At 32.0% G+C, this 60,948-nt stretch overlaps 1 protein-coding gene across 1 annotated transcript; it reads left to right on the forward strand.

Moving 5' to 3' along the window:
• Nucleotides 1-30,613: 30,613 nt before the first annotated feature.
• Nucleotides 30,614-60,677, forward strand: LOC107442175 (bone morphogenetic protein 2-A). Its single transcript, XM_016055667.5, has 8 exons — nt 30,614-30,931; nt 38,259-38,485; nt 46,289-46,485; nt 47,874-48,086; nt 53,819-54,019; nt 54,103-54,312; nt 55,591-55,736; nt 59,172-60,677. The coding sequence occupies exons 2-8, from the start codon at nt 38,262-38,264 to the stop codon at nt 59,295-59,297; spliced, it is 1,317 nt and encodes a 438-aa protein (XP_015911153.1). The 5' UTR covers nt 30,614-30,931; nt 38,259-38,261; the 3' UTR covers nt 59,298-60,677.
• Nucleotides 60,678-60,948: the final 271 nt, after the last annotated feature.

Genomic DNA, 60,948 nt, shown 5'->3' on the forward strand with positions numbered 1-60,948 from the left:
ATGTAGCTCTGAGAGACAGATTGCTAGAATTTAAGGAAGACATTGGCGGATTTATTTGTAAAATTTAATGCCATTAATTTACAACTTCAAGGCGATGAGCTCAATTTGATCCCTTCAAAATCAGTTATTTTTGACTTTCTAAAGAAACTAATTTTGTGGAAGCAGAATTTTGGTTGGAATGAGTTTAGCCAAGCCGGCGAAATTCGCTCTGATGGTGCACAAGAATATTGTGAATACTTTGACTCCATTGAACATGGACTATTCTGACCGTTTTAAAGCTGTTTTGTTCCATGGAAGTCCCTCAATGGGTCATTGGGTTATGAACCCTTTTGGGAATATTGAAACTGCAGAGGTTCAGATTTATGAGGAATTAGTCGAACTTTCAACTAAGGAAGCTTTGAAATGGTGATAGTCTCACAGAATTTTGGCTTCAAGGTAACATAAGTCGCCCCTAACCTGGACTATGGACTATCGTTAAAAATTTTTTAAATGCCTTCCTTTCCTCCTACCTTGTCGAACGTGGATTCAGCCTTACTAAAAGTATTGAAACAAACGTTAAGAAACTGGCTCTGAACCATTGAGTGCAATCATCCCACTGTCATAGTTATTTAAATGTTTCGTTGATACTACTTTTCAGTGTAAAAAATTATTTTGGGTGTTTTTTAATCATTTAATTAAGAATAAATGATTCTTTTTAAGCATAGGTTTCATTGTTGCATTTTTTTTCATTACAACAAGTAGACTGCAATTATCAGCCATGAGAAAAGTATCGAGTTAATGTACACATTATTTTTTCAAAAAACCAAACAAATTTAAGCTCACTGGAAAAATTGCTTAAAAAATAATAGCTTCATTAATTCGCTTAAAAATTGCTTAATGTTGTCGCTTAAAATTCAGCACACCTCCCTCCGTCCCTTCTAAATAACTGGATTTTCAAAAAAGGGGGGCGTTGAAATATTTTTCGCTCCTTAAGGGGGCGGCAACGTTAAAAAGGTTGAGAATCTATGTTCTAAAGTATTACTGTGCAACTAAGTTTCAATCCGTAAAATTTAAAACGTGTTTTGTGAATAATTTATTGTTACCTGATCGAAAATGTTTGTTACCTCCTTAAATGTTTTATTCATGTTTATTCGCACGTATTTTCGGTATTTAATACTCTAGCGTTTTATACTTTGTTTTAAACACATTAGGGATTTTCAAACCCTGAGTGCTATCGCCTGCCATCATCCAGAACTGATTGTGCAGTACTTTTCCGATCGTGTCGTTCACTCATTTCGCCTGTTCGATCCGCAGTGGTAAGGACTATCGATAAAACGAAAAAAAAAAGATATTAAAGTGGTTGATATTCATTCGTAACATATGCTAATATAAAACTAATGAAATATTTATTCTAAATAATTTAACAACTAATAATAATTGCTTTTTAAGTTCGAATTTTGTATGGCCATATTAAAGAAAACACGAAAAATTTCTGAAGATTTCAATCAAAGTTTTAAAAGATAAATTAAAGCGTAAATTGAGATTTTCTCAAAGTTACATATTTCATATAAATTTATTTTTAAAATAGATTGCTTCAGTAAATTCGAAGTAAAAGCAATAAAAAATGGGAGGATGTTGGAAATTTCTTTCGTAAGAGAATTAATTTCTGGGAACCCGGTCCAGAGGGTCGTCACCGTTGCGGGGGCAGCCCCGCACAACACGGGAGTATCAAGCAAAAGTAGAACACAGGTACGAGGCCCAGAGCATTCGTATCGACCAGCCGTTGCCGGGATACGAACCCGATTCACCTCATTGGAAGGCGAACGCTCTCTCCCCTGAGCCACCACGTCCTAGAAAACTTTTATTGAACAAACAAACAAAACTTGAATACAGAACAAAGTAACGTATTTACAAAATGAGGCAGAAAATTGTCACTGAAGTTTGCAGTAGTGCCCAAATACTTATAAATATTGATGGTTACAGCAGATTGAAGTCTTGCCGAGGTGGCTTACAAAATCTATTTGAAGGGCTGAATAGTTTATTTCCAATAACTGGTTCTTCGTTGGAGTCTCGTAATTGCTCTCTGGTAGAAGACGCAGTGGACGCTATATGGTCTGTTCTCAACGTCGACCCAAATCAACGTCGACCCCGTCGTCTTCAAATTTACAGTCCCTGGTCATTTGTAACAACGAGGTACTCTTTTATTCGGTGGGAAAGCTATCCGATGTTCACGCTTTTTTCTCCTAAAGTTCTCCAGTTCCAAGGTGACCATCCAGTGGACACAGTGTTGGGTCTTGATTAGGAAAGCAACTTCAAAATCTCCATCATGGAAAAAAATTATCTTTATTGTTCCTGAGGTGTTAGTTTTTCCTTTGTAATAAGACTCATCTAGCCCAAGAATGATTGTTTGGGGTTTTTCTTCTGGTGGGTGACTCACACACAACGAGGCATTTTTTTTCAATCTGTTCTTTTAAAATATTCAGATCCTGACGAGAGTCAAGCTCTATCACGAGTTCGCCCTTTTGAGTTCTATTTAGGTCCTTTGCTTCGATTTTGAGCACCGGGTTGATTTTACTCTTTATTACTTTTTCCATTTCCTCAGGAGACTTTCCGTCAGGCGATTTAACCATTACTTTCTTTTGACCGGTGGGCTTCTAGGCTTATTCTTTTATTGCTTCAGCGTAGGACTTGAGCTACGTTTTTTTTTCCTTCTCTGTTCTTTTCTCTCAACGCCTCCGTTAGAGCTCTTTCAGCCTCGAGTTGCCGGCCATTGGAGAAAGAGAGCACTTCATTTTGTTTTGAAACTGTATTCCATAGTAACGATGGTAAGAAGGCGGACGTAAGAAAGGAATAGCCTCTTGGACTCTTTCCCCATCCCGTGAGTATTCTATTTCCAGAATTACTTTAAAAGCTTCTTTCGAACTCTAAAAGGAAGGGGTTTTCTTTAGAAAAGAAAGAGTGTACTCCGAAAAGAGCATTCAAAATTACCGAAAATGTGTCTACTTAATATTTGAATGACCACCAATTTACGAAATTAATTCTTAATTTGACGAAACTAGAATGACGTAAATATTTCAATGAAATTCGTTTCCTCGGTGAAGTGACGATAACTATTTCGTCATTGTGACTAATTGTTGACTCGGATTATTTGCCGTCAAAAACGAAGAAAGTTTCGGGAAATTTGAACATCCATTCTTTACCGTGTAGTTCTTCCTGGCAACTACTTTTAATGTTTATTAGTCAAAAACTGCACTAATTTTTCTAATCTGATTGATGCAAATCCTACGAAGAGACCCTCAATGCACATGATAAGAATGCCTAAGGGGAAATGATGAATTACGTCTCATGAATTGCCTCACATTTTTCTTTTTTGATAGTAATTGGCAGACTGAACTGCATTTATTAACAGCATAACTGATTCATAACTGAATTTATTCACAGATACAAAATGGAAACAGTATTTGCAAATAATAGATTACTGCTTAAAAGTATATTAATTTTAAAAAAAATTAAGATGCAGATAAATAAACCTAAATCAGGCAAATAGTTATATATGGTGACGTGGTGGCTCGGGGGATAGAGTGCTCACTTCCCCATGAGGTGAAAGCAGGTTCGAAACTTAGCGGTGGCTGGTTTATACGAATTCTGGCACCCACCACAGTGCTGAAGTAAAATACCCTCATTGGTAGACGGAGCATGGGTTAGAATCCCCTTGCAGTGGGGCTAACCGTGGGAGATTTCCATAGCTATCCTCTTCATGAAACGCAAACGCGGGTTAGCTTCATCAAAAAGTCTTCCACGAAGGCTAGTTTCCCCCAATTCTTCCTTTGTCTTCTGGGTTGGGTCAAAATTACAAGGCTGTGGAGTTGAACATTGGTAATCGTGAACTCAGATTTGGGTGGGCTGTACAACACCGGTTATAAAAAAAATAGTAACAAATGGATATGAATACAGGGTTTTATCCAACAAAGATAAAAATTTATTAAGACATTTTGAATCAGATAATTGTATGGAATCATTAATGAAAATAACGCACCTAGAAAAAGACGCAACCACGAAATAGAAAAATTAATTAAAGGGAAAAAAATCGTAAGATTTATCAAATCTGAAAGAAGGTCATGAATGGAAAATCATATAATGAGAGGAATGCCAAATCTAAGGAAAGACCTGAAAATAAAAATCCGAAAAAAGAAATCTGTATAGAGAGTGACGTGGAACTCTGTCATTGAGAAAGTCCACGAAGGGCTGTAGAGTTGGAAAAGAAGAAAGGTTGGCATCAGTTTCATTGTTTTCTGGAAATCTTGTAATCGAAATTACATATGTAATTTGATTTCTCCACGATAATTATTTTCTATTTTCATAAATGAGTAAGACTTATGTCAACAACACCTTCGTCCTCAGCCCTTACCTACTCAGAGAATCAGTCCAAAATCAAAAGCCATCTATCAACAAAGTGGAGGATCTCTCATCATTAGTATGCGGCCAAGGAACCGGGCTCTTCACTTGTTCATGTAGGTTATTCCAGCTATTTCCAGATTGGCAAGTGGACACACGAATAGTCTCTCGTACTTTGAAGGAAGAAAGACTTATGCAGTCTGCTCCAAATGTGAAGCCCAGCAGGCCTCAGCCGAACATATCCTCGACTGCTTGGGCCTTTCCAAGGAGGACTTATACGCTACTCCACTTCTTGTCATCGACTTCTTGAGGGTCAACAACCTATTGGATCTTGTCTGACTTCGTCAGACAATTGGAGGATAAGGAACAACAATAACAAGACTTATGTAAACGGTTCATCATGACATGTTCTAATCGAGCAATAAGAAGACAGGAAGTTCTTCTTGAAAATTCTTTCACATGACACTTCTTTTCCCGTTACAAAAATCTTTCAAAATCCACGCGCCTTTATTTCAAATTACCATACCTTTAAATGCGAACCCATATAGATGTTACTGTGAATGACAGAAATGGGCAGTTGTTGACTTCCACCGGTGAATGTTGACAATCACATTGTCGCTTTAGTGAATGTCCGAAAAATATACTAGGTCTAGTTAAGTGCCACTGCCCGGTATACCCTACACTGATGTTTTCTTAAGGTCAAGTGCCACTGCCCGGTTTGCATTTTAACGGTACTCCGAACACTAATGCTTTTCCTAATCTTTCATCGGCAGACATTAAAATGTCGAATAAATATTATAATATCAACGAATAAATTAATATCAAATCGGATATAACGAATATTTCGGACATTCACCAAAACGACTATGTGATTGTTCACATTCTCCGGTGAAAGTCGACATTCTCTTGATTTTGGTCCTTCACGGTTACATAGTTATTCGTAAAAAGCCAAAAGAATAGGTACATGCTATTCCAATGGAAGGGTATATATTTCACTCACAAGGGAGACTAGGGAAGTGGAACTCGCCAATTTATAAATAAACTAGTGGGATGTATGCCTTATGAGGAATAATTTTAGGGGGCAACATTCGTTTCGGCCCTTAGAAGGTCCTATGAGAGATAAAAAATAAATCAATATAAAGAAAAATCGGTATTTTATTACTTCAATGCAGACTATTAGTTATTGTAATTATCTCATACTCCAATTAATTGTAAATTAATTGGTCAATTAATTAATTAATTAGCAAATAAATAAATTATTAATTAACTAATTAATTAATTGACCAATTAATTAATCATTGATTAATTAATTATTAATTAATTAATAATTAAATACTGAATTAATTTGCAATTACATACTCCAATTAATTTGAAAAATTTTTTGAAAAAAAATTTAAAAAATTTGATGCTAATTTTTTTTTTTAAATTAGCCTAACAGATTTTTCTGAAAAACTACAGATATATAAAATTTTCGAAATCAATTTTGACAATAAATATGCATTATATTGCACGTGAAAGTACCATGAAATTAAGATAATTACAATAACTAATAGTCTGCACTGAAGTAATAAAATACCGATTTTTCTATATATTGAATTATTTTTTATCTCTCGTAGGATCTTCTATGGGCCGAAACGAATGTTGCCCCTTAAAATGATTCCTCATAAGGTATGCATCCCACCGGTTTATTTCAAAATTGGCGAGTCACACTTCCCTATTCTCCCTTGTCATTAATTTTTGTTGTAGCTACTTTATTTCTTACAGGAAATAAAAGATCATTAAATAAAATCGCAAATATTTGACAAATTTCCTAGCATTTCCTAAATTATATTTTCGCTGTCCATAAAGGCATAAAAGGCTGAAATTTAAAAGAATAAACTCTTAAAAATTAATTTAGATTAACAAACTGGCTTGTGAATAAATATTTCTAAATAATTCCTCATGTTTAAATAAGCTGATTTTTTATTCAAAGATTTTCTTGGACGGGCATGGATGTAAATTATTCACATGAAAAGTTTGTTTCCTAAAAGTAGTTATTACATTTTAAAAGTTGCTTAGAGTCACTATATTTTTTTAAAAAAAGTAGTTGTTGCCGCAGTTAACTACATTTGTTATAAAGTAATTGCAGTTAACTACAAAAAATGCAGTTTTTCCCACCATTACCTTTGAGCATTATTAAGTCTGTTTACATCATTTTCTAGTGGATTTGCAAAAAACGCTTTTTATCCTTAAATTTGGCGACTTTTTAAAATTAAAAAATAGTATTTAATTAGAATGGGCTTAACTAGACAATAATATTTTTTCTAAATAAATGTCAAATATAAATCAATATTTACTACTTACATTTCCACTAGAAGATGCTTTTTCTTTTCTTTTTTAGGTGGATGAGAAATAAATTTATTTGTGAGAATGACCTATGCTAAAACCACTGTCCGTTACATAACCATCAACAATCCATTTCAGGTAGGTACTTAATTTTCGTCTTACTAGCTTCACACAATGGGCTATTTTATTTTATAACCGTCGTTGAACAGTTGAATCAATTTTGGTTTTGCTGCTACTAATGTTCAACTCTGTAGCCTTGTAATTGAACCAAAGTGAAACCAAACCAGAAGACAAGGGAACTCCTGGATCAAACATTTATTTATAACCGTCGTTGAACAGACGACTCAATTTTTGGGTTTACGACTACTCATATTCAACTCCGTAACCTTGTAATTTTGAACCCAATCCAGAAGACAAGCGAACTCCTGGATCAAGTATTGGGAGAAATTTCACCTTCGTGGAGGATTTTTTGGTTGAACTAACCCGCATTTGCGTTACATAGAGAGGAAGACCACGAGAACCTCCCACGGTTAGCCTCTAACCCATGATCAGTCTACCACTGAGGATATTTCACGTCAGCACTGTGATCGGTGCAAGCCGGATGCGGAATTCGTATCAACCAGCCATTGCAGGGATCGAACCCCGGTTCACCTCATTGGAAGGCGAACGCTCTATTTCCTGACCCATCGTGGCTCTGAATCAAATAGTGGGAGAAATGTGCCTTTGTGGAGAACTTTTTGATGGAACTAACCGTTGGGATTCGAACCCGGTTCACCTCATTGGAAGGCGAACGCTCTATTTCCTGACCCATCACGGCTTTGGGATGTAGGCGATGGTCTGGGAAACATCTTTGAGAATGATCCGAAGACATGTCATCACAATTCTGATCCTCTGTAGAGGGGAGGGCTTCCCCACTTTAGCAACCCGACGACCCGTAAGCGAAGTCGAGCACTTAACGGTAGAACAGTGTAACAAGGAGTGCACATTTTTCGGTCCTTATTGTTATCTTCCATCTGGTTCGACTCCGTCAGACCAAATATAAGAATCCATTGACATTCAGGAAATCATATAGAAGATGAATGAAGCACTCCAATGTGTGTTCAAGTGCTGTTGGTGTAAAATGGGTATGTTCCCATAAAAAATATTCTTTAAGTGGCCGCAAGATGGTGGTTCAGATTTTCCTATTATAGGAAACGGTCAAGGCCAACTACTAATGGTGAGTAGGGGGAATTAACCAATTCTCTGTCTGCTTCTACGCAGGCTAATCAAAGTGGTCACCCACCCGCTTACTCACCAGTGATGCTTAACTTCGGTGTTTTACAGGGGACCGAATCTTTACAACCAGCCCACTGCAGGACTGGTTGTAAAGGTGAATCCATTGAAAAAAAATGAAAGTGCATCAATTTCATTCAGTAGTTCTCAGCCTTAAAATTACTAGGACTGAAATGGACATTAAAAAAGAAAAGGTAAAACAATAGATAAAATTTTACTCCGCAGCAATGAAAAATTCCACCCGTGACAGTCACTTAAACACCACGTTATTATACAGTGGGAAAAGAAGAAGAAAAAAGAAACACCTTGAGTAACTTTTGTTCTAATGATGGGAGTTTCGTGCCCTGGGATCTTAATGGTTCGAAGCGGTGACCTCAAATATGCTAGTTAATGCAGACGATATTACAACTTCCGAAATCATATACAAAAACGTTCTTTCACTCAAGAAATATGTGTTTTTTTCCGTCGGATTATGATTTCTTACCCCCAAAATATGCTAAGCGGCCTCAATGTGGGAAAAATGGTCTCAATAATTTGGTCAGGAGAGTGACTCAAAATTTCAACCCATTAATGTTAATTTTATTATATGCGTATTTCGCCCTGTCTCGAGAATTTTTTAAGCAGAATGACAAATTTTTGCACACAATTATGAAATTCGTTTGTCCAAAGGTATTTCCTTGCAAACATAATTTTAAATAATTATTTGAAATAGTTTCTATAATTTTATTTAATATTAATCGAAAACATTTTGAATAGTGAGGTATACGAATTTTTACATAATTTTGAAGAATGTCATTTTACGTGGAAAAATACAAAATTTGACCAAATCTCTCGAACAGTTAGAAAAAACTAAAAATTCAAATTTTAAATATTTGACTTTTCTAAATTTCGATTTCTTAGGGACTTTTCGAGCGATTTCCTTCAAGTTTAGTATGATGCAATATAAAATAACATTATTTAAAATAATGTAAAAATGTGTATCCCTCACTATTCAAAATTTTTTCAACTGTTGTCAAACAAAATTATAAAAAATAATAAATAATTATTAAAACAATATTTTTGCATGGAATTGTCATTAAACGACTTTTGTTATTGTGTATGAAAAAAAAAATTATGCTGGCCTCCTAGAGTGAAATAAAGGTTTCAATTGAAGATCCGGTTCTGCCTCTGAATAATGCTTCCCTGTCCCGACTTTTCTTTCCATAAATTCCCTAAGGTGCTCTATTTAATTCAGGTCAGGTGACTCACTCGATCAGTTCAAAGTTTCTACCCTCTTAGCTCTATACCAACTTGTCACAATTTTGGAGGTGTGTTTAGGATCATTATTCCGATGAAAATCCATCCACGAAGCGTTTTTTTACGAGCACAAGGTGACGAGTGAACTTCAAAAATGCGTTTATCAACATATTGATCCATTGTTCAATTGGTGTACGATGAAGGAGGCGTTATTATGATGGAAAGCTCCCCAGATCACTACGGATCCGTTTCCATGTTTTACCATAGAAAACGGAGATCCATTCTGAAGCCTTTTGGACGACACATAAAACGTCAACCACCTCTTCCAAAATAATTGAATTTGGATTCATCACTCAAAAGGATCTTCTTCCAACTTCCATAGTCCTTTGCAATCGGATCATCCTATTCTTCTTAATATTAATAATATTTCTTTTTTGCAGGAACCCCTTTCACACAACCTATCCACATTCAGATGACTTCCCACGGTGTGTTTACTCACCGGTTTAAGTGGTCAACTTGCTTGGAACAGCCACCGACTTCCTTCGAATTATTGTTGAGTCATTTTTCTTGGATGATCCTTCCACTTCCTTACTAGCTGTGGCCAATAGTTGATTTTGGAATTCCAAAACGATTTGCATACAGCTTGTAGAGAAAGAAAGTAACGAAATCTTTATTTAAAAGACAGGATTCGCATATTTTGAGTGAAATTTCTCTGCTCTAACCATTGGGCAACACTTTTGTAAGAGAAATTATTGCCTACATTACGGGTAAGTATTCAAAACTTGAATTGCGTTTGACTATCTCCAAACTTATTTCAATTATTCTCGTTTAATGTTCGTTAAATCTTTTCAAGTCTATTATTTGTTGTTTCTTATGTAGGATGACTCATTACTAATTTATATCATTAAGAAATTTTGTCTACAGAAAAAGTTAAAACTTTTGCTACTTACTGTATATTGACTGGAATTGAAAACCAATACAGTCTATTGGACGACAAGCTGCATCAATAGGATAACTGCAAAGGGACTTAGTGTGGATGTTTTGATCCGGATGGACCGTTTATTGAAACTACCAATCAGGATCAAGTAACGTGGCATTTGTTTACGTTAGCAATTGTTCTTTCCAACCCGTCAAGTATCAATTCACTTACGTGATACATTCTAAATTCTTTCACAAAGATTTCAATCCTTTCACCATATACTCGTATTTTCACAAAGATTTAACACAAAGAAAGACACGATAACGTGTGGAACATAAACTAATTATACATCGAAGTTGCCAGGTACACAAAACAAAAATATATCGCGGTTAGAATAAAATGCATAAGCAAATATAAGTGAAGTAAAAGAAGCAGACGAGAAAGAAATAATTCTATGTGCGATACGGCTCTATACTTAATTAACATTCCAACTTATGTGGAAAAACTTAGCTCTACTTTAATACGTCATAGATTACATGTATGGGTAGGGGTTAGGTGTGGGAGGTCTTCTTGAAGTGCAAGTACCCAATAGATGCAGTTTTTGCAACCCATGACTTGAAATGTTTCTCTCCTTTATTATTAATCGTCATTTTCTTATCATGTTATTTTTTAACTATTGCAATTTATAATTTTTTTTGTTAAGAAGTTCTTGTTGCTGGAACATTTACCATATTCTTTGTTAGAGCGCCTACATCGGGCAAACTAAACGTGGTTTAAAATTTAGACTTAAGGACCACGATAGATATGTCCGTTATCAAGAATTCCAGAAATCTTCAAGTGCTGCACATTGTTGGAGTCTGGAATCTAAATTCAGTTTCGACAATGCTGAAATTATTTCCCCCCCAGTCACATCAGCTCATCGTGATACCCTGAAATCTTGTTTTATTCATTTGAATGCTGATTCTCTTGTTAACAACACCACAACCTCTCCATAGCGCTTGGAAATATTTTTACCCTGATTTGACTCTCGGCCACTGTGTTTTTTCTTGTTCTGTCTTTCATCTTTTTTCTCTCGTGGCTTCTGTGGTTTTTCTAGTTTATTTTTCTTCCCTTTATTTTTCAATTTTTTGTTGGAAACGTTTTTTTAAAAAAATCCTTTTTGTTCCGTTACATTCACGTGATAATGGTTTTCCTATTTTTGAGGCGTTTGAAACATGTAGATTAAGCATTTCATTTTTTATTATTTTTGAAATGTATGGAGTTTTTATTCAGGTAGTATTTTACAGCTTCAGTTTTTTGTGATTATTTATTTAATTCATGATGAAGTTTTGCAATTTTGTATTCATTACTTTAATTACATATGTTTACTGGTCACAGTTTAACTCAAGGCTTGTAATAAAAGCAAATACAACACTGTTTAATGATTTGGTTAATAAAGCGTAGATACCTGTTTAAATATGTTTACCATAAAATATTGCGTTAAAAGATAATATCATAGTATTACTTAACAAAAAGCCGCTTCTAGTCATTATCTTCTAATTGGAAATAATAATTAAAACAAAAAACGCAACAATAGCAGAGAATATTATTACAAAACTATTGCAGGTACCTTTAAATTGGGGATGAAGAAATTGTTTTCATTTAAACAATACCTTTATAACTTACACCAATTCCAAAATTTTCAAAAAGGTCAGTGCCCACACTGTGCTGTCGATCAAATAATTATAATTACTATTTAACTTGATTAGTTTCATGCTTAGGAAAACCAAAAATCAGAGTAAAGGTAAACTGGATGACATCATGTGATTTTTTGGTCATTCACAATGCACGGACAACAACAACAATACGTTTTACGTTATTTACTGAAACAGTTTTGAGACAATAAATGTCTACTAATATACCAAAAACCTAAGTTTTAATTTTCTAACTCACTCATTTCAAATTTTAGTTTCTCAACAGGATCACTCCTTTTGTGCTGTACAAAAAACAAAAAACGTAACATGTTAATAACTTTTGATCTTATAATCGAATTTTCTCCTGCTGACAAGTCATCTTAATGGTTAAAGAGGATGACCTTCCAAAATGCACCAATTCATTGGAGCAAACGATGTTTTTTTAAATTTTTTTTATACCCGTTGTTGAAGAGCCGAACCAATTTTGGGTTTACGATTACTAATGTTCAACTCCGTAGCCTTCTCATTTCGAACCAATCCAGAAGACAAGGAAACTTATGGATCAGTACCCCCAAGAGGTATTGATTTGTTATGGGAACATAGAAGACTTTGCGACTCGACAGATTTAACGTGCATCAGTCACCATTTACTTAACGGGGGGTCTTCGGCCGGCTGGGATCGAACCCACGAACTCTTGGACATGGGCCCAGTGGCCTACCAACTAGGCTATCCTAGCCTAATAATGCTTTTTTTTAAATACATAACCGTCGTTGAACTGCAGACCCAATTTTTGGGTTTACGACTACCAATGTTCAACTCCGTAGCCTCATAATTTCGAACTCAATCCGGAAGACAAGGGAACTCCTGCTAAACGAACATTGTTTGAAAAAACGAACACAAAAACGTACATTGTTTGAAAAAAAATTAACCTCGGATCATTAAAATATGGAAGTGAGTAGACGCAATCTGGAAAATAGGGTGTCAGTTTTAAAACTGGTTTAGTAAAAGATATTTTCGCGCGAGCAAAACTTTTTCATAATAATTTTTATTATTTGATTTAATAATATAAACAGCACCTTTGCAAACGAATGTACAAGTGCGCAAAATTAAAAAAAAAAGGATTACTTTAAATAACTTTTGATCTAATGATCGGATCTTCACGTTGTAAGACTCAATCTTATTGGTTCGAGGGGGTGACCTCAAATATTCTAATTAATTAGTGCTGACGATATTTTAAGATATGGAATCAGACACAAAATTGTTGTTTCTCAGAATAAAGATATATTTCTTTCCGCGGATTTCTACATTATGTTCATTATTCTGGATTATGTTCTGAAAGAGCCCGGTTTGTTTTTGCAATTTATTTATTTATTTTCTAATTTTTTCGAAAGTTATTGCAGTTTTCTTTTGCGAATTTTTTCTCGTTTCCGAATTACCTTTTTGTTTTACGTTCCCTCGTATTTAGAAAATTGAAATTACGATGCTGTGTACAAAAGGAATTCTATGAAATAAAAAAAAATTACGATTCGATAATTAGTTCGAGAATTATTAACTGTTAAACTTGTTGTAAAAAAAACATTTTGGTTTATCTAATATATTTGTTGAAATGCAACTACAGAGTTGAATCAGAACATGTTGTTAGAACTATGGAGTTTTTTTTTTTAAATCCAATTTGTTCGAAAGTTGTGGACATTTAAAGGGTTTTTTGTAATTTTTCTCTTTAAATAATAAGAGTTATAAATTGTTGTCGCGATTTTTATTTTATAAATGCTCTCTTTACCTAATGTCTAAAGTAACAAAATTAATGAATAAATAAAAAGAGAGAGAGAGTTGAGATGTTGCCAGGTATAAATTTTAATATTTATATGGAAATTTTTAAAAATAAAAACACTCTATAGAGATAAAAAATGTATCCAATGCGAACAGTTTGATATAGTTTGATAACTGCTTAATATTTGGATGATATAAAGTTATCGTTGCATATTGTTTACAACTAAAATTACTTCTATTCATTACTTCTTGATTGCACATTCTCTATTCCTAATTTTTAGTTGATAATTTTCCAAATCCAGGTATATAATCATTTCGTTGCGTTGAACATATTAATAAAATGTGCTTACACAAAACATAATAATTATATATTTCATGAACAAAATGATCTTTTATTGGCTTTCAAGGGATTAAAATATTGACGAATAAAAAGCAATCGCGTTGTTGGTAAGCGGAGCAAACAGAGGGCTAACTCTCCTAGAATATAAATTTTTGTAAACAGTAGAATTTATAATTGAATTAAAAAATGATAGATAGTCAGCGAATACTGAAAACCCAAGCATCAAAGCGACATCGCTTACTACAGCTAAAGTAAAATCTTTCACGTTTGGCAAATCTTAAAAATGGGTGCCTGTTTTTGAGTGCTTGAAACATGTCCTGTTATTTTCTATTTATATATTTTTGAGGCGAATGGATTATTTTAATCATGTAGTGAATGTGTTACATAGTAAGTGTAGAAATCTGTTATTCTACTGATTAACTAGATCAGTGCTTCTCAGCCTGATTTATTCGATAAAATATTTCTGTAGTTTTAGAGTGGACGCATGAGATTAGTCATTTGAACTATTGGCATAATATTTACGAAAACTGTAGCAATTTTTTGACTAGTTTATTTATGATCATTCACACGGATAATCTCTACAATGAAAAGTATTTTAAATCTATACCTATTTACATGTAAATAAATTTTTTATTAATTCTAATATAAGTAATAAAACTAGGGTTAAGGGGCCTAAATTTTTTTTTGATTTTTAAATTTACCTATCTAGATAATCTGAACGGTACCTACAAAGCGAAATAAAATCTTCGTTGAAACAACAACATTTTTACCCTTATACTAGCATATATTTTGCTATATACCTTGAAAATAAAGGGGTACAATCAAACTATCAACACAGTAGTTCATAGAATTTATCATCAATCACTTTAAAAATTATTAATTCAAAAGATCAAACAGGTTAAAATATGATTACAATTCTGGAAATTAACGTAACGTCATTTATCACCCATTGGATGTTGTTTTGGGTTTGATGGCGTGGCACCTTATTTGGACGTCATCACACTTTTCAACTGTGTTCAAGAGTAATAGTAAACAGTGCGCATGCGTCGTCATTGTATGCTTTGCTACGGTAACCGCAGCTATTTGATAATTTTTTATAGAATTTTTTTTTTTTACTTTTAATTTTTTAAATATTCTTTAACCATTTGTTTTAAATATTTGTTTGTTTGTTTTAACTGTTTGTTTTAAATAACTGTTTGTTTTAAATATTGTTATTGTTAAGTTGAAACTTTAAAATGAACTGAACAACTTCGATAAATTTCAAAACCATAATCTCAAAAATAGAATTGCACAAGCATAAAAAATCAGGTTAACATAAGCATTGATTAAAAATACACACAGCAAGAACAAATATGAAAAAAAGCAGATGACAATTTTGGAATTTCTTGGAGTTGATTGTTTTCACCTCTGAGCTTTTTCTTGCAATTTCCCAGCGAATATTTTGAATGTTTCTATGTAATGTTAATTTAAATTATTTTAATATTCCTTTTGTGACTTACTTATTTATAATTACTATCTTGGCGGTATTTTATATGATATAAATATGAATACTAAAGAAGTAAAAGAATTTTGTGACATCTTAAGAAATGTATATTGGAATTGATAAGAGGACAAATCAATTGATGCAGTTTTTGCCACCAATGACAATTTTTGTATATGAAAGTCTATTAAGGAAGAAAAGGAAACATTTAACCAATGGGTAACCAGTGATTGCAATAATACAATCACAATTTCCTTCCTTTCGCAATTTTTTATTTTTTATTTTTGTTTTTTTAGTATCTAAAGAATCAAGTCAATAAATACAATCACACAATCAACATAACATTAGTTGATATTATCAAGCATTAATCCCTAAACATTATCAATGCAAAGGATTAAACAGTTTAAAAGATTATTATATTTATGGAAATTAAGATAATGTCATTTATGTTGTTCATAATGTCAATAACATAATGTCATATTTGTTGTTCAGTGTAAAAAGAATCAAGTCAATAAATACAATCAACAAATTAGTTGTCAGAATAAGAAAAAAAACATCTGAACTTCAAGGAAATTGATAACAAGAACATTACCTACTTAAACAGTGGAAAACTCTTGATTCCACACTTTAATGAGAGAGAGCCACAGGAGATTCTACACTTTTCCTTACTTTACTCTAGTTAATCAGCACTTTATCTAGGTAATGTGCATGCTAACAACTTTTGAACGTTAGTATGTAAACTGGACTTGAACTTCAAAGGATATTTCTTCCATTTGTTCTATAGTAAAAAGAGCGAAACATAACGTCTAAAAAGTATGCTACTAATCCACAAAGTCTCATTCTGAAGTAAATATTTGGAGTTTTATCTTTCCCTTGTAGTTGACCAATCGAAGAATGTAAAATCCGATTTAGCTTTTACTTCAAAAACGGAACTCGACAGACGCCGTTGAAGGCCCTTTATACACGAGGCGAAACTTTGAATTTAAAAAATGTTAACCTAAGATGCATTTTCATTACCTAAGTACGTAGCATATCTTTTTTCAGAGATTCTCTTTTAAAACAAATATACCAGTATTATAAAAAAAAATGTCAAAAACACTAAAAAAAAATTTTCCGATTTCCTTAAAAAATTTTGATTAGAAAAAAGTAATTCTAACGTTTAAGTTACGAAAAGCTATTTTAAATTTTAAAATTCTTCTGATGGTAAAGTGGATAAAAAGAATAAATTTTTTAGAGAAAATATTTTTCTGTACTAATATTTAGAACAAAATATTTTTGAAATACTAAAAATGAAAAAAAAAAAAGTAAATTTGTGTTTTTTATTTTTTAAATGCAACATTTGATTTAAATTCACTACTATTAGTTTTTAGGGGGGGGGGGGAGACTAATACTATCGGTTAACGAAACAGACTATTCAATTTGTATGTAGATAGAAGAAAAAATTTACTTCTTAGTAATTGTCTTTCATTTATATTTTCTTAATTCAACATGAGACGGAAATAAGTGTCCTTAGATTTCAGCTCTCATAAACATGTTTTCGCTTTTTTTCATGAAAGAAGAAACGCACATGCATTAACGTAGTTTTTTATAACTTGTTTTTGTCTACCAAAACGATGTCAAAATAATGATTGTTAACGATGTCAAAATAATAATTTTTAAGAAAAAAAAATACTTCATTTAATTTTTTTATTTGTCACAATAAAACAAACAATATAAAGAATATTGAAAACTACTTTTTTTAAAAGAACTCAAAACAGATTATTTTTTTTTATTTGTCTGAAAAAAAAAGGTGCCATCTTATTTAAAAGACTTGGAAGGGAAATTTCGGTAGTGACAGAAGTATATTATGAAAGTGATATTTCCTATTTTATTCTTCTAGAAAAATGTAGGTTCTTATAATAAAAGAAAAATTTATGTCTGTTAATTTACCTTGAAAAGGATGTCGAACTTCTGATTGGTGATTAAATTTGCTATTAAAGTCAGTGATCGGAAATAGCGCACTAGAAGTAGTGAAACTACTGTAGTCGCTCTTTTTTTTCGTAGTAAAAAAATAGTAATTTGTAGCGCTTTCTGGGAACTACTTTTAACGTTAGTTTAGAATAGTAACAAGGCTCAAACACATCTCATTTTTCGAATTTGATGGGTACAAATCTTCCGTGAATGAATGCAATTAAAATTTCTGCAGCTAAGCGTTAATAGAAATTAAGTATTTAAAAAACTAATATATAAATTAGACATAACGAAAAATAGATGTTATGGAATAACAAACTGGCTCATGTAGACATGAATAAATAATTATTTATTATTCCGTTATATTTAATGTGAGCCAATTTGTTATTCCAAACCATTTTGAACAAATAAGTTCTCCAGCAAAGTTCTTCACCTTAAAGTAATGAAGTCGTTACTACAATATCAAAGTAGTTTGTAGTGACTATACTTAAAAAAACAGTAGTTAACTACATTTATAACAGAGTAGTTGAAGTAAACTAGAAAAATTACATAGTTTTCTACAACAAGTCGGAAAATACAACTGATTACAGTTTAAGAAACAAATCAAATGTGTATTAGCACAGAATTCTATTTAACTTTTAGAATTATAGATTAAATTGAAAATTACATTGGAATGTTTTACATATTTCGCAAACATTTTTTTTAAAATTTCAATCCCTCAAAGAAGGAAACAGAAATGGCAAGGGTTAATGGGTCAGTAATGACAATGAGGCCCGAAACTGATCAAAAGGGCGGGACAGAAACGTCCTGCTTCGATCTGAACTGAAAAAATAAAATTAAAAAATTCAAAATTGATCAACAATTTATAATCTTGAGGCATTTTAAAAACGAGAAAAGGCTAATTTATTAGTTTATTGTTAAGGACGATGAAACTGAGTTGATCTTAAAAGTGGTAAAATAAAAGGAAATTTCGAAAAGCCATTAATTCAAAAATGGTCTAAAAAGGAGAAAATAATTGTGTTTTGTCAGACCAGACATGAAAAACGTTGGATACATCACTTTTGAAAGACGTGGAAATAGATTTACAGTGGGGAAAGAAGTTTAAGCGACAGGGGTGTGAGTGTAAGTAAACAGCAATATTCTCACCTTATTAGTCTCACCTTATAATTCTCACCTTATTATTCTCACTTTATTAGTCTCACTTTATTAATCTCACCTTATTATTTACACCTTATAAGTCTAACCTTATTTGTCTCAAGTTATTAGTCTCACCCTATTACTCTTATCGTATTACCTTTACCTTATTAGTCTCATCTTATTAGTCTCACCTTATTAGTCTCACCTTATCATTCTCGCCTTAGTAGCCTCACCTTATTAGTCTCACCTTATTTATTAGAATTTTCAATCCAGCAGCCTTAAACGACCCGCTCCCATGTTTGCGCTATTTTCTTAAATGATTTTTTTTACTTCTGGTAACAAATTTTAAAAGAAATAAAAGCTTGCGTTATAACTACAGCCAGAGCCTGACTAAGGAAAGGACAGCTGCCCCAGGCCCCCACATCAGAAGGGCCCCAAAATCGAATGGGAAGCTTATTTTACGTTTCCTTTTTTAATGGACTTTTTTTTAAAGCAAAATATCAGTACAGTGTAAACTCCATTAGTTATATGTTAGCTTCTTCATTAATCTATCGCATGAACACAAAAAATCTATATTTCGTAAATCTATGGCATTCTAGGGTGAAATTCAGCTAAATTTTTGTAATTACGATGGACAAATTTAGCCGATGAAAAGCCTGTATTTTTACTTATCGCAAAATGCGATATGTTTACTAAAATATGGGCTTCTGATTGGCTTAATTGAGACATCGTCATTGCGAACATTTAGCTGAATTCTGCCCTAATATCAGCAAGGATATGAATTTTTCGCACTATATGACGAAGTTAACAATCAGAAAACTGCATTCGGTATGATGAACCTAGAATTGTCAGAAAATCATTAAAATGGACAGAATGATACTTCGTCTGACCATTGGAGGAAAGGGGACGTCAAAGTTATTTTAGGTTCTAGTCAAATTTCATGTTATATGGTTGATTCTCACGGAATATGATCATTTACAGTCTCTTGCTCCAAGATCTAATACTATACAACTAAAGGAACTTTCTTTTCAAATTTTAATAAATAGCATTGCTGTTAGTATTTTAAAATGACCTTGTTCTAGCATTGACAGTTTTGTATATTTAAAAAATTTCAAAATGTCATTTTCCTGGTAGGTCACAAACAATATTTCCAATAATAACCAGATTCAAAACTTCCCATACATTTTTCAATATCTAATTTTTCTTATCTCAACCGTTGTAAGCATTTCTAGAATATATGCAGAGGGTATTATTTAAAAAAAACTTTGTGGAAAATAATTTTTTCTGTCAATAATTTGTTCGTCTCAAGAAAATCTGTCATTTTCCTGGCTACTTCTATTTAGTGATTTATAACCAAAATAGATAGCGCCAGCAATCAATATCTTATGTTAATAGATTGATTAGAATACCATCCTATCTGAACATGTCTTATTGCATGAATAAAGAGCCAACTTTCTGGTTCAAAATCTATTTCAAAAATTTTTCAAGGTGAGTAGGTTTTTATGTTGTCATTTCCCTGTGTTCTTGAAATCATTAATAACATAAACTACGTACCTGAGTCATTTCAAGAAATCCTGTTGTTTTCTGCGGAACGTAAGCATCTTAGGTCGAAATGTTAAATTAAAGTTAAATACTATATAATGGCAAATTGTCATTATCCTGGCTATCATTTTCCTGACTTATGAATGCTAGGACATCGAAACAGTAACCAGAAATTTTTTTAAACTGTTGAATGTAAAGAGAGAAGGCAAATATTAACCTAATACCAGGTTTATGTAAGATTGTCATGTACTTGAATGTAATCAAAGTTATTTTTTTTATTTAATGATTGATTTATTATACACAATTTTATTCTTTACATATCAGCAACAAAAACATTTTTGATTCTTTCTACAGTGGATAAAAGAATTAATTTAAGTAATTCATGGTCACTTCACTGCTGTTTGTAAGATATTAATAAATGCAACTAAATAAATATACAAAAAATTTGTTTATTATTTTGAAGACTTTAAATTTGAAGAAAATTTTTGTTCCGAATTGTCATGTTTCCAAAGAATCACCCTTATATCAATAACGAGGCGGAAAATTAAAATACCTCCATAAATTTCGGTTCTTCGTTACTGAAGTAGTGAAGCAGGGGGCCCAAAGAAGTTTTTGCTCAGGGCCCCAATTATTTCATTTTATATTATAACCGTTCTTAAACAGCCGACCCAATTTTATGGGTTTACGACTACTAATGTTCAACTCCGTAGCCTTGTAATTTTTGAACCCAATCCAGAAGACAAGGGAACTCCTGGATCGAGCATTGGGAGAAATCTGCCTTCGTGAAGGACTTTTTGAGGGAGCTAACCCGCATTTACGTTACATGGGGAATCGATAAAGTCAATAAGCTTTATACGTAAATTTTACATAACATTGACGAAATGATATTACCATTAAGATATTTGGTAGGAAAGCTTTGTTATATTTTACGTAATGTTAACGGAATGGATTTTACAAACTACCCTTCGGTAAGATTGTTTTTGCGTATTTTACGAAAGATTGAAGAAAGAGTATGCACTATTTAGATTACGTAATATTAACGGAATGGATTTTACAAACTACGCTTCGGTAAGATTATTTTTGTATTATTTTACGAAAGATTGAAGAGAGAATATTTACTATTTAGATTCCGCGAAAATGATTTTGTGCATTTTACGTATTATTGACAAATAAAATTTACCATTTAAATTTCGGTGAATTTCGCACCGCATTTATTTACTCAAATTTTCCGTATTTTAGATAACCATTATTTTTCACTCCATAATTTTATTATCCAACTTACTTACATTTTTGCGTACTGTTGACGTAAAAATAATTTACTCATTCTTTCATAATAAGAAGTGGTTGGTAAAATACTCGTAAGGGAAATAAATTTGTTAACATAAAATTTTACGCAAAATTTCAGATTTATGATAATTTTTTGCAATAATTCGACGCTTATACTTACGTAAATTTTGACGCATTGTTGTTGTAAATATTATGTAAAAATAGCGTAATCATTCTTACCTAGTAAAAAGTGGTTGTTAAAATATTCGTAAAAGAAAGGAATTTGTTTCAGTAAAATTTTACCTAAATTTTACGTTTTTGGATAACTAATTTTTGCTATAATTCAGCATTTCAGTTATACGAAATATTTACATATACTTAGTAAAATTTAAGGGTGAAATATATATTTTTGAAGTAAAATTGATGGTTCTCTGCTACCTGATTACTCTCATACTAAATTTCCTTTCAGCAGATGAATAAATGCAATATATTTTCATCATTTGCGTCAAGCACTTTATCGAAGTAACTCATGCTAAATTTCCTTTCAGCGGATGAGTAAATGCAATATGTCTTTATTATTTGCGTTAAACACTTTATCGGTGTAACTCACACGAAATTTCCTTTCAGCGGATGAGTAAATGCAATATGTTTTTATTATTTGCGTTAAGCACTTTATCGAAGTAACTCGCACCAAATTTCCTTTCAGCAGATCAGTAAATGCAATATGTTTTTATTATTTGCGTTAAGCACTTTATCGGAGTAACTCACACTAAATTTCCTTTCAGCAGATGAGTAAATGCAATATGTTTTTATTATTTGCGTTAAGCACTTTATCGAAGTAACTCGCACCAAATTTCCTTTCAGCAGATCAGTAAATGCAATATGTTTTTATTATTTCGTTAAGCACTTTATCGGAGTAACTCACACTAAATTTCCTTTCAGCAGATGAGTAAATGCAATATGTCTTTATTATTTGCGTTAAGCACTTTATCCGAGTAACTCACACTAAATTTCCTTTCAGCGGATGAGTAAATGCAATATGTTTTTATTATTTGCGTTAAGCACTTTATCGAACAAACAGTTAAAAACAAAAATTAAATGTTTTCTTACAAATAATATATTAATCATTCCTTACTAACCAATTTAAACATCATTGAAGATTAGTCTCTTACGATATAAAATCACATGTAAACGTGACGATTGTATTAACAAAAACAGATAAATAAATTTTTAGAAGCTAGTTTTTATTTTAATAACTAGAAAAAAACTTTTTTTTCATTATTCACCTCACCGAAACTCATTTGGAAATATTTTATTATTTTTTTCAGTAAAAATTGATATATATTTATAGTGAGAAGAAGCGTGTGCAGTGCGCAAAAAACCGGACCATCCTTAAAAACTTTTGATCTAATGATCGGATCTTCACTCTCCAGGACTCAATCTTAATGGCTGGAGAGAGGGTGACTTTAAATATGATAATTAATGAGTGTAATAAGTAACTCACCTATATTTTGGGGGTCAATAATCCGAATCCTTCGGGGAAAAAATTTGTGTTTATTCAAAGAAAATACGCTTTTTCGTCTGATTTCGCAACTTAAAATATCGCCAGCACTTGTTAATTAGCATATTTAAGGTCACCTACTCGAACCATTAAGATTGAGTACTAGAACGTGAAGATCCGATCATTAGATCAAAAGTTATTCGGGGGTTGTCCGTTTTTTTTCCGCACTGTACATTGCGAGAAAATAAATAAATAAGACCTGTACAGTCAAGTGCAGAAATACATTACACAAGGTAGAGGTTGCTTTGAAAGATATTAGATGGCTATGAAATTCAAACAGTATTTTCAGGAATTTTTAAATTAAGCTTTGAAATAAACAGCCGCACCTTTCATGTAAAATTTGGAATCAGTTACCATATTGTGCTCCCTATATTAAAAAAGAAAAAAAAAACGTGATGAGCGTTGATATCTTGAGCGTACAGTGCACAAAAGAAATTTCAATTCACGCAAAAATTTAAATTAACGTTAAGGATGGCTCAGAGAGTTCCAGTGAGGGGAATCGGGTAAATCCCGGTGATGGCTGGTCGATACGAATTCCGCATCTGGCTTGCACCGGCCACAGTGCTGACGTGAAATATCCTCAGTGGTAGACAGATCATGGGTTAGAGTCACGTTGCCGTCAAGCTATCTGAGGGAGGTTCTCGTGGTCTTCCTTTCCATTTAACGCAAATGCGGGTTAGCTCCATCAGAAAGTCCTCCACGAAGGCAAATTTCTCCCGATACTTGATCCAGGAGTTCCCTTGTCTTCTGGATTGGGTTCACAATGACAGAGTTGAACATGAGTAGTCGAAAACCTAAAAATTAGGTCGGCTGTTCAACCGACGGTTATAAAATTAAGGGGTCGAAACCCTTCTCCTGACCAAACTATCGCAGATTGCAGCTACCCCCTATATTTTGGAGTTCAGGAATTTGAACCCGTCAACAAAAGAAAGGTATTGAGTGAAAGTACGTTTTTGTGTCTGACTTCGTAACTTGTCTGCGTTTATTAATTAGCATATTTGAAGTCACCCCCTCAAACCTTTTTGCACAACCTAACTACCATAGATTTTGTTTTGCTGCAGAGAAATTATCAGAATTAGAATATCGAAGATGTGTAAGAAAATGGAGTGAAGAAACATTTAAGATTTGATAATTAGTTCGCAATTTATTAACTGTTTAAATTGAAGGAACAAAATACCACAGAAATATGCAACTGTTGCATTTAAATGCGAAAAAGGCATATTTATTTATGAATTTATCGCAGAAGTTTTTTCGAAATTCTAATTGGTTAGAAAGTTTTAAGTGATTTTTTTTTATTAATTTTGTCTTACTTTTTTTAATTGCTATACGTTACATTTTGTTTCGATGCGCAAAATTAAAGTTCAAGGATCCCGAGAGAATAAAAAATTTACAATTTAATTTCTATTGATTTCTTTATTTTTATTTATTTATTTATTTTGAAATCGAGGTTATTGTTTATTTTGTCACGAGTAACATACAATTATAATAATTTTATGTGTTCTAAATAAAATGGTGTCCTTTTCTTAGAAAAATATCAATTAAGAGAAAGAAAAAAAAAGAAAGAAAAATGAATGAGTAGCCACCTCGGGGGTTGGAGAGAGGAGCGAACAGGAGATGAGGCCCCCGTCCCCCTAGTAAATTTCAAAAAGATGATACATGAATTATAATTTTTGCCCACCCACTTCAAGTTAAAATAAGATATTATGACAAGTTTTAATAATTTAGTACTTAGTTAGATCTAAAACTAACCTATAGAACTACTGACATAGATTAGAGGGAGACTGAATGTCGCTTTTTAAGTAAGGGCCGTTTGAAAATAAAAACCAAACGAAAGAAAATTTTCAGGAAGCAAATTTATTTTCAGATTCTTCATACATTTCTCTTCTTTTTTTTTTTCAAAATAGTTGTCAAGTTTGTTTAAACACTTATCATACCTTACAACTAGATTTAGAATACCCTCTTCATACAAAATTGCCGTCTGCTCCGTTAACTAGGAGGTCATGACCGTTGTCACGTTTTTGAAATATCGGAAAAGATGAAAATCACTCGGTTCAAGGTCTGGGCTGTAGGAAGGGGTGGTCCAAAACTTCCCAGCCAAAAGAAACCAGTGAAGCTGGGATGTGAGCAGCGGAAAGAGTCATTGTCATAGAGTAGCAACATTTCCTGTCAGCATGGTAGGGAATTTTGCTATTTCGCAAATCTGCCAGTGAATGTATGCGGCAGACAAGCTTTTTGTCGACTAAAAACACATCACTGAACGTATCTCATGCGTGAATTTGTTAAATTTGAACATTTTAAAGACACAGAACTGACCGTACAGTTTACCTACACAGGTGCAAGTGAGCGCAGCTGTTCCCCACGACAAAACAGCTTTTACTTGCAAAACAACCCTCGTGAAATAGAGTAAAACATAAATTTATCTGACACTTTTTAGTTTTTGACAGAATGCGAGGACACGCTATATATAATCCTTGTTGGCTGATGAGTTCAGATCTATATTCGTAGTCAGTTTGATGCTATTATGAACATTTAACCTGCAATGGTTTAGCATTATCTAGAGAAAAAAAAATCGCTCACTGACTAAACTACGAACGAAACAGTTATAATACTAGTTATTGCTTAATTAAAATCAGAAATTCGTTTCAGTCATGTGAAATCAAACATTTGGGAAATGAGAGGGTTTTTCAAATATAAAATTAAAGCACTCAGAGCCGTCTTAATACGCGCGGAATTGTTTCGGTCCCCTGTAACATTTTTTTGAAATCTAACCTAAAAACTTCACATACGTGAAATAAACCATTTTTAAAGATATACAATAATTTAACCAAATTAATTGATTATCTCAAAAACTCAACGACCCTAAAATAAAGCATTTGTAAACTATGCATGATTTAAAAAATAAAATAAAAAATTTTCCATTGCAATCCTGAAATCATAAAATAATTTTCAAAACCACGAAAGCTAATTAAAATAATTAAATTTTAAAAAACATAAAGGCAAAACAAATTGAGAAAAAACTAAAATGGTACAAAATATTTTGTCAAACTTAGCAGTGTGGAGAAACTAGAACTAGCAACGCCTCCTAGCGAGAAACTAGAAAAAACTCAAAGAGAGTGGATGCAACCTGCCTTATTTTCTTCTTCTTCATATATGTTGTGTCTGTGAATGTGCTTAAATATAATCATGTTGTTTCAAATAAAATAAAAAGTCTTTTATTCCCTTATTATCACCACACTTCACACCAGTTATTAAAACCACATCAACCATAAAAAGATGGATAGAGCTGCGTCATTCTAAACACTCTTTCAATTGTTACTCTATTTTACTAATTTTAAATACCAAACTTAGTTAGCATTTCTAGATGACTTTGCATAGAGCTTGCTCACATTCATTTTGTTTCCAGGTTCTTGCAATTGAACAGTAAACGAAGGTAGAAAAATCAGTCTTTTTAAAGTCTTCCTATTCAAATGATTGGTGCTTGCATGATCACTATTTGTAGAAGGAAAGACGAAATTCACGCTTTTTACAATAGAATATATTTATTGTAAAAAAACATATGCTGTTAATACTTAGTTTTTTTTAAAAATTTTTTAAATAATAGTCGTTGAACAGCCGATGCAATTATTTAAGTTTACGACTACACCGTAGCCTTGTAATTTTAAACCCAATCCAGAAGACAATGGAACTTATGGATCAAGTATTGGGAGAAATTCTGCCTCAGTGGAGGACTTTTTGATTAAAACTAACCCGCATTTGCGCTACACGGAGAGGAAGATCACGAGAACCTCCCAAAGTTAGCCTCACGGCAAAGGAACTCTAACCCGTGATCCGTCTACCACTGGGGATATTTCACGTCAGCACTGTGATCGGTGCAAGCCGGATGCGGATTCGTATCGACCACCCATCAGTGGGATTCGAACCCGGTTCACTTCATTGGAAGGAGAACGCTCTATCCACTGACCCATCATCTCATAAAATTTTTATTTATTTTTTTTATATTCGTCGTTGAACAACCGACCCAATTTTTGGGTTTACGACTACTAATGTTCAATTCCGCAGCCTTGTAATTTTGAACCAATACAGAAGACAAGGAAACTCCTGAATCAGTACCCCCAGAGGTATTAGGAGCAGATTATGGGAACATGGAGGACTTTGCGACTCGACAGATTTAACGTGCACCAGTCACCATTATTACACGGGGAGTCTTCGGCAGGCGAGGATCAAACCCACGAACTATTGAACGTAGATCAGCGCCGTACCGACCAGGATCTTTCATACAATTTATAAAAAACAAGATTCTGAATGGCCCCTTGAGTGCCTGGGACGCACGGACACTGCACTGGTGTGCACAAGCGTGCGTAAAGACCATACTTACCCCACTTTAAATTCCGTAGCCGGCTCTCACCGATCACAGTTCTGACATAAAATATCCTCAGTGGTAGACGGATCATGAGTTAGGGTCCCCTTGTCGCCAGGCTAACCTTGGGAAGTTTTCGTGGTTTTCTTCTCCGTGTAACACAAATGTGGATTAGTTCCATCAAAAAGTTATCCACGAAGGCAAAAATTCTCCCAAGGCTTGATCCAGGAGTTCCCTTGTCTTCAGGATTGGGTTCAAAAATACAAGGCTAAGGAGTTGAGCATTGTTAGCCGTGAGCTGTAAATTCGGTGACTGTTATAAAATAAAATAGCTCAATGACTGTTCTGCTCAATGACTGTTATAAAATAAAATAACAATGAGGAGGGTGGGATAGCCTGATTGGTAGGACACTGGACCCATAACCAAGAGGTCGTGGGTTCAATCCCCACCGACCAAAGACTCCTCGTGACGTAAATGGTGACTGGTGCACGTTAACTCTGTCGTGTCACAAGGTCCTTCATGTTCTCATAACAAATCAAAACCTCTGGGGGTACTGATCCAGGAGTTTCCTTGTCTTCTGGATTGGCTAAAATTAGAAAGCTAGGGGCGTTAAACAGTAGTAGTCGTAATCCCGTCGGCTGTTCAACGACGGATACAAAATAACAATGAGAACATTTGTTGTCGTTTCTACTACCATTCCAGTCAATTAGTTCAATCCAAAAGAAGTCTTTTAATCTTATGGAAAGTACTTGGACAAACATTTATGATCATGCGATCTATTTCACAAATAAAGTTTTATAATTAACAGAATATATCACAATTATTACAAAATATTATAATTATTACAAATAATACTTAGTTAATTAAAAAAAAACATTGCAAACATAATACATTTTCTAGGATTTCATAAAAATTTTAACAGATTATATATGTACTTCCTAAATGTCACTGTGGTTACTACAATAACCGCAATTAATAAGCTTTCTTGTAAAAAGTGAAGTATAAAAAAAAATGCGTATTAGAGGTATCAAATTAATAGTTAAGTAAGGAAAAAAGAAGCAAAACTACATTAAACAACAGATTTTAAATCATTAAAACCTGACTGATTGCCAAATGAAATTGAAAAGGAGGACATAATAAAGGTCTTTTATTTTTTTCTAATTTTTTTTCTTTCTGACGATCAAACAGGTTTCTTTTTTCTGAAATGTCCCCTTTCTCATTAATGATTCGTGAGGTTTTGATTATGTTATCCTCGCTTAAATATTCCTCCGCGATCTCTCACGTGACATTTTTATTTCAGTTTGTGACAAGGATTTTAAATTATTTCAATGAAATGTTTTGATGACGGAGCACCCTCTACGCTGAATAAGTTTGTGCTCCGATAGTGCTCTGATAGAGGAGGGGTATGAGTTCAGACGTAGTCCCCGTCAACTGAATGAGGCAAAAATTACTCTTATCATGCCTGTCAAAAGATAGAGCCCAGAAAAGCATGTTGCCATGTTTACACTAAATAAAGAGAACCGAAGTTCCTTTAAATATCAGAGAATAACTCTTGATTTAATGGTTGCATCTTCGCGTACTAAAAAGTGTTCGATGAGTCGTAAATTGATAGGATGGTATAATTAATTAGAGCAGAAAGTGTTACGAAATACCCACCGTACTCTCAAACTGATGCATAATGATCAAAATAGTTAAAAACTACAACTATTCTAACTAATGCTCTTGAAGGTCCTCACCGGCAGCAAAATATTGAAATGTCCAGAAAAATTTTAAAAAAAACGAACCACTCTTAATAACCTTTGATCTAATGATCGGATCTTCAGGCTCTAGGAACTTAATGGTTTGAAGAGGAGACCTCAAATATGCTATTTAATTTCTGCAGACAGTATTTTGAGTTACGAAATCAGACTCGAAAACTCTGAATTAACAAATTCAGATATACTTAAATAAAAATTTTAGAATTGTTTACGTTAAATAAATATTTAAAAACTAATTCATAATTAATTTCATGATCAACGTATTTGGCCTCGGCAGCCCAGGGTTGGCCCAGGCCTACAATTGAAAATTCCTCCAGGACGCTCCTTTTTTTTAATTATTATTCTGGACTGCTAGTTTTTAAATTCAATCACTCTCAAATCTCATTCCAAGCCGTGGTGGCTCAGGGTATTGAGTGTTGCCCTTCCAATGAGCTGTCCTGGGTTCGAATCATCGATACGAATGATTGATCGATACGAATTCCGCACACGATTTTCACCGATCACAGTGCTGACGTAAAACATTCTCAGTGGTAGAAGGATCATGAGTTAGAGCCCCCTTGCCGTTAGGCTAACTGCGGGAGGTTTTCGTGGTTTTCCTCTCCATGTAACGCAAATCCCTCCAAAAGTCCTTCACGAAAGCAAATTTCTCCCAATACTTGATCCATAAGTTCCCTTGTCATCTGGATTGGGTTCAAAATGACAGGGCTACCGAGTTGAATGTTAGTAACCCAAAAAATGGGTCGCCTGTTCAACGACGCTTATAAAATAAAAATAGAAATAAATCTCGTTCCACCGGATCGAAGCCATCACTGTTTTAGCATTCTTCTTTTGCGACGAACGAAGCGCTTAGACACAAAAAAATTCTTTTACTTTTGTTGCTTTTTAGAAGTTTTATCCACTCATTTTATATGAGGATCCTGCTGATTGACCTGAAATTTTGATACTTAGTAGTTCCTGATCTAAATATCTCATGCGCCCGATGTTTTAAGCAATGAACAGATTTTGAGACACGGAGTTTTGAAAATGGATTTTTCATTATTTTTAAGTCTGAGTACAATATACAGAGAACAGGAATGAGTCCTAAAACATGCCTGGCATGGACGTTAACGAAAAATATAGGTAATAGCCATTGATAGTTAACAGTTGATTAGTTTATGTACTTATAATAATGATCTTTAAAGAGCTTAGTTGGCATTCATAGATATTTAGCATTTAATTAATTTATAAGTAATGCTAAAAAAATACGATCCTCGAAGAACATAGTTAACAGTTATTGATAGTTAACAATTAATTAGTTTATAACTAATGCTGGTAAAAATGATCCTCAAATAGTGTAGTTGTCATAGATAGTTAACATTTAATTAATGTATAACTATCATTAAAAAAACTATATACTTCAAAAGGCGTGGTTAACAGCTATGTATAGTTAAGTATACAACTAATGCTGATAAGAATGTTATTCAAACAGTAGTTGGCACATACAGATAGTTAACATTTAATTAATATTTACTAATACTGAAAAATATTATATTCAAAGGGCGTAGTTGTCAGCCATGCCTTTTTTTAAAATTTTGTTTAAGATTGACAACGATTGTAAAATATTGTTTGTGTGACGGTGTCTGCATTAAAATATCGAATTTTGCAAACTCAAGTCGATCATTTCTTCGTCGTAAGAAAATTCTGTGTTCAGTGGTTTAATTCGGGATGAATTAAACCACTGAACACAGAATTGTTTACTTATTACTTTGAAGTAAGAGACCGACTATGAATTATAAACATGAAGAATGTGTGTGGGAGAATTGCAGGCGTTGACAAGTTCATATCTTCACTTGTATCAATATTTAGAAGAAAGTTTTGGTGACGGCGGGTAGGCGGTACTACCATAGGCCGCACCTCCCTTCACTTTACCCAAGTATATGAATTCGAACAGAGACATCGCGCCTCATAAAATAAAAATCATCTGCTTAGACCGGTAAGTGTTCTTTATATAATTAGTCATATCATTTTAACCATTTTGAAAAATAAAATCTATATACGTCATCTACAGAAACATTTTATAGTTTAATTCATTTTTAAAATCATACTCATAATTTTAAAAAATATGTATTACGAACCACTTTATTGGTTTATTGATTTTTAATTTTTTTTTATCAGGCAAAGTTCAATTCATTTTTGAAAGTAATAAATATTTTATTAAATGCATAAATTCACAAAATATACTCATCATTTATATATTATGAAACGTTAAATAATTTTATTCATTTTTATTCATCTACACAGATCAGATTAATTAAATCATTTAAAAAATCATTTATTTTGAATCATTTAATACATTAATTGTATTAAATGTTGGTTGAGTTTTCATATTTTTGTTATAAATTTTAGCCATTTTCAATGTTCTACCTTTTTTCTCGCGCATATAAGTTTTTAACAAAAAATCCACATCGTTTAACCATTCATACATTATGAAACATTTTATAATGTTGTTCATTTTTAAAATTACTCATAGTTACATATGAATTTATAAAAAACTTATATGATCATTTAAGAAATCATATTATATATATAATAAATATATATAATAAATATATATAATTTTATATATATATATATATATATATATATATATATATATATATATATATATATATATATATATATATATATATATATATATATATATATATATATATATATATATATATATATATATATATATATATATATGAAATTTGAAAACCTTACCATCAGTGTTTTTATCAAACATATGATTAAAAGAGACATATACATGATTTTTCATAAGTGTCATTTAAATCCTAGATATTTATCAATACAAAACATGCATATCATTTGGAAAAAAAATGTTTAAATTATGAGGCATTTTATAACTTTACTCATTTTAAAAATCATTCACAAGTTTTTATGCGTATCAATTAAATCAAACATAGCATTTTAATCATAGTTGCCAATTAAAAAAAATATGTGCATCAATTAAAAATATCATACAAAAAGAAGTATTTTAGGAATTAAATTATTTTTAGAATCAAAAACGTGTTTTTTTTCCTTCATAAGCATCGTTTTAATTATACATACAGTTTTTATTAAATAATATTATTTAAAAATCATACATAAGTATTTTAAGCATTTTAAAAACAATATACTTTTTTTATCAAGAATATTATATTTAAAATATTTAATTAAATTTCTGCATTATTTGTCTAAAATTTAAGCAAGAGTGGTGCATTGGCTCAAAAAATATAAAACACTTTATGAGACTTAAAAAACAATTTATTAATGAAACCCTTGAAGTTTAAACAGAATTATAAAATTGAAATAAGCTATTAAAAGTTTTTAAACATTTCTTTTTAAAAAAACAACAAGAGGTAATAAATAAAAAGAAACCTAAACTGTTAATTAGAAAAGGGAAACTTCGAAATTTTCAAATATTTTCCTGATAGTTATGTATTAACTACATGAAATATAACCTTATTAAGAACTTCATTCACTTCCAAAAAATTTATAAAGAGTAAATAACAGTCAGTTTAAAACCGCTTCAGTTTCTTGGGATTATTTATTTAATAAATAAGTTACAGTTAGATCATTACAACTAATGGCAAATATTACGAAAATATTTACTTAATAAATAATTAAAAATTTAAATAATAAATAATTTGTATTATCTTAACATTTTCCTTCTGAACAATGTGAAATAATATCAAATATAACTTTAAAATAATTAAATAAATAAATATGAAGGTTACATTACGAATCGAAAGTTTTTGTTATACTGTTAGTGATAAATATAATTAAAAATAGTCGAGAGAGGTGATGATTCAATTGTTAAAATCAATCCAGAAATTATATTAAAATTGAAACGATTGAATGATTCCATATTTCGCATGTCTAGCTGAATAAGCATATTTTATGGAATTGGTTATAATGTCTTTCAAATGTGTTTTTCAAATTGGTTGTTTCTTTATTTGTGATATCAATTCAATTTATCATACCCAAATGATTCGTGAAATCAACTGAATATTCAGTTGATTATGTATCAATATATCAATAGATAAATTTAAAATTTGTTTGCAATTCAGACGACTATTAAAAAAAAAATTTAAAAAAAGAGAGAGAGAGAGAGAGAAGAAGAAGGAAGTGAGAAAATGAAATTATTTAAAATGATTTCTCATATTTTGTTTTTAAATTTGTAGCAACGGCTTGAAAATGCATTTTATTTAGCAAAATCTGTTTGTTTAAACATAATTTCGAATTAATTTGTTTTGTGACCAAATAAATTAAGATCATTCAAATCTTAAAATCAGATTATATCGAGAGAAAAATAATCAAATGATACTTTATATCTAACAACATGAAAAGGCATGTCTATTCTAATTTAAGAAAAAATTTTATATTGTATTTTAGGTTATGAATTTATTTTTAAATAGCTCATTTAATGATAATATGATATTAATTCATAATTAAATAAATTAAAATTTTCCATGATTTCCGTTTTTTTTTCCTTCAGATTCTTTTCCTTTTTTAGGGTTTACATTTAACCTTCTAGCAAGTGCGCTTTTCATAACAATAAAAAAGGATAACTATCTAATTCATTAATTTTCTTTTAACTTTGCAATTTTAAATTTAATCGTAATTAATTTAAAAGTATGTTGCTCCTTAAAAGATAATTTAAAATTCTTAAGAGTAAAAGTAATTCATATTTTCTGTGAATTTAAACGCGCATTGGTTAATATAGATGTTTCTCTTTTTCACTTTTTTACAACAGAAAAAAATCGTCGATTAGATTTCAGATTTTTTATTCAGTTTAATTTGGTCTGATTAGAGTTAATTCAAAATCAATTTGTACCCAAACCTAAGCAATTTCATACTTACTAAATCTGTTATGAACGATCAAAAACTTTTGGTATTATAAAGTATACGGACTTTTACATTACTTAAAATATTTTAATTTCAAATTAATTTATCCAAAGATTTGTGCGAATCGAAAAATTTCCGAAGAAATGAAAGTATTATACTAAGATTTTTTTTGTCATTTAATAACTCAAAAACAACATACTTGGTCAAACCTTTAGAGGGTACGAAAAAGAAGCGATATTATTGTATATTTTTATTTTAACACGCCTTCCATGTTACAAAAAATGCCAAATCATTAAGTAGGTGAATAAAAAAAAGCTGTATTGTTTAATATTTTTTATTCTGAAAAGAGAAGTATATATATACACTATCGGAGCTAATAAAAGGAAATGCTTCATCATTTAAAATATAGGACGTACAAAATAATAAAAAAGGTAATAACTTTTGATCAAATCATTGGATTTTATTACTTGAAAATACAGTTTTTTTAAAAAGTAATATTCGAGGAGCTGTTAGAGAACATGATAGTAGTGACTAGTCTTCTTGGATTGGATCATAATTCCAATTTAGCCTTTTTATGCCCACGGTGAACTGATCGTTCCCAGAAGTCAAGCCTCACTGATAAAATAGAATTTTTTTAAAAAAAACTCAATGTTAGCTAAATTATATACATAATCTTAACCTTTATAATTTAAAAACAAACGTCGTGAAAAAACATATATATTATTAAATACTGCAAAAATATTTTATGTGCTGATTTTAAATGTTTTTATTTTAACCTTGTGGGTGTTTCTTGACACAGTCACGAAAGAGCGGCATTCATTGTCTACTTTGATGCAATTAAACTCCTTTCTGTTTTTCCCGCTCGGAAAAACAGAAGCGGATTAAAAGAGGGGCTCTTGAGGCTCCAAGTTCCGAAATTTGAGTTACAGAAAGGGCCTCTATGGTTTTGAAGTAAAAATTAATTTGTATAACTTTTTAAAAGTTTTTTAGATATTTTATCGTGCCATGTTTTACGATCTTTCCTTAAAATCATTGCAAATGTATCAAGCATTTTCAGTGTAAAATTCGAAGAAAAAAAATTAACATTTAAAGAAAAAGTTTTATTTGGCCATACTTCCTTCAGTATCCAACGATCTAATTTTATCTTTTCTTTTGCTTCAAGCCAAACAAGTGCTTAGTTTTCGAATTAATTTTCGCCAACCATCTTCAAAATATTTAAAATTTCATGTCTGTGTTTGTTTGGCAAGAATTTAACAAGCTTAATAAAAATGAAAAATTCCAATTTGTCTCTTATGATTTTAAAATTCGTATGTTGGATAATTCTTACTACTACCTAACATTTAATATAAATGCAAAACTACTTGCTTTTAGACATCTACTATATTACGGGAACTACTATTTTCTAACAAGTCAAGCCAATGTGGCAAAGGAAAAATGAGCATGTTGAAGGAGACCATTCAATAAACTAAAATGTTGAAAGAAGATCGTTAATATACAATTAGCGTATTTTAATAAATTTACTTTACCAAAACAATACAAAACCTTTATTACGTCAATGGCTCGAGTGGTTAAACTTAAATAGACTCATTAATTTCATCAGAAGTTATTACTAAATGTATTTTTGTCAGAATATATTAGAAGTTATGAAATCAGGCGGGGAAAAAGTGCATTCTTGGAACAAACTATGCTTTCCTGGATTTTTTTCTGATCTGATTTGCATTCCTGACCTTCAGAATTTTTTTTTTTGGGGGGGGGAGGACCGTAATCTGGAAAAAGGTACAAAATAGATTAGTCAGGAGTTTGGGACCTTTAATGCTTATTCTCCTTTTTTCATGCTGAATAGTGCCGAAAAATGCCGCATTTTTAAGTACCATTTGGCTGATTTCGTTTGCATACTCTTTTGTCAATTAAAAATAGAGCCAGTGTGACTCAGTGAACGTTCGCCTTCCAATGAGGTGAACCGGATTCGAACCCCAGCGATGACTGGTTGATTCGAATTCCGCCCCCGGCTCTCCCCGACCACAGTGCTGACGCAAAATATCCTCAGTAATAGACGGATCATGAGTTAGTATCCCCTCACCGTCGGGCTAACCGTGGGATCCGTGGGTGGTTTTCCTCTCCATGGAACGTAAATGCGGGTTAGTTCCATCAAAAATTCATCTACGAAGGCAAATTTCTCTCAATAGTTGATCCAGGAGTTCCCTTGTCTTCTGGATTAGATTCAAAATTACAAGGTTAATGAGTTGAATAGTAGCCGTAAAAACGAAAATGGGTCAGCTGTTCAACGACGGTTGTAGAAAGTGAAATACAATTTAAAAAAATATAAACTTAGAGGTTAAGGGATGAAATCCTTCAACGAAATCATCCTAATGAATTAAATCTGCAGTTGATCGAATGGAAAAGAAGAAACTATCCTTATCGTTAGAATAAATGCAAAAATTTATAATAATGAGAAAAAAAACCTAATGTAAATAAATCGTCAAATTTCCCTCCTCAAACTTGCAGGATTAAGAAACAATTTTTTACAAAAATTTATATTGTGCTCATTCCCTTAATCTTGATATGTCAAGCATTTACAAAAATAAAACTCTCACTTTCGACAATTCACAAATTTCGTTAATTTTGAGAATTATTTCGTCAAGAAATCACGTGATTTGTGAAGAAATGGGAACTCTCAAATGTATGACGAAAATGTTTCTTGGACTTTAAACCTCAGAGTAATGCATTGTGGCAACTAGAATGACGAAACTAGGATAAAGACTGGTAGTCGACCGGGCTGTGTGGGGATCTAGGAGCTGACCTCGAACCAAGTAGTATCCCGTTTCGGGCATGGGTCAAATTTCTCTCTGCTATTTGTTTATCTTCTGTTATTAAGGTGTGACACTGACCTAAAGACATGGTCCCCATGATAAAGTGATTATTATAAAAATTGGATACATTCAACCTTTTTTTTGGGGGGGGGGGGGTGAATAGAAAGACGAAATATTTCTTTACAACTGACGAAATTCGTTTCCTTGGAGAAGTGACGATAGTTATTTCGTCACTTTGACGAAACGTCCGCTCGGAGCATATAGCAAGAAACGGTTTCGTCAAAAACGAAGAAAGTTTCGTGAAAATTCAGTATGCATTTTTTACAGTGAGTGACTGCAGTATATAACCAATTGAAAAGTGAACGACATCGATCATTAAAAAAATTTTCAATTTTTGCAATTGCACGAAAATGCTAAGAGCTTTTGCAAGAAAAATAGAAAAATGGGATAAAAAAAAATCCGAAATTTTTGAAGAAATAAATGTGCCTGTATCAGTTAAGTATAATAAAAAATGAAGTTTAAAATTAAAAAAAAAATATAATGATATACATTCAAAATTAAATAAACTTTCTTTCCCAGTTCATAAATGTTATCAACACTATCCCCCCTCTTTCCAATCCATTTATTTGCAAACGTTATTCAATAATTAAAAGTAGTGAATGGTCTAAAATTTTTTATTTTTTAAATTGTTGTGAACTTAAAGTTTCTTACTATATATAAAAATCTAATGATGGACTCGCAATTTTAAATTGTTTTCCGTGCATTTGTATTGATCGAAAAATCACATGGTAAGATCCAGTTTTTCCTCATTCACTTCCACATTGTTTTAGTTGTCATCAGCATAAAACTAATAAAAGTATTGTTTTCTATCAATATTTTTGTATCTCTAATTTAATTTTATTTTTCTGTACCGCTATTATTACGCTCTTAATTCAAAAGTGTAAAATTATAAGGATTGTTGTTTTTTTATTATTATTATAATGTAATTCTGCGCAACATTTTAAGATAAAGTTATTTAGAAAGGTGGTCCAATCTTATTAACCATTTTACAATCATTATTTTGCGCCAATAACATTAATATGTACTTTTATAAATTACAGTTAAAAAGATCTGTTACATGATTTTGAACTTAACGATCAGCTTCATGCGCAATGAGATACAAGCCGCCCGTTTGTTGAGCAAAAATATTAAATTAAGGCTGTGAATTCATCAAAAACATTTTTTAAACAATATAACAACATAAATGTTATTTTAAAAAATGATTACTTAGAAAAATTTCTTCTGTTCATCATTAGATCTAAATATTTATAATACTAATAGATATTGGACGTTGTAAGTGGAGGCACAGGTCAACAGAATTTTTTATAGTACCTAAGAGAATAGTTTTAACTGTTTTCTGTCAAGAAACAACAATTATTGAGAAGCAATCATCGGGGTTGGTGAGCGGTAGTGAACAGGGGGCCCCCTAGTTTGAACATAAAAACCATTAATGCTTAGAGTGAACCCAGAATATGTAAATGCACCTTTTTTTCTAGCAGATTATATTATACATTGCACAGTCACAATTTCTTACTAAACATTCTGTCTTACATTCCAAATTTTGATTTTTTTTTTCAGGAAATGTATTGCTTGTACTTTTTTTGCCTCATTGCCTCTGTGTGTGGATACGGGACGCTCCCCGAGTTCTTGCGTCCCAATGTTGTCAGAATTTTAAATATTTCATCTATGGCTGAAGTGGACGTGAACACCATGGTTAATATTTCTTCAAATCTTTCCAACACAAGTTTGTCCGATATAGAGAATGATCATCTCATTCATGCTTTACAACTTCTCAACAGAGAAAGGTAATCTCATTTCACTTCATTTATGATAATAGCTTTTATAGTAATTTGAAGACGTAGAAATCGTTCTTACACAAAGCCATTAAAAGTTAAGTTGCCAATTAAACAATTTCTTTTTGAAGTTAATAGAGATTATCTTAGAAAAATATTCACCGACAAAATCCTAAAAGTTCCAACATAGCAAAATCTCTAAATTTTCTCTGTTTGATTAAAGATATTCTTGCAACCCATCCCCTTTCAGAATCCCTGGTTAAATAGAGGGAGCCATCGAAAATGTGTGGCTTTTTCATGATGTAACTACTAGCAAAACTACTGCCCGAATGACCAAGACCCTGATAAGGAAAACCTAGCTCATAAGAATTTCTCATAAGATGCTAAATAAAACTTAAAAGAGGCCTACTTGTGCCTCGTCTGTAGAAATGACTTGTGTTTCCTTCAATTAAGATCATAAATTCTTGCATGCATATATATATATATATATATATATATATATATATATATATATATATATATATAGTTCAAAATGTAGAGAAAACAAGGAAAAAATTACAGAACTATGAAAAAAGGGGAAAAAGAGAAAAATAATAATAAAAATAGTAAAAATCCGAAAAAAGAATACCTGAAAAAAAAAGAAAATAAAAATGTGGAAAATAAAAGATGCAATCTTTTCATCAGCTCACACGATTATATCAGCAAAAAGGAGTTGTTTCCAATATTAGAAAGCTCTCTAATATAAAATATTAGAAAGCGAATATAGCGATGATTATCGACAGCAATAGCAATCGAAATATAAATGCTGTTTCGAATAAAGGATATCAAAAGTTACGTCTTTGGAAAATTTTATCAAAATCTGTGTTCTAAAGAGACAGAAAGAGACACAAAATAAGAATATAATTAATTACGTTGCGATGTTCACGCTCTGGCAGATGTCCCAAACGTCTGGCAAAAAGGTTCGAAGAGTACGCGCCGGCCTCTTTCCCCTCCCCATCGCACCTTGTTATTTTTACGATGTTGTGTCTGGGGTCGTAGTAAGAATCAAATTTAATAGTCAGATCGTTTGTCATACCACAAGTTTTGCTGCCACAGACAGAACTAAAATAAATACGATTTTTTTTTCTTCTGTTCTTCGCGTCCCTCATCAAATGACATAAAATAATATCACGTACTAATTAAAACCGATCCCGTTTTAATCGAAGTTTCATTTTCATTCAATTTTAACATTCTGATCGTTTGTCTTGACTAAAATATATATTCGATTTAATAAAAGAGTTGGTAATTGTTTCGGTGATTCAAATCGATCATAGGAACTACCGAGCTGATTAAGTGTAAGAATGAACTTTAATAGTCAGATCGTTTGTCTTGACTCAAGTATATTCGATTGAACAGAAGAGTTGGGATTTGATTCGGTAACTAAAATCGATTAATGGAATTACTGAACTGATTAAGTGTAAGAATTAATTTTAACTGTTAGATTGGTTACGAACAGCTAGCTTGCTGCACACACGGAACTAAAATAAATATTTAAAAATATCTGTTCTTCTAACGTTCTTCGCATGGCTCATAGAATGACATAAAATAATATCGCGTACTAATTTAACTCGTTTTGATCTCGTTTTAATAGATGTCTCCAATTCATTTTCGTTGATTTTTATAGTCAGAACGTTTGTCTTGTCTCAAATATATTCGATTGAACAGAAGAGTTGGGATTTGATTCGGTAACTAAAATCGATTAATGGAATTACTGAACTGATTAAGTGTAAGAATTAATTTTAACTGTTAGATTGGTTACGAACAGCTAGCTTGCTGCACACACAGAACTAAAATAAATATTTAAAAATATCTGTTCTTCTAACGTTCTTCGCATGGCTCATAGAATGACATAAAATAATATCACGTACTAATTTAACTCGTTTCGATCTCGTTTTAATAGATGTCTCCAATTCATTTTCGTTGATTTTTATTAGTCAGAACGTTTGTCTTGTCTCAAATATATTCGATTGAACAGAAGAGTTGGGATTTGATTCGGTAACTAAAATCGATTAATGGAATTACTGAACTGATTAAATGTAAGAATTAATTTTAACTGTTAGATTGGTTACGAACAGCTAGCTTGCTGCACACACAGAACTAAAATAAATATTTAAAAATATCTGTTCTTCTAACGTTCTTCGCATGGCTCATAGAATGACATAAAATAATATCACGTACTAATTTAACTCGTTTCGATCTCGTTTTAATAGATGTCTCCAATTCATTTTCGTTGATTTTTATTAGTCAGAACGTTTGTCTTGTCTCAAATATATTCGATTGAACAGAAGAGTTGGGATTTGATTCGGTAACTAAAATCGATTAATGGAATTACTGAACTGATTAAGTGTAAGAATTAATTTTAACTGTTAGATTGGTTACGAACAGCTAGCTTGCTGCACACACAGAACTAAAATAAATATTTAAAAATATCTGTTCTTCTAACGTTCTTCGCATGGCTCATAGAATGACATAAAATAATATCACGTACTAATTTAACTCGTTTCGATCTCGTTTTAATAGATGTCTCCAATTCATTTTCGTTGATTTTTATTAGTCAGAACGTTTGTCTTGTCTCAAATATATTCGATTGAACAGAAGAGTTGGGATTTGATTCGGTAACTAAAATCGATTAATGGAATTACTGAACTGATTAAGTGTAAGAATTAATTTTAACTGTTAGATTGGTTACGAACAGCTAGCTTGCTGCACACACAGAACTAAAATAAATATTTAAAAATATCTGTTCTTCTAACGTTCTTCGCATGGCTCATAGAATGACATAAAATAATATCACGTACTAATTTAACTCGTTTCGATCTCGTTTTAATAGATGTCTCCAATTCATTTTCGTTGATTTTTATTAGTCAGAACGTTTGTCTTGTCTCAAATATATTCGATTGAACAGAAGAGTTGGGATTTGATTCGGTAACTAAAATCGATTAATGGAATTACTGAACTGATTAAGTGTAAGAATTAATTTTAACTGTTAGATTGGTTACGAACAGCTAGCTTGCTGCACACACAGAACTAAAATAAATATTTAAAAATATCTGTTCTTCTAACGTTCTTCGCATGGCTCATAGAATGACATAAAATAATATCACGTACTAATTTAACTCGTTTCGATCTCGTTTTAATAGATGTCTCCAATTCATTTTCGTTGATTTTTATTAGTCAGAACGTTTGTCTTGTCTCAAATATATTCGATTGAACAGAAGAGTTGGGATTTGATTCGGTAACTAAAATCGATTAATGGAATTACTGAACTGATTAAGTGTAAGAATTAATTTTAACTGTTAGATTGGTTACGAACAGCTAGCTTGCTGCACACACAGAACTAAAATAAATATTTAAAAATATCTGTTCTTCTAACGTTCTTCGCATGGCTCATAGAATGACATAAAATAATATCACGTACTAATTTAACTCGTTTCGATCTCGTTTTAATAGATGTCTCCAATTCATTTTCGTTGATTTTTATTAGTCAGAACGTTTGTCTTGTCTCAAATATATTCGATTGAACAGAAGAGTTGGGATTTGATTTGGTAACTAAAATCGATTAATGGAATTACTGAACTGATTAAGTGTAAGAATTAATTTTAACTGTTAGATTGGTTACGAACAGCTAGCTTGCTGCACACACAGAACTAAAATAAATATTTAAAAATATCTGTTCTTCTAACGTTCTTCGCATGGCTCATAGAATGACATAAAATAATATCACGTACTAATTTAACTCGTTTCGATCTCGTTTTAATAGATGTCTCCAATTCATTTTCTTTGATTTTTATTAGTCAGAACGTTTGTCTTGTCTCAAATATATTCGATTGAACAGAAGAGTTGGGAATTGATTCGGGTTTTTTTTTTCCTTTTGTTCTTCTAACGTTTTTTACATTGTTTGCCAAATAACAAAAATTATGCAGTGCTCTAAATAAAGACGGGTTCGTTTTAATAGGTGCACAATCTCAGTTTCCCTTAATGTGAAAAAATATGCATTCGACTGATTCACGTGCTAATTACTGACTCGATAATTTAAATCAATGATTCGAACCACTGAACTGATTTAGTGTAAGATTTTTATAGTCAGATTTTTTTTTATGACCGGTGTGGAACAGCAGACCCATTTTTGAGTTCACGACTTTCCATGTTGAATTGCATACAATTTAATTAACTTAACCCAGAAGACACATGAAATCATGGATCAAACATTGACACAAACTAGCCTTCACTTCTTGATAGAACGAACCAGTGTTTGGCGTTACATGGAGAGGAAAACTCTCACCCCTAGCACCACAGCAGGGGGATTCTACCCCAAGATACCGCTACCACTGAGTTATTTTTTACGTCAGCACACACGATTTTACCGAATAAGAAAATAAATATTCCATCATGATGAACTGACGGGTAGTTCGAAATCTAAGCGGAAAAGTCACTTTTTATACAGGAGGGAACAAAGCATGCGAAACATGAGTGTATTAAATTTGACGAAGATTTCAAACTGGCATGGATTCTGTGGTTCACTGTGATAGAAAGCTTTTTAAAAAAATAATTTTTTAAAAAAAATTCATTTCTGTACTACAATATGTCAAATAAGTTGCTTTTATTCACTTTCCTTGATTCTCCGTTCCTCTTTCGCTACAAATTTCTTTGTCTTCTTCCCTTAAATCATTGGTCATAGTTGGACGTGCCCATCTTGTCGTATACATAGTACACTAAGCTATCAAAACCTCAAAATAATACAGTAAGCTATCAAAACCTCAAAATAATACAGTAAGCTATCAAAAAACCCTAAATAATACAGCAAGCTATCAAAACCTCAAACTTAGATGCGCCCCCTGCAAGAATTATAAATGCGCCCTATCTTAGACTTAGCACAACTGTTTAAAATTACAATATGAGGCAAAAACACTATGAAAAGACATTTAGGAATTTATAATCATTCATTTTATTTTAATTTATATCAATTTATAGATTTTAATTTAGATTATTTGAATATGAATGAATAAAGAATTAATAATAATCGCGATGAAAAGGCGGAATTTAGAAAAAGTGCTAAATTGGAACACAATACACACTTACTGAGTAACAACATTGAAATGAAACTTATCTTGATAATACAAGTAATTCACTAGTTAAGGGTTATTTTTATTTATAAAGTGAATTTTTGCATAAAAAATTATAATAGTTTTTTAATATGCTCAGGTGCTACCACGGGCCGCAGGTTGTGCACCTCCTTGTATTATTTTTGGATCATGCGCCCTCAAACCTTGTGCGCAGAGGGGGTGTTATTTACACCACTGCCGCTTAAGTTTAATCCTTGTTCCGTTTATCTTTAAGAATATTTTTATGTCAGCTCTGGTCCAGACATGATCTTGGGTCCGTTTTGTTAGACAAATGTTGCACATCATTAAAAGAAACAACTTAAGCTAAACTTCAACGTAGACAGGAAAAAAAAAAGAAACGAAAAAAAAACAAGCCAGCAGAACTGTTGCCATCAATACCTGGAAAAAGGAGTCTCAAAACAACTTTCGAAGAATCATTCGTTCTTTGATCCAAAAGAGTAAAAGCAGTCTGGGAAAGTCAGAAACAACAAGGACACGAGACGTTTTTTTACGGGGGGAGGGAAAAAGGAAAAAAAAAAGAGAAAAATGTCACGCTTCCTTTGGTTGAAAATGAGTAAGTGACATAAAAAGCCGAAGAAGCAAAGAACTGTGTTATGTACCACCTTTGCAGACTGTTTTTTGCGTGTTTTTCTTAGAGTCTGCGAATCGCTCTCTTTTCCCACAAATCAGTTACGTCATGTAACCAGTCCCATACGACGCGCGTGGCGGGAAAATAATTCGAAGGAATAGAAGGGAAAAAAAGAACATCCCCCTTAGCCATTTTATTTTTCCACGCATCTAAGTCATCTTATGAGGCTAAGTTGTGAGACAAAAACAAAAGGTTCAAATATCACTTCCGCGCTTTTCCCCTTTTTCGAAGTAAAACGTCATACGACGGGGGAAGGTATCACATTTGAAAACTATAATAAGAACATCAAATGGCAGCCGACTCTGATTTTTTTTTTTAAATTTGAAGAAGAGCATCTTTTGTATTTCTGGTGAGATGCCCACCCAGAAGAGAAAAGGTACGAGACGATGCGGCATCAAAACATAAGAACAAAATTTTATCGGCGCGTGGCAGTGGTTGTGGTTCCAAATCTTTTGGCACCCACGGCTATTTTTCCTGTTGAAATACGACTGCCAGCACCCATGGATGTTGCAATTTAATTGGTAATTATTTTAGCGCAGATTCACTTTAATTTAGAAAGAAAAACGAAAAATAGTAATTTGCTTCTATAACAAGAACATGAACTTTTTTTTTAATCCCTATTAATTAGAGGTCGCAAATTAGTATAAGGAAACTAAAAACTAACGAAATTCATGAAATAGTTTGAGAAAGACTGAATGAAAAACATTAAAACCAGTATGATTGCTTGATATAACTTGGAAGTGTCTCTAATAATGATCTTCTTTTTGTTTCCTCTTACATTCAAACCGGTTTTGATGTTTTTAATTCCCCCTTCTTCAGAAGTGATTGAGACCTAGTTTTTGATTTTTTTTTTTCCTACTTCAAATATTAATTTGCAACTCCTTATAAATACACTTTGTTGAATTCGGTTTTGATTTGGACTCTAAAAACATATGCTGAAAGGGCAGTCATTAGAGAATACCCTTTATATAATATTACTTATATTAATTTGAAAAGGATGAGATTGAAGAAGTAGTTGCCGGGTTAAAGGAATTAAATAGATTATTAACCCGATTGCTTAGGTAAGTTTAAAGCATAGTTTCATCGAAAATTAACAATTAAAAAGTTTACATTTTGAATAAAAATGTATAATAGATAAAAATAGTTAAAGCTATACAATATTCTAAACTTGTTTGCTTTAAACGCATGTCGTTTAAAATTTTGAACTTATAAATACTTTATTAAATCATTAGTTTGGTTGTACAGTATATTTACTTGAAGAAAAAAAAAATTGTTCCGCATTGAACTATTTAAATCAAAACATTTTCTGACAGAATAGTAAGTAATAAGTGAGTGATATTATTTGAATTTGCTATTACTTAAAAAATGAATTGTATTTTTAGAAAAAGTTTGCAGTATCTAATAAATCCTTATTTTTAATTAATTTTAATTGAGTAATAAAGACAATAATATTGAAATTTTAGCATCCATGGATAATTAGTTTACGTCTTTTTCTAGAAAATCTAACCTTATCTCTGTAATTTACATTCATGTGAAAAAAATTTGCTTTTAAAAATCTCTCGGGTATTTGAGATCGCGAATGCCAATATTCATTAGATTATATTGGAATTGGAAGGATTGACTGGTTGGCAGGGAGCTGGACTCACGTTTGTGAGAACGAGGGTTCGAATCCAGTCGGCCTAAGACTCCTCGTGAAGTAAATGGTGACTGGTGAGCGTTTAATCTGTCGGGTCACAAAGTCCTCCATATTCCTATAACAAATCAATATCTCTGGGGGTACCGAATTGGAGATCGATCGTTCTCTAGTTCAGATCAAAATTACGATCTGTAGACGAATGAATGGATGTATGAATGGGTCCGCCCTATAAACGGGTGTGGCAAGAAATAGAATTCTTGGCCATAGATGGCGCCACTAGAAAACAAGAACAATCGCACCCAATCCGTTCTAATGGCCGACGACGACAACAACATTATATTGTAACTTATTGTGGAATATGTTGTATCGATTGTATTTTTGTGTTGCAGAAAGAAGCAGGAACGACTGATTACCATCCAGGCTCAGATTCTCCAGAATCTACACCTGAACAGGCAACCCAACATAACGACATCCTTCTTCTCTGAGGATGAGCAACTGACTTATTCGAAGCTCGTAGAGAAGATGAATAAAGTGGAAGAGAATGTTGCCGATGGACTCATCTTGATGAGAAGTTTCTATGCGTCCTGTAAGTGTCCATCATAGAGCATTCTTCAATAGACCGCCAACGATTCAATAAATCAGAGAAAGAAAAACGGAAGAGGATAGAAATGCACGATTTGCTGCGTTTTGTTAAGAGAATGAAGGACTCATCTCACCAAATTTCAAAATTAGTTTCAAAATTTGCTGACAGATGGCGCTGCTATAAAGGAAAAACTATCAAATAACATTTGTATCAACATTAGTTTGAAAATAAAACTAGGAGATGTCCATAGAAATATGTCGGTTGATATGGTTTGACATACACCTGAAAACATTCATCGAAAACTGTGTTCATCAATGTTTTCAATATTTTAGTGTTAACCAATGTTATCAGATTTATAGTGTATTCAGTCAGCAACCATCTGTCGACAATTTACGAAACTAATTCTGAAACTCAAGTCCGAATACATACTTCCTTTCCTAAACAGAAATTAGCAACCTTTTCGCTTTCCTTCCCAGATAATCGGACAGTTTTGGGACACTCAGTTTATAATTCATAGAAAGGAAGTCTCAAAAACTAAATGTCTGTCCTAAAACATCATTGAAGTATTACAGTATGAAATTGAGCCACGTTATCGTTCAAATTAATCATTCTTGAATTTGATTAATCATTACCAAACTTCAACGTTTAGTTTTTGTTTGATTTCAGTTTCACACTCATAAGCGTATTAAAGTTACACTTATCAAATGATTGCAACTAATTTCGTATCTAATAAAATCAATCATAGTAATATATTTCCTACTATGCAATGTAACTGTCTGCTTAAAAGAAGAAAAAAAAAGCGCCGGACTTTCCTGACAGCCAGTTTTTGGTCAATGGGGGTCACTGGACTTCGTAATTTCTTGACCCATGGCAATGTGGTCAGTATTACGCACCGATCACGTTTACTTCCCTGGTCAATGAATTTGCAGCTAGGTAGGCCACTTCTAGGTTCAGAACTCCGTCCTACAGAAATGGTAGCTGAACACCTTAGCCTCGTGTATCTACTAATAGAGCTTTGAAAAAATTAGTCTGCGTATTCTAAGCTGAACATTTCTATGTGGGGCAACAGGTGGTTTTATAACCTGTAGTCTATTTGTTCATTAACAAAATAAGTAATGAATGATATTTAAAATTAGTTTTATCTCATAAAAACTCAGTGCCTTAACCACTAGCTCTATAAAGCCTTGTTTAAAAAAATTATGCGTAAAAAATACTAAATTTTTGTTTTGCGCAGTATTGTTAATGGTAATTTTTGGTAATAAGAGATGTATAAAATATATTTTCAACGACACTTAAAATTAACTTTATCATATAAATGATTCAACACCATGAAAATCTTTTTTATCTTCAATCAGAAAATGGCTGTCTCTGAAAAATTCGTTTTCACACAGGTGCGATTCCTAACAATACTGACAAATCTTCGTGGGATTCAAATGATGGCCTTCGAATATTTTACGATCTTCCTTTCAACTCTTATCCTTCCGATGTCACCATAAAGACGGCCATCCTCCGGTTGTTCAAGAAAACGACAGATATAATCAACTCCCAAACTATCAATGTCCAAATCTATCAGTACCTTAAACCTTTGAAATTCAATCGAAAAGGTAAGCTGTCTTATTTATATCTCTATAGACATACTATTTCAAACATTGTTAAATTCAATAAGTTATCTGCCTTGTTCAATATATCTAAATATATTTCAAACATTATTAAATTCAACGAGTAAAGTGTTTCATGAATGTCTAGAGATTGAATAGAAGCATTGCGAAATTCACTAAGTAATCTGCCTTGTTAATATCTATAGATGTATTTCAAACATTATTAAATTCAATTAGCAAATTGTTTCAACAAGATCTCTCGATACATTATAAACATTGCAAATTCGAAAAGTAAACTGTCTTAAAAATACCTCTAGATATATTTCAAACATGGCGTTGAATTCAATAAATACATTGTTTTGTTAATATTTCTATATATTTTACATACATTGTTAAATTCAAATAGCATACAGTTTTATTATTCTCTCTAAAGGAATACTAAAAAAAACTTTTAAATTCAATATGTAAATTGAGTGTGTATTCACTTTGCTCATTGAGTGTGTGCTCAAACTTTTAAACTCAATATGTAATTGAACTCAATATGCAAACTTGTCAAATGGGTGAAGTAAATTGTTTTATTAACATCACTAGATATATAACAATCACTATCAAATTCACTGTTTTATTTATATTTAAGTAAATTAGAAACATTTCAAATTAATTTTTTTTTAAAGAAAACATGTATTTCAAGCAATTCAGATCAAAATGTCGTCATTTAATATGAAACTTATGTTTTTGCAGAATGATATGCGAGTTATATTTTATAACCATTCCAATGAGATAACAGTAAGTGACGTAGTGTGGATGTGTCGATCCAGATGGGTTGTTCAAACGTGGCATTTGTTTACGTTACCAACTGTTCTTTCCATTCTATATCGAGTAGGCCAACCCGTCAAGTATCAATTCTATTTAAGTGATGCATTCTAAATTTTTTCATTAAGACTCTTTCTCAAAGATTCCAATTCTTTAGCTATATATATTTACAGAGAGACTTGACACAAAGACAGGCACAAAGCCACGTGGAACATAAACAAACTAATGATGCATCGAAGTTGCCAGTAACACAAAACAAAACTACATCACGGTTACAATTAAATACATAATCAAATAATAAATTTAAGTTAAGTAGACGAGAAAGAATTATATTTCAACTCATTCGATGTGTGCTCTGTATTTCATTAATTTATCGTTGATTAAAATTCTAAACTTATGTAGAGAAACTTAGCCCAACTTTTATAAGCCATTTTACTGATAATGATTAGCTGATGTTATAGGACACATGTGTGGTTTTCTGTGATCTTCTTCTTCTTGAAGAGCAAGTATCGTATTGTTTAGAAATGGTTTTTTTTTTTTTTTTTTTTTTTTTTTTTTAAGTTTTTGGAAAGGGTTGCGTTGCTTTTTTTCCATAGGACAAAAACTGTTATTTTCCGGACTCCTACCATATTTATCAGGAAAAAAAGAGATGGAACCGATTTTCTTGACTTTGATCAAAAAGTGGTGATAAGGAACGAAATAACCAAACAACTATTACCCTAATAAGACTCCTTCCGATTCTCTTAAAATAGTGAGATTTGTTACGAAAGTTATTGGGCTTCTTTTAAGGAGCAAAAAAGTAAATTAATTAATATTGCAGACAAAAACAAATTTCGAAAACAAAAAAATACGAAGTTTTGAACCCGATTTTGGACACATTGAAACATAGATGTCGAAATCAGACTTAAGTCAGATTTAATATCCTGCTACTCGATCTTTATCTAAAGGCAGAAAATGCGATTTTTACTTTGCTTACAGAAATAAACTCATAAATGCAGCAAACATATTTTTTAAAAAAATTAATTCAATTGGTAAATTATTATTATCATTTATTTCTGACTATTACATAAAAATGATACATTTCAATTTTTAGTATTTTTCTGCATATTGTAGTACATTTTATAGTGTTTTTTTCTTATTTATTTTCTTGAAGCAAAACATCAGTGTCAGCTGATCGTTTCTGAACAAAATGACGTGTTAAAGTTCAGCTAAGTTTCTCCACATAAGTTAGTATGTTAATTAACGTGAAGTTAATTAAATACAGTATGTATCATGGGATGTGATGAGATATAATTCTTTCTCGCCTACGCCTTTTATTTTTCTTATTTTATCGTCTTTTATTTCACTTATTTTACTTATTTACTTATTTTACTAATTTTTATAGTAATGTAATTTTGTTTGTGTACTTGGCAACTTCGATGCAAAATAAGTTAGTTTATGTTCTACATGGCTTGGTACCAGTCTTTGTGTTAAGTAAGAAATATATAGAGTAAGAATTGAAATCTTCGTGAAAGAATATAAAGTGTGTCACCTAAGAAAATTGATGCGTGACTTACTCGAAACTGAGTGGAAAGAATAGTTGCTAACGTAAACAAAAGCCACGTTATAACAACCAATCAAGAGTGAGACACCCACACTACGTCACTTGCAGGTATCCCATTAAACTTATAAGAATACGATCCGAGCTTGGTCAGCAAATTTTGGTAGCTAAGCTTTTTTTACTTGTTTAAGTCATATATATATATATATATATATATATATATATATATATATATATATATATATATATATATATATATATATATATATATATATATATATATATATATATATATATACAGTGGTGGCCAAAAGTGTGGATATTTTTTGTAAGTTTCATGTTTTTCAACTTTGTGTTTGTAGAATATATTAATTTTCACTTAAATACAAACGTTTATACATCAAATTGAAGGTAATTTAATGTAGAATTTAATAATAAATACAGTATTACAATATCTGTATGACAACAAAAAGTTACGCAACTAATAGTAAGATCTATCTTAGATTTGCATTTTTTTAAAGTGATACTTACACAATCAATACTTAGTAGGATAACCCTTATATTTTAAGACAGCTTCAGAGAGTCTTTTCATCGAGTGAACGAGTGTTTGGAGTTCATCTTTCGTAATCACATGGTGCCAAGAATCAATTATAGCTTCAATAAGTTGTCTATTATTGGATGGACGTTTTTTTCATACAAGAATTTATACAAGAATATTTAAAGTCCTTTTTTTTAAATTAAACTAATTTTAAACAATGTCATCAACAAGAATAACTAATTGGACAATCTGTAAAAAGAAGTCGAATTGTCATATTGAGAGAAAATGGCCTCTCTTATGCTGAAATTGCAAGACAAGTTGGTGGTTCAGTGACTTGTTCTGGTGTACGAAAGTTCTGTTTGCGTTATGAAAAAATGAAATCAGTGGAAAATAAAGCCAAATCAGGCCGAAAAAAATGCACAAGTGCTACTGCCGATAGAAAAATTCAACGGCTATGTCTTCAAGATAGAAAAATTTCATCAGGTGCCATTAGATGTGAAATGAATGCAGCTGGTATTGCAGTAAGTTCAAGAACAATAAGAAGAAGGTTATCAGGATTTGGACTACAAGCTGGAATTCCAAGGAAAAAACCATATTTAAATCAAAAGCAACGTGAAAAACGAGTTAAGTGGGCAAAAGAACACATTAAATGGTCAGAAAATCAATGGAGGCAAGTAATCTGGAGCGATGAGAGTAAAATATCGCTCTTTGGTAGTGATGGTAGAAAGTACGTGATACGTAGAGTAGATGAAGCACTTCATCCTGATTGCATTGAAGCAACTACAAAGGACCCAACAAATGTCATGATTTGGGCATGTATGTCTGCAGATGGTGTGGGTCGAATTCAAGTGATTGATAGCATCCTGAATGCCAAAAAATACATCGAAACTGTTCTGAAACAAAAATTTATACCTTTCATCAGGGATCTCTTCCCTAACAACGCACCATTTATTTTTCAGCAGGATTCAGCTCCATGCCACACAGCAAAAGTATGCAAAGCATAGTTTCAAAATAAAGGCACAGATATATTACCATGGCCAGGAATCAGCCCTGATCTCAATACAATTGAAAATTTGTGGCGACGTTTGAAAATTCTTGTACGAAAGAAACGTCCATCCAATAAAAGACAATTTATTGAAGCTATAATTGATTCTTGGCACCATGTGATTAAGAAAGATGAACTCCAAACCCTCGTTCACTCGATGAAAAGACGCTGTGAAGCTGTCTTAAGAAATAAGGGTTATCCTACTAAGTATTGATTGTGTAAGTATCACTTTAAAAAAATGCAAATCTAAGATAGATCTTACTATTAGTTGCATAACTTTTTTTGTAATACGGATATTGTAATACTGTATTCATTATTAAATTTTACACTAAATTACCTTCATTTTGATACATAAACATTTGTATTTAAGCGAAAATTAATATATTCTACAAGCACACAAAGGTGAAAAACATGAAACTCTCAAAAAATGTCCACACTTTTGGCCACCACTATATATATATATATATATATATATATATATATATATATATATATATATATATATATATATATATATATATATATATATATATATATATATATATATATATATATAAGAGAAAAATTTGTAACCGACATGTGATCTTCAATATACTCTTATATTCATACATTAAGAATATGCCAGCTCCGGAGTATAAAGGTTCAGAAACAAAACAGACATGAGTTAAAAATAAAGCCCATTTATTAAACAAAAAATAACGAACAAACATCCATAGTACCATTTACAAAAATCACGATACTGGCACTGAGAGAATCACTTGGTGCAAAGTCTGAGCTGTATGCAGGGGTGGTCCAGAACTTCCCAGTCAAAAAGTTCTTAAAAAGCTCGGGACTGAGCTGTGGAAAGCGTCATTGTCATGGAGGAGCAAAATTTCATATCAGCGTGCCAGTAGGAAGCTTCTTAAACTTCACAAATCTGCAGATGAATGTATGCAGATTTTTTGCAGACTAAATGCGGATCACTGACCGTACCTCATAGGCCGCGGACAATTTGTTAAACATTTTAAAGACACAGAACTGACCGTATAGGTTACTTACACAGCTGTAACTGAGCACAGTTGTTCCCAAGGGATGCCAGGACACGACGCACGCGTCACCTATTAGTGTACACAACGAAACAAATCTTACTTAAGAAACAGCCCTCGTAGCATTCCAAAAATACCAATTTTATAAATACAGTTAAAAAAAAATAGAATTCATCTGGTAATTATTAATTTGAGTAATTATTATTAAAAAAAATGTGTTAAGACATTAGTTTGCTTGTTTCTCATAAATTTTCCATTTTTCAAGCTTTAATTGAAATTATTAAAGAAAGTATGGAGAAAGATTCTAAAGCAATTCTGTACTTAAATAAAATTATCTAATTTAATAAATAATTATCTAATTTAATAATTATATATATTCTAAGTAGGGATTTTAGGGTGCTTTTTCCGTATTATTCTTGAAGATTTGTGTGATAATTCCACAAAAGAAATTTTTACTTAGTTCAATTTCCGTGTGATTCTGAATTATCCATAACTTATGGACATGAGTGTAAATGAAATCTTTGAATAATGTTTTTCCATACAATACTACATCAAATCGAATATTTTCTGATAACCAAATATAAATTCGAGTATAATAAAACAACCTCTTTCGAATGATGGAAAATATATTAGCCAAAAACATTTCTTAACATGCTGAATACTCCATAAAAATAAAAGAAAAAAAAAGCGCCGGAATTTTGTTGCCAACCCAATATATCACTATTAAACATTGACATCAACAAGATTTTTTTAAGATTTCCTTAATTTTCATTTCAGAACGGAAACGATTAGTGGATTCCAAACCCATTCGATTGGATGATAAGGGGTGGATTCAGTTCAACGTAGCCCTTTCTCTCACCCATTGGTTTCAGCACACCAACAAGAACTACGGATTTAGTGTTGAAGTAGAAGACGAGTTCAGGAACAAGCTCAACCCAAATCTATATTTTGATGCCATGAACTGTTCATCTAACATTCGTAAGTCTCATTAAAATTTGCACATAATAGTTACAGATTAGAAATTCGGAAGACGAGATAAAAAAAAGAATTGTTCTTTACAGCTCCATACCACCCTTTTCCGAATCTTGTGAATCTAAGTGGTGAAAGGATTCTATCTCAGTTTCTGAGCAACTACACCTATCCAACTCTGGACTTGAGGACGTCAGAAAGATTCCGTGGTATACACTCTCTGGTCGAAGACAGGGTGCGAAGATCAGCCGATAACTCCTCATCTTCTTGTACGGGAGAACTAGAATATGTCTCCTTTGCAGGTAAGCTTCACTGATTGAAATCAAAGAATGCTGGGTGATCTCTAATCACTACCCCTTACTTGCTTGTTATCCGACCAAAGAATTCACAATTGCAAAATATAGTAATTCTCAAACGACAAAACAAGGGAAATGAAAACTGTATTAATAGTGAAAGCTTTAAAATTCAAATGCATATTTTTTGAAGTAAGTTATAAAAGTTAACAGCAGATGGCGCTACATTTTATTCCGGACAGTCGACATAAATGAAAGATGGTGTTGTGTTCTGTACAAGGCTCTGAAGAAGAACTCTGTATTGCAACAATACAGCATAGTAAATCTTTTTTGGCAGCTTATGTTTGGTTTTACAGCTCTTTATAGCGTGCAACGCCATCTGTTAGCAACATTTATATTTACTAATTTCAAAATTACATTTGAAAGCCATGCAGTTTTCACTATCAATTTAAAGTTTATATCACCTTTTATGCTCAATATTTTGAGAATTATTCAATTTTGTAATCTGGTGCTCCTTGAACGAGTACCCTGTATATGAAATATTCCGTAAGACTGCCATTAATATACATTTTTAGAATCCTTAAAAATAAAGACATAAAAGTCATCATTGAGAGTCATAAATAGTTATTTAAGAATTATTACATTCGAATGTTTTGTGACAGAACTGTCACATGGTTCTATAAAGATTATCTAAGTTAGCGTCACTTCACTAATCTGTCCAATGAAAAATCATCAATGATCAATCATTTACAAGTAACAACCGATAGGAATACGTTTCCATTGGAATGAGGTAAAGATTGGCCAATAGAAATAGTGAAAACAACTGATTGCCATTCACAACCACAAAATGTATGGCAATTGATTTATTTATTCTAATTAAGTGTAAGTTGAACTTGCCTTTAATAGTGTTTGACATCATTGACAAAACTGGATGTTGATTTTAATAACTAGTTGTCAAGATGAAAAGTCAGGAGCAAGATTCATGAAAATAGCGAAAGATTTTTTTTTTCTTTCGCAATAAGGAAGATAACTTGACTGGAGGTTGCCCTCATATATTTTATTTATCCTTTCTTAACATAAAGAATCAAGATTCAAAGAAGGAAATAAGGGGAAATGATGATTGTTCTACACTTTTCTGTATTAATACCAGACATTTTGATACCCTTCTGCCCCTTGTAGCCAACTTCCCATAGTATACTCATTGTATCGAGCTTTTACTGAATTAAATATTTCGCAAACTTTACGGCTGATTCATATAGAGGTTTACCAATCATTTTATTTTTTCAGAAGTGGGACTAGATGAATACATTGTGTGGCCAACAGGGGTAGTGTGGACATTTTGCGAAGGAAGTTGTTCTGTTCAGCCGCATAATCGAGAGTCATTCTTCGCCCACTGGATTCAGCGACTCTTCAAAGTCAAGAAAAAGAATTTGGTAAATTAATTCTTCTGAAAATTACATGCTTTAAATCGCATAACAAACAATTGCGATGTTAAAGTATAGGGATACTTCCTGTAGCAAATATGTTAAAAAATTGGCTTTTCAATTGCTCAAAAACCAACAAAGTGTCTTGATTTGTCTTTTTTTAAATGATAGTAATAGGAAAATTTTGAAATTAAAATGCTTTCACACTTTACAAATAATTGCATTTCATGTAACCAGAAACAGGTCGTAATATTAATTACTGAAAATAAAAATGTATATACTTAAAAAAGAGGGAATATTTTCAAACTTTTTACAATTTATTAATTGAATTACATTATAAAAGTTACAAAAAATGTATCCTATGGTGAAAATACATTTTTAAGCAAATAATCGCAGGAATTTTGCTGTTTAAATTTACAAAATACACTAATTATTTATGTATCTACTCGTACATTGCTTCTATATTTAATATATTATTATAAGAAACAATAAAATCACTATCGATTTTATTTTTATTTTGCTACTCAAAGACTTCTTGAAGGATTGATTTCATAAATAATGAATTTTAATTTTTTTTTTATCAAATTGATTGTCAGAACGGATAATGTGCCAAAAAAATGGACCAACCGGAATAACTTTTGATCTAATAATCTGATCTTTGCGATCTAAGACTCAATCTTAATGGTTCGAGGGGTAACCTCAAATATGCTGATTAATTAGTGCAGACGATATTTAAAATTATGAAATAGGACATAAAAACATGCCTTCTCTGAAAAAACATACATTTTCTTCTGACTCCCAAAATATGGGGAGTAGCCGCAATCGCAGAAATAGGGTCTTCCCAATAGTTTGGTCAGGAGAAGTTAGGAACCTCAATGTTTAATTTTACTTTTTGCGTATTTCACCATGTCTCGAGAACCCTTTGAGTGAATTTAAAAAATTTTGCACGATATGAAATTCGTTTGTTCAAAGATATTTCCACGCAAAAAATAAATTTTAGTAAATATTTATTTTTATTTTATTTAATTATAGTCGAAACATTTGAATTGTAAGGTATACATTTTTTTACGTCATTTTAAAGTCAGTAATTTTACATGGCAAAATACAAAATTTGACTGAAATCGGTCGAATAGTTCCTGAAAAATCAAATTTTAAAACAGTCGTATCTCCTGACCACACTACCGAAACCATATTTCCCAGATTGGGACTATCTCCTATATTTTGGGAGCCAGAAATCAGAATCCGTCGAAAAAATTGCATGTTTATTCAAAGAAAGTGCGTTTTTTTTTTCCTGTCTGATTTCGTATTTTAAAATGTCGTCAGTACTAATTAATTAGCATATTAGAAGCGAAGAATATACATTGAAAAGAAGACTAGTTTCCTTAGGTATAATGTAAACCAGTCCTCCAAGGTTTTGTGTGGTCCCTGTGTATAACGGGAAAACAAAATTTAGGGGCACATGGCAGAAGTTCTTGAAACTGGTTTCCACCCTCCTTTCTTCTCCCAACCACTACAGAGATAGGGGAGAAGAAGAAAAGTTTTCTCTTCTTATTTGTTATTGGAGATCGAAATGGACTACAGGTGGCGTAGAGCAGAACTCTCCACCTATGGCAACACGCTTTCCCCACTATAGCGTGTGGAGAGTCATAGAAGTAGGTTAGTTTCTGTCTTAATTTTCAAACAGACTAAAATATTTTAAGTTAGGAAACTATATGGAACTGAAAACTACATTGAACATAGTTCTAAAAGAAAGCGTCATGGAAATTTAAAAAGAAAATATTTTTAACAATTAAATACGAAACATATTTAGAAATGGAAAAATGTCATAGTACATTCCTATACAATTAAAAAGAGGAGGAGAGGGAAGTGAGAAGGATCAAAGGCATGAAACCGGTCTTTTCTTTGATGGCGTAACCGAGCGTTGCGATCGCCTATTGGTTCGTTCTGCATTTTACACTATTGATAAACGGTACTGTACTGTTAATAAAGATATTTCTTTGAGATTACCGTAATATCATTCATGTTAATTAAATCTGCCAAAATATTTTGACATAGAAAGTAATAATAAAAATGGCGGTGCGAGTGGTAGCACACCCAACCATACATATAGAGTCGTCGGTTCATGGTTGACGTACCTCCTGACCGTCACTTTGCTTCTAATGCCCATGCACTGGATCTTAATACGTATAAATAGTCTGTTAAATCTGAGTATGTTGCTCATCCTGAAGTTGATTTTCTGGTATAGCATACCGAACTGAGCAGTTCCCCTCATTAGTTACGTATTCTAAGAGCTGGACTTCTTCTCCTTTCTATATTCTTTGTTAGAGGTTACCCCCCCCCCTCGAAAAATGAGGATTGAGTCCTAAAACGTGAAGATCCAATCATTAGATCAAAAGTTATTCAGAGTGGTCCATTTTTTTATTTTGCGCACTGTACATGTTAAGTTTATTCATACCTTAAAATTATTTTATGGACATGTCCTAGAATCAAAATGTATAGTTCTGTATATTTTAATTGCGTTAAATTATTTTAGATAATCTGTATAATTTAATTTCATTAAAATATTTCATATAACGTCAATAAATTGTTTTACATTACTTGAAATAATTTAATATATAGAGTTTATGTACAATTTAACTAGATTCATACTGCTAAAGCGCTTAACACTCAACATGCCTTCCTACCATACTTCATTAATTGTTCGTAGTAATAGTTGGGTAACAGTTAAGTTTTACGTGGGGTGTACCATTTATGGAGAGTTATTTTCTCTTGCTCTGTTCATATGCTTCTTCAAGTTTGTCTGTAGTTATAAACGCAGAACTTATAAATTCGGTTTTTTATAAGCGTTAATAACCGAAATGGGTGATTGACACACAGTCGCTTTGGAAAATGTCCAAATAGAGTAGGTCTATTTAAGCGCCTCTGCCCTGTATACATTTGCAACGGTATGCCCCCTACATCAATATTTGTTTAAGGTCGTCAAGTGCCCAGGTATGTCTTTAACCGGTACTCCGAACACTGATGTTTCTCCTAATCTATCCTCAGCAGAACATTAAAATATCAAATATTATCAACGAATAGATTAATATCAAATCGTATATAACAAATATTTTGGACATTCACCAAATGTGATTGTTGACATTCACCTGTGAAAGTCGACATTCTCTTGATTTCGGTCCTTCGCAGTAACATAAGATCAACTATAATTCTTTACAGTAGGTAAAATTCCAAAAATTTCACCCACTCGCTTACCTAAAAAAAGGGTTTTAAAAGTTAAATTAGTTTTTGGATTATAATGTAAATGAATTTCTTTTTAAAAATCAATCTCAGCACCAAAAATATTTTAACACTACTAGGAAAAAGTGCCTCTATAAAGGGCACTTATTTTATTAATTCTGTATAATTTAAATTATTTGAGATATTGAATTGAATGATTTGTTCTAGGAATCAAATTGCGTTGTGACCAGACGAGAATCCATGCCAGCCCTCCTTTATGATGGAGAGAATCAAGTGTTCGAAACTGTTCTGGAAGATTTTGTACCCACAAGTTGCGGATGCAGACCTTCGTAACACTCGCTCTTCTTCGCCTGTAAAATAATGAACGCAACTACCTCATATTTTACCAGTACATATTATAATATTATTTTGTATATAGTTATGTATTTTATCCTCATTATTTCACTACTGAATGAATTTTATTTTTAGCTCATTTTTATCGAACTTCCTTTATATTCTTCTACAAAATGGGCAGATAAACTTTCGTTTTATGTGTTCGACTGAACCAATACCTCCAAGAAAAGAGAAGGCCTTAGCACGGTTTTTACCATAAACAAGAAATTTGATCCTTTAGTTAGTTCATACGTAATGACATCTTTCTTATTTTTCACCCACTGCGCAGTTTATGCTCGTTAGGTCGGACTACTAAATTGATCCGTGCTGAGGCATTTTTTCTTCTAGGAGGTGTTGACTTAATGATGATGATAAGTCAGAAGTTGAAGTTAGTTTTGAAAATGAAATTTCATTTTCTCTTTTTAAAACTTCCCAGTAGAACACTGAAGTCAAGCATCACTAGCTGCGGTCAGTAAGCGGGTGGCTGACCACTTTGATCAGCTTGCATAGGGACCGAGGATGCGCGGTATCGGTCTTCGTTAAACTGTTCTGCCATAAAGTGCTCGAAGACGCGCGCAGGTCGTCGGGCTACCAAAGCAGGGGAGCCATCCCCTCTGCAGAGGATCAAAATTGAGATGGCATATCTTCGGATCATCCTCAGGGATGCTTCCCAGATCGTCGGCAATAGCCCATTGTGCAGCTCTAGTGTGATGTAAATAAAAGTACCTAACTACCATTTTAAAACCATCTAAAAAAAAACATTATACCTGCTGAATAATAATTTATTAAATTTTGAGTTATCTTTAGAGGACTCTTTATCGTGGGTGAAGCGCTTCCTTTCAAATTCTGTTACATCCTACATTAATAAGTAAACATTTTAACCATAGAAAAAAGTGAATTCGGGTAAACCTAGAGAAAACCTTAAAATCTCAAACGCTGAAACGTTTTTTCTTCTTCATAATATCAAACATACAAACAAATTACGTATACAAACAAATAATCATCATTTAACGGTCATGCTTTATTTTGCTCGCGCTTTTTAAAAAACAAAAAAATTTCAGTAGTTGAAACTTCATGGTATCTACTTTAGGTTTAAAAACCAATTTGAAACAAAAGACCTCTGTTTATTTCACTGTTCATTGCTGATTGCTCTGTTAATTGTTAAGAAAAAGTTAAATGTTATTCTCTGTTAATTGCATAATATTTTGACAGTTCATATTGTGTATATATTTAACATATTTTCTTTCTTTCTTTTTTTCGTTACGGAATGTGTTTTAGAGTATATTGTTCATTTATTTACTCACTTCAACGTAAATTTTATTAAATAGTTCTTTTCCTTTATCGCACACTCTTTTTTCTCTCGACAGTTTCTTTGCTATCGACATGATTATGATGAAAATAGAATATAAAATAGAATACACATAATAAAAATACACATAAAATAGAATACACATAATAAAAACTAAAATTTCCCAACGACCGAGTTTTTTAACAGCTTTTTTTAAAAAACTTAGAAACAAAAATTAAAAAGAAACTGTTAAAAAAAATACAGTTTTTTTTTTTTTAAAAAAAAAAAATGAGACTTTAGAACCTTTTAATCACCATTACTTAA

Source organism: Parasteatoda tepidariorum, chromosome 8, assembly GCF_982258835.1.
Source record: "Parasteatoda tepidariorum strain Cologne lab strain chromosome 8, Ptep-v5.0, whole genome shotgun sequence".
Lineage (NCBI taxonomy): Eukaryota > Metazoa > Arthropoda > Arachnida > Araneae > Theridiidae > Parasteatoda > Parasteatoda tepidariorum.

What these genes read in the sequence shown, in the direction of transcription:
- LOC107442175 (XM_016055667.5), top strand. Translation starts at nt 38,262, where the DNA reads ATGTATTGCTTGTACTTTTTTTGCCTCATTGCCTCTGTGTGTGGATAC. An exon ending in AGAATATGTCTCCTTTGCAG is followed by an intron (nt 54,313 to 55,590) that starts GTAAGCTTCACT and finishes TTATTTTTTCAG; the next exon opens with AAGTGGGACTAGATGAATAC. An exon ending in AAGTCAAGAAAAAGAATTTG is followed by an intron (nt 55,737 to 59,171) that starts GTAAATTAATTC and finishes GATTTGTTCTAG; the next exon opens with GAATCAAATTGCGTTGTGAC.